Below are 72089 nucleotides of genomic sequence, written 5' to 3' on the forward strand. Positions count from 1 at the left end.
AAATGACCTTCTGCTCTTTGCTCCTTTGGGTGAGGAATCATACAAATAAACAGTAGCGGAGCCAGGATTTATACATAAGGGGGCAGCTTATACGTAAGGCTACGCCCAATTGAGTTTGGCTTATTAAGGAGTTTGGCCCAACTCAATACGGAGTTTGCCCCAACCCAATACGGGGCAGCTGCCCCCCTATGCTACATGTAGCTTCGCGACTGTAAATAAATAAGGGTCACTTATATTTGCGCCCCATGTTTTTATAATTGCACTAAGTCATCTTGTCTTTTATTATTTAACCCGCTGTCAAAGTTATTACAAGTCCCAAAAAGCAGTCACAATCCAATTGATAGAGAAAAGAGAAGCGAGTTAGTGTAATTATGAAAACATGGTAGTGGTAATATCAATTGCCTAAATAAATAATGATATAGTGTAAAATCACGTAATTTAAGGGATTTATAGCTTCAATGATGCAGAAGAAAAGATGTCAAAGTTTATCTGAACTCCCATCAACCCACGGCATAGAAGGAGACAATATTTCAACTCCCATGAACACACGGCATAGAAGCTTAATAAAATCTATGTACTTTGGCCCAATTAATCTCCATGACATGAATGTTCAACCGCTGCCATTTATGTACATTGACTCCATCGGATGGGAGAAGATGTGGAAAAGTCGCGTACTCACAAAAGACTCATAGTCCTCCCCCAAACTTATAGGCTCTTTTGGGAACAAATCGGCAAATCGCATCCATCGATGCTGTTCGTACACTTTTGTTTTAATATGGGCCGCCCGATCAGATGATAGGTAGTTGAGAAGAGTAACAACCCAAGAGATGAGTGGGACTATCGAGAAAACAGTTTCATTTACTTAGTATCACACTTCATGATTAGAGGAATGCTAAATTGAAGGGTGTCCTTGCAAACACCGGCAGCAAGTGCACCCCCAATGGATCCACGTCACTGAAGTGGAATAATTATTCCATCGTGTTTATAATAGCACGGAAAATGTAAGCGTAAAACAATAAATAATCTACTTTGGTGGTGTGGATCCAATGGAATACTAGAATTGATCACAATCATTGATCCCAAAGATAGCTTAATGATTCTGCACTTATAATTATAAGAAGAATGTTAAACTGAAGGGCACCCAAGAAAAAATACCTACAAGAGTGCTCCCATTGGTCCAACTTGCTGAGGTGCATTTTGTTGAGTTTTTATATGATGCCAGACTGTGAGATTTTCAACCCTGCCCACACGATTTTTCATCTAAGTGGGAAGTCAAAAAGGTAGTTTGACCAGATGGAAAATCAAGTGGGCATGGTTTTGACACCCTGCCCTTGAAAATCTCACGGTCGGGCATCATATAAAAACTCCATTTTATTATTCATTTAATTTAACATTTTTGGTTGCCATTATAGATGCACCATGCATGGACTCCGCCCATAATGGTTTCATCATATTCAGTGAGCATTTCTCTTTAATTCTTTATCCATTGCACTGGCATCTATTAAGAATTTAATCGATTCATGTCAATCTCTGTCGAGTCGTTTGTATTTTGTGTGCATTGACGATAAAGCCATCATCACGTAGGCATCTTGCCCCTTCGAATGTCCTTAATTTTGTTAAACAAAGGGTATAAGGTCCCAAGAAAGATATTGGGTTGTCCTCTTCTTCTCAATTGCCTGAAATCCAATTCAGGAGACCGAAGTCAATTGCCCTTAGTATGTTGGTTATTTACTTTACAAATTGAAACGCCCATCTGTTCAACACATCACACACCAACTCACACACATCATTCACTTAATTAGACCTGGTAATCAACACAAAATAGAACTAGTCAGATTAGTTGCATGGTTGTAAACAAGGTTTAAAATTTCGGTTTCGGTAAACGTTTCGGACCTCACCAAAAACCGAAATTTCGGATTTCGCCGACGAAATTTGGTAATTTGGTTCCAAATTCCAGACAGAAATTCCGAAATTTCGGATGAAATTTTGTAACACTTTTTTTTAAAAATAAATAATTTCATTAAACCGAAATTTAAGACCGAAATTTGGTAAAGGGCGAAAAATGGAATTTCGGAAAATTCCGGTTTCGGTCCCCACCGGTAACCGAAATTTCGGATTTCGGTCGAAATTTTAAACAATGGTTGTAAATACACCAGAGGGGCTGTCCCAAGTAAGAAAAGGGGTCGAATATATCACCTACGTTGTTAAATATGTCGATTGTTTCAATAAGATGTGTTGATTATAATTTCTAAGTTAGTACTATTTGATCGGTACATTTATTTATGATTCCAAGCCTCAGCCAAGTAAATACATGGCTCCTGCTCTTGACACGACTGTGCACATCTATCAAGGCCCACCGTGAGATTTAACGTGACTCTGTTCATTGTCACTATATTCATTGTTACAAGGCCCACCGTGAGATTAAACGTTAGGATATGTCACTTTCCCACCATTTGACCGGTCTCTCTCCGCTCATAGGACGATCCAAGCCGTCCATGGTTTGAATAATCCTATGGAGTTGGTAACATTAAGGCCCAATCGTAGGCCCCATTGATTTTTTTTCAAATTGAAGCGTACTGTCCACAACATAGGATGATCCAAGCCGTCCATGGTTTGGATCCTCCTATGGTGTGGTTCGTACAGTAACATTAAGGCCCAATTTAGGCCCCACCCATATTTTTGAAAATGAAGTGTACCGTCCAGACCATAGGATGATCCGAGCCGTCCATTTGATGGGCCATAACGTAAATGGGTTGTGCCCCCAAAAGGGTTGGCCAATCAAATGAATGGTTTGGATCATCCTGTGGTCGTATAGTAACATTAAGGCCCATCCACAACATAGGATGATCCAAGCCGTCCATAGTTTGGATAATCCTATGGAGTTGGTCGTACGCTAACATTAAGGCCCAATCGTAGGCCCCACCGATATTATTTTTTTTGGATGGCATGTATGTTTAATGTATACCGTTGATCTTTGTAGACCATCGTGAGGCAACCCACATGGTTTTGGAGCTTTTGGTCCCATTGCTAAATGGCCTAGCAAGTCCCGATACGGGAATAGATGTCAAAGTTTATCTCAACTCCCATCAACCCACGGCATAGAAGGAGACAATATTTCAACTCCCATGAACACACGGCATAGAAGCTTAATAAAATCTATGTACTTTGGCCCAATTAATCTCCATGACATGAATGTTCAACCGCTGCCATTTATGTACATTGACTCCATCGGATGGGAGAAGATGTGGAAAAGTCGCGTACTCACAAAAGACTCATAGTCCTCCCCCAAACTTATAGGCTCTTTTTGGGACAAATCGCATCCATCGATGCCGTTCGTACACTTTTGTTTTAATATGGGTCGCCCCATCAGATGATAGGCAGTTGAGAAGAGTAACAACCCAAGAGATGAGTGCGACTATCGAGAAAACAATTTCATTTACTTGGTATCTGATGACTCACCCACAATGAGGCCAATCTAAGAGTATAACAATAAATAATCTACTTTGGTGGTGAGGATCCAATGGAATACTTGATTATATATACAGATTCCATCTGGAATACTAGAATTGATCAGAGTCATTGATTCCAAAGATGGCTTAATCGTTCTGTACTTATAATTATAAGAAGAATGTTAAACAGAAGGGCACCCCAGAAAAAATACCTACAAGAGTTCTCCCATTGGACCAACTTGCCGAGGAGCATTTTTTATTCATTTAATGTAACATTTTTGTGTGCCATTATAAATGCACCATGCATGGACTCCTCCCATAATGGTTTCATCATATTCAGTTAGCATTTCTCTTTAATTCTTTATCCATTGCACTGGCATCTATTTGTATTTGTTTTATTAAGAATTTAATCGATTCATGTCAATCTCTGTCGCGTGCATTGACGATAAAGCCATGATCACTACTCTGGCACCTTGCCCCTTCGAATGTCCTTAATTTTGTTAAACAAATGGCATTAGATCCCAAGAAAGAAATTGGGTTGCCCTCTTCTTCTTCTTAATCGCCTGAAATCCAATCCTAGGGGACGGAAGTCAATTGCCCTTAGTATGTTGGTTATTTACTTTACAAATTGGCACGCCCATCCGTTCAACACACATCACACACCAACTCACACATATCATTCACTTAATTACAGACCTGGTAATCAACACAAAACAGAACTAGTCAGATTAGTTGCATGGGACTGATGAGGCATTATCATCCAAGTGGGTCCCATATATGTTCATTCAAGTAGTCAACTTTGGGACCATACCCTTAATCTCCATGGAAAAAAGCAGGCATAGAGGGACGAAAAACACATCAACAACAATAAGAAGATGAGGAAAAACACACTCCAACTTAATACATTGAGGACCCACTCCCACATTAGTCGTCTCTTCTTATCTCCTCACACCGGACATTCCAAAGGTAATAATGTCTATGTACATTGGCGACTCACTATGACACCCGTTGAAAATAACACATTGCAAGTAGCTACTTTTTTTTTTTTTTAGGCCAGTGATAAATCGACCCCCAAATATCTTAAATCGACTCCCTATGCGTCTTTCCCCGTTGCCTTAGAAAAGCCATATGGTTTGGAAATAAATGAAACGAGAGCAATTATTATGCTAGATATGAACCCTCTATCTCTCTACCTTGGGTGAGGGGGCCTTCCAAATAGGCTATAGTTAGAGGAAAATGATATATTCACCCCTTTTTCTTAATCGGGACAGCCTCCTCTAATGTAAAAATGGTAGTTGTAAATACATCTAAGGGCTGTCCCAAGTAAGAAAAGGGTCGAATATATCACCTACCTAGTTAAATATGTCGATTGTTTCAATAAGATGTGTTGATTATAAGTTAGCACTATTTGATTGGTACATTTATGATTCCAATCCTCAGCCAAGTAAATACAAGGCTCCTGCTCTTGACACGTCTGTGCTCATCTATCATGGCCCACCGAGAGATGTAAAGTGACTTTGTTCATTGTCACTATCTTCATTGTTACATTCCCTAACCTTTTCAAACCTTGCTTAGTTGCTTTTATGCAAAGGAAAAAAATAAAGGTTGGATATACCCAAAACCGAACCGAACCGAACCGATCAAGTTCGGTTTGGTACCAAAGTAATTGGTTTGGTTTTGGTTCCAAATTCTGAAAACCGATTGCACATGGTTCGGTTATGAGTATACCCCGGAATCGAACCGAACCATGTCCACCCTTACATCCATTTGTGTGCATCACAAAATGTACATATCTTCTAAACCGTTCATTTGTTGGGCCCAATGTAGATATGCATTGCTCCAAAATCATCTTCATCTTACTATTCTAACCCTCTAATATGTAGATAAACTACACCCATTAGAAAAGAAATAAATCTTTGCCAATAAAAATAAACAAACTACACCGTATAGAATACATAGAAAAATTTTGGGGTAAGTGCTACTTAGGTTGGGCTGTATTTTGATGAGGGCACTCCTCACTTTATTAAAAGTACGGCATGCCCAGACCATAGGATGATCTAGACCATCCATTAGATGGGCCACAGCCTAAATAGGTTGTGCCTGAAAAATCATTTCCATAGGTTGATCCTAACCCTCCGATCTGATTGTTAGATGGTTGATCCTAACCCTCTATAGACCGGAGGGTTAGGATCAGCCTATGGAAAAGACACTCATTAGTCCCAAAATATTTTGGGATTTGTCATTGGTGCACCATGGCACGAAAAGACACTCATTAGTCCCAAAATATCTATACCACAAGATGATCCTAACCCTCCAATTTGAGGAGATGAGACGAGGGAGGATAAAACACAGCGTGAGCTAATTTTCCAAAGTTTATGTGGTGAATGATCAAGAAGAAGAAAAGACTACGGTTCTTACACGCTTACAAAAATACGAGTGGGGCCACATTAATTGTCTGCTACAAGAATAGATGTGCTACACAATTATTCCCCTCAACGCACCGCATAGAAGGGCACACGAATTTTTCACTATAAATCTACATCCAACATGAGCCAAAAAACTCAAACACCACCAACAACCATGGCCTTGAAGAAATCTCTCTCCCTCTTCTCTTTACTTTTCTGCTTTCTGATGCTTTCTTGCCGTTCAACAACGGCAAATTCAGTAGAAGCAGAGGCTCTCCTCGGCTGGAAAGCTAGCCTCCTTAACCAAGCTCCTCTCAATTCATGGTCGCTTCACAATGCCACCAATAAAAGCCCATGCAATTGGAGGGGAATAGCATGTAACCGCAAAGGAAGTGTAACTCAAATAAACCTAACAGGTGTAGGTTTGCAAGGTAAGCTCTATAACTTCAAATTCTCTTCCTTTCCAAAACTCGCCCATCTTGATCTTAGCAACAATGCACTCTTCGGAACAATTCCTTCCACATTAGGAAACTTGACCAACCTTGTCACGTTGTACCTCCACCGTAATAAGCTCTCTGGCCCCATCCCTGAACAAATAGGATATTTGAAAAATATGGTTCTGTGGTACCCGGATCCCGCGAGAGGGGTGGGGCGCGAGCCGCCTCGCACTCTCTCTTGGTCTCTCGTTTCCACGCGATTGCCGTGTGCATTTTAATGTTGATTTGAATTAATCTTTCCTGTGAACTTGGGATCACTAAGGCAATCCGAATTCCACACGAAAGAGACTGACAGAGTCGCCACCTAGATGTGGGATCTAGGACCCGTAATTAACCAGAAATCTAGACTCGCTACCTGGTTACGAGAATGGAAGGTATGGGGAGTTATCCGCCACATGCACCATTCCTGCCCGATAATCGGTCTTCGATTCCAAAAGCTAACTCTTTTAAATTTATTTTAAATGGCTCATTCAACTCTATGTTAATGTGCGAACTAAGTGACATGCATCCTATGATCTAATTTCAATGAGAATCCTAAATGTGTATCTTGATTTATTAATTTGTCTGGATTCAATCTAAGTGAAAGTTCTCCTAGAATTCTAATTTCATGGAAAGTCCTAAGTGATTTGATTAAGTATTTACGAGAAAATTAATATACAAAACACCACAATTTGTTTGTGGTGCCGACTCGCGGGTGGTATGCCATCAGACATCCAAGCTGCCTACGTACCCAAGCCTTACTGGGATCAGAGTCGACGTAGTTCGGTGCACCTAAGCTAAGCTACTTATGCCTAACTCAACTAGGACACCGACCTAGACGGGATTGACTGTTTCAACAGTTTTAGGAGAAGTTATTTAATTCAAGTTGAGGATTTTATTATCTTAGGATTTCATCTAAGATGCTATATGATTCTCATCTAAATGCAAATGGTCCCTTAGACTAATGCAGGTTTGCCTACATCCTAGTTTACTAGGCTTGTCCTAGGGAAAGATTGGGTGACTAGTGTAACTAGACCTATGGCACGGTTGCTATACATAGCAAACGTCCGTGATGAGGCTGGACTCCTAACTCTAGGACTCCCTAAAACCTAAGACTCCCTAAAACTTAGGACACGACACGACACCGGTGTTCCTAAATTGGGCTCTAAGGGTCCTTACGACGGAAACCATAATCCAATGGTTCCGAGAGACACGAGATGAATCGAGATGATGAATAGTGTGAGGGAATGGGAAAGATAGAGAAAGGTGCGACTGAACTTGGGAGTGCCAAATTGCCTACGTACCCCGTGATGGGGATCAAGCCACACGTAGTTCCACTGGGGAGGTTGCTTGGATTTTGGAAAACAGGTTTGGTATTTGGATCAGGAATCGGGTTTGTATTTGAGCATTGGACTTGAGATTCAAAAACATTGATATAACAATGGGATTTTGGAATTGGGAATTTGCATCAAAGAATTGAGCATATTGGAATCATCAAGGGTTTGAATTTTCGGAATTCAAAGTGGGCGGGCTTATGAGATTCGGCCAAATGGATTCAGACATGCGACTCGGATTGTGTTGGGATATGACTTGGTTGGATTGGGTTAATGGTTAGGGTCAAGTGAGTCGGGTCTAAGTTAGGAGCAAACCCGAGACTAGCCATGGTCTAACTAGGAGGAAGCAGGGTACAAACCAGGGTGCGGACCAGGGTGCACCAGGGTGCGAACCAGCAGGGAACCAGGGTGCGAACCAGCAGGGAACCAGGGTGCGAACCAGCAGGGGAACCAGGGTGCAACCAGCAGGGAACCTGGGTGCAACCAGCAGCGAACCTGGGTGCAACCAGGGTCTAACCAGAGTGCGAACCAGCAGGGAACCAGGGTGCGAACCAATATCGAACCAGGGTGCGAACCAGTAGGGAACCAGGGTGCAACCAGCAGGGAAGCAGGGTGCGAACCAGTAGGGAACCAGGGTGCGAACCAGTAGGGAACCAGGGTGCAACCAGCAGGGAACCAGGGTGCGAATCAGTAGAGAACCAGGGTGCAACCAGCATCGAACCTGGGTGCAACCAGCAGCGAACCTGGGTGCAACCAGGGTCTAACCAGAGGCTAACCAGGGGGAAAACAGACCCTACATGCTTCCTAACATGGTTTTTCTTTTAAAGTAAAAGATATGCATGAAAACAGACCCTACATAGAATTGAAATAAATGCCTACCTCTTTGGAAACCCACTTTGTGTTTGATTTTTCTTTGATGGTAATTCCTTGAAGATGATTCCTTGCTTGATAATGACTGCTTTTGATATATATCACCCAACGTATAAAATCACCCGATCCGGCAAGGATGGCCGAACCCTTGAAGAGATGAGGGAGAGGGATGAATTTTCTAAGAGAGGGGTTCTTTTTCTTCTTTTCTTCCTTCTCCTCTCTTTGGATGGTGGGATGAGAGGGTATTTATAGGAGAATGGGATAGGAGGTTAGGTGAGGTTAGGTGAGGTTAGGTGAGGTTAGGTAAGGTTAGGTGAGGTTAGGTGGTTAGGTGAGGTTAGGTGAGGTTAGGTGAGGTTTGGATGGTTAGGATGAGAGGAGAGGTTAGGTGAGGTTAGGTGAGGTTTGGATGGTTAGGATGAGAGGAGAGGTTAGGTGATTTTGGATGGTTAGACCTAGGTCGAGATCTACCATTGATCTAACGATTTACGGAAATCGGGTCTCGGAATGGAATCAGGGTTCGGGCTATGAAGTGACCCTATCTTATTTTGTCCCGATTGATGATCCGTAAAGTCAGATCAAGATATTAATGACCTAAAACATATATTAGGTTATTGTTGGTTAAAGTAAAGCAAAATGTGGGTGTCTACAGATGCCCCTCTTTGGTAGAGACGACGTAGTCATCGAATACCAAAGTTAAAATGACAGAACCATTTTGCGTAACTTTAATCGACAAAGGAACCCCCTAAACACAATGCAACCTAATATAATGCAAGACCTTAGATGAAATCCTAGAATTGGAATGCAATAAAACAAACCCGCTGCGGTGCCGCTGGCAACGAGAGAAATGGGATACCATTTTCAAATGGATTTTCGGAGGGAAAGGAATATCGCTTTTGAACAGCTTCAGAGGAAATGAGACGTCATTTTCAAATGGTCTCAGAGAGAATAATGGATGACTTTTGAAAGATTCTTAATGAAAATGCAGCATCATTTTTGAATGGGCTTGGGCAAGATAAAATACCGTATTTATACGGATTCCAAGGAAATGAGACATCATAGTTGTATGATGTTCAAAGGGTATAAGAGATCATTGTTGTATGGACTTGAAGAGAATGAAATACCGTATTTGTACGGATTCCAAGGAAATGAGACATCATAGTTGTATGATGTTCAAAGGGGATAAGAGATCAAAGTTGTATGGACTCGAAGAGAATGAAATACCGTATTTGTACGGATTCCAAGGAAATGAGACATCATAGTTGTATGATGTTCAAAGAGGATAAGAGACCATAGTTGTATGGACTTGAAGAGAATGAAATACCGTATTTGTACGGATTCCAAGGAAATGAGACATCATAGTTGTATGATGTTCAAAGGGGATAAGAGACCATAGTTGTATGGACTCGAAGAGAATGAAATACCGTATTTGTACGGATTCCAAGGAAATGAGACATCATAGTTGTATGATGTTCAAAGAGGATAAGAGACCATAGTTGTATGGACTTGAAGAGAATGAAATACCGTATTTGTACGGATTCCAAGGAAATGAGACATCATAGTTGTATGATGTTCAAAGGGGATAAGAGACCATAGTTGTATGGACTCGAAGAGAATGAAATACCGTATTTGTACGGATTCCAAGGAAATGAGACATCATAGTTGTATGATGTTCAAAGGGTATAAGAGACCATAGTTGTATGGACTCGAAGAGAATGAAATACCGTATTTGTAAGGATTCCAAGGAAATGAGACATCATAGTTGTATGATGTTCAAAGGGGATAAGAGACCATAGTTGTATGGACTCGAAGAGAATGAAATACCGTATTTGTACGGATTCCAAGGAAATGAGACATCATAGATGTATGATGTTCAAAGAGGATAAGAGACCATAGTTGTATGGACTCGAAGAAAAGAGGCACCGTTCACAAACGGGCTCAAGGAGAAGACAAGACCATTCACAAATGGACTCGAGAAATGAGGCACCATTCACAAACGGGCTCAAGGAGGACGATACCATTCACAAATGGATTCGAGAAAAGAGGCGCCATTCACAAATGGGCTCAAGGATAAGACAAGACCATTCACAAATGGACTCGAGAAATGAGGCACCATTCACAAACGGGCTCAAGGAGAAGACGAGACCATTCACAAATGGATTCGAGAAATGAGGCACCGTTCACAAACGGGCTCAAGGAGAAGACAAGACCATTCACAAATGGACTCGAGAAATGAGGCACCGTTCACAAACGGGCTCAAAGAGGACACGAGACCATTCACAAATGGACTCAGAAAATGAGGCACCGTTCACAAACGGGCTCAAGGAGAAGATGAGACCATTCACAAATGGACTCAGAGAATGAGACACCGTTCACAAACGGGTTCAAGGAGAAGACGAGACCATTCACAAATGGACTTGAGAAATGAGGCCCCGTTCACAAACGGGCTCGAAGAATTTAGAGATTTTTTATGAACTTGAATTTGACGTAGGATTGGATTTTTTTTTATTTTTTTTTTTTAATTAAGGATTTGGATTTGATAAATTTTTTTATTTTTGGAAAATGAGGTACCGTCCGCAAACGGGCTCAAGGAGAAGATGAGACCATTCACAAATGGCCTCGAGAACAGAGGCACCGTTCACAAACGGGCTCAAAGAGGACATTAGAGCATTCACAAATGGACTCAGAGAATGAGAAACCTGTTCACAAACGGATTCAAGGAGAAGACGAGACCATTCACAAATGGACTTGAGAAATGAGGCCCCGTTCACAAACGGGCTCGAAGAATTTAGAGATTTTTTATGAACTTGAATTTGACGTAGGATTGGATTTTTTTTATTTTTTTTTTTTAATTAAGGATTTGGATTTGATAAATTTTTTTATTTTTGGAAAATGAGGTACCGTCCGCAAACGGGCTCAAGGAGAAGATGAGACCATTCACAAATGGCCTCGAGAACAGAGGCACCGTTCACAAACGGGCTCAAAGATGACATTAGAGCATTCACAAATGGACTCAGAGAATGAGAAACCTGTTCACAAACGGGTTCAAGGAGAAGACGAGACCATTCACAAATGGACTCGAGAAATGAGGCACCTTTCACAAAAGGGCTCAAAGAGGACATGAGATTTTTCATGAACTTGAATTTGACGTAAGATTGGATTTGTTTGAATCGGGGATTGGATTTGATGAATTTTGGATTTTTTTTTTTTTTATTTTTTTTTTGAACTCAATGAAATCGGGGACATTATAGATCGTGCCCAGTAAAGATATTGGAAACCAAGACTTTGACGAATGATGAGACGACCAACCTTATGAACGAAGAACCATTAGTAACAAGAATGGATTAGGAACACTTTTATGAAACTTCAACAAGATTTTTCTCAATGAGACTGTTGGTCTTGTCTTCTGGGGATTTTGATAACTGAAACCTTGAACAAGATACTTGAAATTGGTAATTTAGAACAACGGCTCTCTAACATGGAAAAGCGGGATCTGTTTTTTGACAGGTGCTTAGATGAACATTTCTTGACCAGGATAGTATTTAACTAACCGGAAGGAAATTCTGAATTTTAATGGTTCATCTTTCTGAGAAATTGGCTCAACCACCATTGCATCTGGGGCTCTTCCAAGCTTAAGGTGCCTTCCTGGGGTATGATCTTTTTACGGAAGCTGGGCTTTCTGATGTTTCTACTTCTGAACTCTTCTGAGTTGATCTTCTTTGAAATGTAGCTGTTTGACTAGATTCTCGAACCCTTTCAGGTATAATTGCAGGGAGCTGCCTAGGTCGGGCCTCCTTCACCAAGACAGTTACATCATTTGGACATAGGAACGACGATTGACTCTTTCTAAAGAGAAAACTTAGATGAAAGGCACTACTCAAAGGATTGAGCAGCCCTGAAGGAGTGAACTTAGAATAACAAAGATTGACTGACTATACTGACAAACACAGTGATGCTTCTGACTTAGTTAATATTTTGTTTGGTAAGTCTATCCTTTCGAGGAATAGTTTTTCAATTGGTAAACACTGGACTTTTTCCTTAAAACAGTAATGCCTCAAGGATTTAATTACGCCCCCTAAGATTGCTTAGCTTCAATGCCCCCAGTTTTGAGGATATCACTTGAATTTGCTTGAACTTCAGTTGATCTTCAGTCTTGATACCAGCTGTAGCCTTCTTATAATGATTCTCTTACCGTGACCAAGTCACCTCTTCGGGGTTTTTAACTTGGCGGACCGCGCTAGCCTTAACTTTTGCCTGAACCACCATTCTAGGTTTTCGATCCAGCAGGCTATCCCCTTAGCTTTTGCCTAAGCCGCCCTTTCGGGTTTTCAACTTAGCAGGGGAATGATCTTAAATTTTGCCTAGACCGCCCTTTCAGGTTTTCAGTCTAGCAGATCTTCAAACTCCGTTCGTTTTCTTATTCATCATTTTTTTTTATTGTGTCTCGGGACCTAGCTCATTAGTTCTGAACACCAGAAGGACTTTATAGGTAGGATAGGGCTTTTCAAAGAATGGCTTAAGGTTCAACAAAGATTTCGACCGAACCTGTGAACAGGTTGCCTACATATCCCAAGGTAGGAATCAGGTCGTGTGTAGGTCAAGGCGAATGCCCCTAGTTTGAAGATCAATTGTTTGAAGGTTAATTGATTTTTTTCCTTTTTTCTTTTCTTTCTGGAACAATTAACTTCTCTTCTTTTGGAACTTGTCCCTCCTTTTTTTTCTGGAACGATTGATTTTTCTTTTTCTTTTTTTTGAATCGACCGAACTCGGTTTAACCGAGCTGCCTACGTACCCCAGTGTAGGGATCAGGTCTCGCGTAGTTCGGGGCGGATGCCCCTAGTTTGATGGGTTTTCAAGAAAATTTGATTCAGGCTCGAAGGGTTTGCAAACCGGTATTCTTTTGACGTTGGGTTCTGATTTTGGGATTTATTCGGCCAAAGGAGGCCTTCCGATGTTCAAATTGGGAATCGATCTAGGTTACTAGGGTCCCTCTGGTACTGATTATTTATTTATTTTTTCTTTTCTTTTTTTTCACAAAATTTGACGGCATTTCCAGGTAAGAGATAATGGATCTTCTTCTTCCAAGATTCTAATACGTGCTTTTGATTTTCATAGAGTGAAACTTGTTCTTTGACATCCTCCATCTATGGATTCGTACTCTCGATATCTGATGATCACTTTTCATTGTTTGCTCTTGAACTTTTCATCTTGAATTTGTTGGCTTTATGTTATGAATTTGAGAACCAAGGTCATTGATTGGAAATATGGAAGTTGTTTCCACTCTATGCCCCTTGTATAGCATATATCTTCTCACTTTCTTCATTTTCTTTGAGCTTTCCATCTATGTCTTGCCCCTGGTATCGGTTGTAGCTTTTCTAGACAATCTTCTTATTCTTGAAATAATTTTATCAATTCTTCACACTCTTTAGAGGGTAATGTATTTTCAATCGGCATTCACTGAATCAAAGTTTCAGTGCCAGTGTTTATCATTTCAATTTCATCTTTGAAAGGTTGGGATTGGCGCTCCTCCTCTCGTTCAAGTAATTGCTGTGACTCAAGTGGAGTTTCGTCAATTTTGTCCTCATTTGAAGAGGGAGTCTTATTTTAAGATCAGAAGCACACTTAAGAACAGACACAAGTGAACTTTTTGGAACTGACTGAAATTTTATTTAAAGAAAAGCTATTACATCAGACGACCTATCCTGAACATGCTCAGGATTCACAACTCTAAATAAGAAAGGGAAACAGAAGATAACTTGCCTGGACTAGGCATTGACCTTTAACTGTAAGACCGGACTCAACAATTATACTGACCATGATGACTGACTCAATATAAAATAGTAAGTGACTAAAACTTTAACTGCTGCAACTGTTTGGCGTTGAAGGCTCGGCGAAGGCTGGTTCGTTCTGAACATCATCATGGCTGATACTTTCAATTTTGGACAATGATGACTGATTCGCATAGGGAAATGCCCCTAGCTCAAGGATTCTGAGAGTGAACTCTGAAGGACTTAGCAAAATAATCTTGAAAAAGGTAGCCCCTAGAGGAGGAACAGACCAGGGGTACAAGCAAGATTGGATTATCTGGACCAGGCATGATCAGATCATGAGAACGCATAATCGAAAGATTGTGAGATTCTGCATCTGCCAGTTAGGGGATGGCATGAAGATACGATCGAATCGTATGACAGAAGAACGAAAGGCGCACGATCAAAAGATTAGATGAGATAGCATAAGATTGCTTTCAACGGATAGATCATGAATGACTAATCCTATGAGATCTTTGGAAATGATGGGATTTATATCCTAACCCAAAGGGAATTTTTTTTTTTTTTTTCACATTTTATCAGTGTTACCTGAAGGCATCAACCTTAATCCTAATCTATCGGAGTGGAGAGAGAATCTCGACTCATGACTTTGTTCGTGTATATAAGGACCGATCGTGACCATTGGAAGATGGACCACGGCCTAATCTAGACACCAATGGGTAGGATATCCTAAACTAGGCTCACACACGTGATGCACATGTGTTCGTATACTACATGCATGTGTAGGTTAATCTAGGGGTAAGGCCAAGAGTTCCCTTAGCGCGAATCCCTGCTCGATATACTGTACCAGTGTCCGGCGTATCAGTACGTGAACAAGAGATCCGTTTACGTACCATAAAGGTACCAGGCTAAGGGTGGAATGCTTCTCTAGCACAGAGGCACCAGGTGATGAAATCCCAGTCAACCATGCTAGATAACATTCCGGGTTCCTAAAATAGGACGTGTGTGCACGTGAGATGCAAGAGTTTAGATGCAAGTGATGTAAGTGCGTGCAATAAGTTCGCGCGATCTATGATGCCTTCAGGTTTTGTTAGATTAAGTTTGAGTAAAATGTGATGAGAAAATAAAACAAGACAAACTAATCTGACAAGTATACAAGAGATAGAGTTCTTATGAGCCAGTTAAATTAAATTCAAATGAATTATCTTTTGGAATTTTAATGAAGTTAGGTGATCCCCAGCAGAGTCGCCAGACTGTGGTACCCGGATCCCGCGAGAGGGGTGGGGCGCGAGCCGCCTCGCACTCTCTCTTGGTCTCTCGTTTCCACGCGATTGCCGTGTGCATTTTAATGTTGATTTGAATTAATCTTTCCTGTGAACTTGGGATCACTAAGGCAATCCGAATTCCACACGAAAGAGACTGACAGAGTCGCCACCTAGATGTGGGATCTAGGACCCGTAATTAACCAGAAATCTAGACTCGCTACCTGGTTACGAGAATGGAAGGTATGGGGAGTTATCCGCCACATGCACCATTCCTGCCCGATAATCGGTCTTCGATTCCAAAAGCTAACTCTTTTAAATTTATTTTAAATGGCTCATTCAACTCTATGTTAATGTGCGAACTAAGTGACATGCATCCTATGATCTAATTTCAATGAGAATCCTAAATGTGTATCTTGATTTATTAATTTGTCTGGATTCAATCTAAGTGAAAGTTCTCCTAGAATTCTAATTTCATGGAAAGTCCTAAGTGATTTGATTAAGTATTTACGAGAAAATTAATATACAAAACACCACAATTTGTTTGTGGTGCCGACTCGCGGGTGGTATGCCATCAGACATCCAAGCTGCCTACGTACCCAAGCCTTACTGGGATCAGAGTCGACGTAGTTCGGTGCACCTAAGCTAAGCTACTTATGCCTAACTCAACTAGGACACCGACCTAGACGGGATTGACTGTTTCAACAGTTTTAGGAGAAGTTATTTAATTCAAGTTGAGGATTTTATTATCTTAGGATTTCATCTAAGATGCTATATGATTCTCATCTAAATGCAAATGGTCCCTTAGACTAATGCAGGTTTGCCTACATCCTAGTTTACTAGGCTTGTCCTAGGGAAAGATTGGGTGACTAGTGTAACTAGACCTATGGCACGGTTGCTATACATAGCAAACGTCCGTGATGAGGCTGGACTCCTAACTCTAGGACTCCCTAAAACCTAAGACTCCCTAAAACTTAGGACACGACACGACACCGGTGTTCCTAAATTGGGCTCTAAGGGTCCTTACGACGGAAACCATAATCCAATGGTTCCGAGAGACACGAGATGAATCGAGATGATGAATAGTGTGAGGGAATGGGAAAGATAGAGAAAGGTGCGACTGAACTTGGGAGTGCCAAATTGCCTACGTACCCCGTGATGGGGATCAAGCCACACGTAGTTCCACTGGGGAGGTTGCTTGGATTTTGGAAAACAGGTTTGGTATTTGGATCAGGAATCGGGTTTGTATTTGAGCATTGGACTTGAGATTCAAAAACATTGATATAACAATGGGATTTTGGAATTGGGAATTTGCATCAAAGAATTGAGCATATTGGAATCATCAAGGGTTTGAATTTTCGGAATTCAAAGTGGGCGGGCTTATGAGATTCGGCCAAATGGATTCAGACATGCGACTCGGATTGTGTTGGGATATGACTTGGTTGGATTGGGTTAATGGTTAGGGTCAAGTGAGTCGGGTCTAAGTTAGGAGCAAACCCGAGACTAGCCATGGTCTAACTAGGAGGAAGCAGGGTACAAACCAGGGTGCGGACCAGGGTGCACCAGGGTGCGAACCAGCAGGGAACCAGGGTGCGAACCAGCAGGGAACCAGGGTGCGAACCAGCAGGGGAACCAGGGTGCAACCAGCAGGGAACCTGGGTGCAACCAGCAGCGAACCTGGGTGCAACCAGGGTCTAACCAGAGTGCGAACCAGCAGGGAACCAGGGTGCGAACCAATATCGAACCAGGGTGCGAACCAGTAGGGAACCAGGGTGCAACCAGCAGGGAAGCAGGGTGCGAACCAGTAGGGAACCAGGGTGCGAACCAGTAGGGAACCAGGGTGCAACCAGCAGGGAACCAGGGTGCGAATCAGTAGAGAACCAGGGTGCAACCAGCATCGAACCTGGGTGCAACCAGCAGCGAACCTGGGTGCAACCAGGGTCTAACCAGAGGCTAACCAGGGGGAAAACAGACCCTACATGCTTCCTAACATGGTTTTTCTTTTAAAGTAAAAGATATGCATGAAAACAGACCCTACATAGAATTGAAATAAATGCCTACCTCTTTGGAAACCCACTTTGTGTTTGATTTTTCTTTGATGGTAATTCCTTGAAGATGATTCCTTGCTTGATAATGACTGCTTTTGATATATATCACCCAACGTATAAAATCACCCGATCCGGCAAGGATGGCCGAACCCTTGAAGAGATGAGGGAGAGGGATGAATTTTCTAAGAGAGGGGTTCTTTTTCTTCTTTTCTTCCTTCTCCTCTCTTTGGATGGTGGGATGAGAGGGTATTTATAGGAGAATGGGATAGGAGGTTAGGTGAGGTTAGGTGAGGTTAGGTGAGGTTAGGTAAGGTTAGGTGAGGTTAGGTGGTTAGGTGAGGTTAGGTGAGGTTAGGTGAGGTTTGGATGGTTAGGATGAGAGGAGAGGTTAGGTGAGGTTAGGTGAGGTTTGGATGGTTAGGATGAGAGGAGAGGTTAGGTGATTTTGGATGGTTAGACCTAGGTCGAGATCTACCATTGATCTAACGATTTACGGAAATCGGGTCTCGGAATGGAATCAGGGTTCGGGCTATGAAGTGACCCTATCTTATTTTGTCCCGATTGATGATCCGTAAAGTCAGATCAAGATATTAATGACCTAAAACATATATTAGGTTATTGTTGGTTAAAGTAAAGCAAAATGTGGGTGTCTACAGGTTCAACTGGCCATCTCCTATAACATTCTAATGGGTTCCATTCCTTCCACAATAGGAAACTTGACCAACGTTACTCATTTGCTCCTCGGTAACAATAGCCTCTCAGGCCCCATCCCTAAAGAAATAGGATATTTGAAAAATATGGCTCATATGGAAATGTCCAATAATATTCTAACAGGTTCCATTCCTTCCGCAATAGGAAACTTGACCAACCTTGTCACGTTGTACCTTTACAGAAATAATCTCTCTGGCCCCATCCCTGAAGAAATAGGAAATTTGAAAATATGGCTGATATGGAAATGTCCCATAACATTCTAACGGGCTCCATTCCTTCCACAATAGGAAACTTGACCAACCTTGTCACGTTGTACGTCCACCGTAATAAGCTCTCTAGCCCCATCCCTGAACAAATAGGATATTTGAAAAATATGGCTGATCTTGAAATGTCCTCTAACATTCTAACAGGTTCCATTGCTTCCGTAATAGGAAATTTGACCAACCTTGTCACGCTGTATCTCTACAAGAATAATCTCTCTGGCCCCATCCTTGAAGAAATAGGATATTTGAAAAATATGGCCAATATGGCAATGTCCGATAACAATCTAACAGGTTCCATTCCTTCCGCAATAGGAAATTTGACCAACCTTGTCATGTTGTACCTTTACAACAATAAGCTCTCTGGCCCCATCCCTGTAGAAATAGGATATTTGAAAAATATGGCTGATCTAGAAATGTCCTATAACATTCTAACAGGTTCCATTCCTTCCGCAATAGGAAACTTGACCAACCTTGTCACGTTGTACCTTTACAACAATAAGCTCTCTGGCCCCATCCCTGTAGAAGTAGGATATTTGAAAAATATGGCTGATCTAGAAATGTCCGATAACATTCTAACAGGTTCCATTCCTTCCGCAATAGGAAACTTGACCAACCTTGTCACGTTGTACCTTTACAACAATAAGCTCTCTGGCCCCATCCCTGGAGAAATAGGATATTTGAAAAATATGGCTCATGTGGGAATGTCCTCTAACATTCTAACAGATTCCATTCCTTCCACATTAAGAAACTTGACCAACCTTGTCATGTTGTACCTCTACAACAATAATCTCTCCAGCCCCATCGCTGAAGAAATAGGAAATTTGAAAATTTTGGCTCATCTGGAAATGTCCGATAATCTAAAATACATTGACTTGAGCTGCAACCGTTTGTCTGGTGAACTCTCTCAAAGTTGGGGCAAGTGTAAGAATTTGACATCTTTAAAGCTCTCGGGGAACTTGATAACTGGTAAAATACCACTAGAGTTTGGACAGTTGATTCAACTAGAACTACTAGACCTTTCATCAAACCTTTTGGTGGGAGAGATTCCAAAGGATTTGGGGAGCTTGACAGCTTTATATAACATGAGTTTAAATGGTAACCAACTTTCTGGTCGGATACCATCAGAAATGGGAAAACTGTCCAATTTGGAGATCCTGGACCTATCAGCAAACAAACTGAGTGGATCGATACCAGAACAACTAGAAGATTGCTCGAAATTGTATTCTTTGAACTTAAGCAGAAATCATTTGAATGGAAGCATTCCATTTCAAATTGGCAATCTAGCAGAGCTGCAAATTATGCTAGATCTTAGTTTTAACATGCTTACAGGAGAAATATCGCCCCAACTGCAAAAATTACACATGCTGGAAATCTTAAATCTCTCCCACAACAAGCTTTCTGGTTCAATTCCATCTTCTTTAGAAAATATGCTCAGCTTGACATCGATTGATTTATCATTCAATAATTTGGTGGGTAGCCTTCCTAACAACAAAGCCTTCCAACAAGGGACATTTGTCGGCAACAAAGGTTTATGCGGCAAAGCGCAAGGTTTGCAACCATGCAATTCCACGCCAATAAACAATGGTGAACCAAAAAAGAGACACAACGTTATCATATTGATCATTCTTCCTCTTTTGAGCGCACTATTCCTTCTACTTCTAGTTTTTGGCATTTCTTCCTTTTTTTGTCTCAGAACAAGAAATGCAGAGGGACAAAGAAATGAAAGGAATAAAGACCTATTTTTGATATGGAATTGGGATGGGTGTATTTCTTATGAAGATATCATCGATGCAACAGAGGATTTTGATGACAGATACTGCATTGGGGAAGGCGGATATGGGAGAGTGTACAAAGCATATCTGCCAACAGGGCAAACAGTAGCTGTAAAAAAACTTCACAAATTGGAAGATGGCGAGCAAATTGATCAGAGAAGTTTTAGAAATGAGGTACGTGCATTAACAGAAATCCGTCACCGCAATGTTGTCAAGCTTTATGGGTTTTGCTCCCACCGTCGATGTATGTTTCTCATTTATGAGTATATAGAAAGAGGAAATTTGGCTAATATACTAAGCAGTGACGAAGGGGCGATGGAGTTGGATTGGGTGAAGAGGGTTAATATTATTAAAGTTGTGGCACATTCTTTATCATACATGCACCATGATTGCGACCCGCCAATAGTTCATCGAGATATCTCAAGCAAAAATGTTTTAATGGATTCAGAATTTGAGGCTCACGTATCTGATTTTGGTACTGCTAGAATTCTAATGCCGGATTCATCCAACTGGACAGAACTTGCAGGCACTCGTGGATATGTTGCTCCAGGTTAGTTCCTCCTATATTGTGCCTACTTTATTGTTGCGGTATAATTGTTTAGAAAATTGTCTTATTTATTGTTATGTCATTTGGCTCACCTACGGAAGGACAAAATGTTTGCCAAGAAATTTTATGTCATTTGACTTCTTTTTCTTTTCTTTTCTTTTTTTTTTTGGCAGAGCTTGCTTACACAATGAGAGTGACGGAGAAATGCGATGTATATAGCTTTGGGGTTTTAGCACTTGAAGTGATAATGGGAAGGCACCCTGGAGATATCATCTCTTCCTTGTTAACATCATCATCTGAAGTTGGCCAAAATCTACGGCTAAAGGATGTGTTAGACCCACGGCTCCCAAATCCCGAAGACCAAGTTGGAAATGAAGTTTTTCTGTCAGTGTCAATGGCACTCGCTTGCGCAAATGCAAATCCACAAACTCGGCCACCCATGCAACACATCTCTGGAAAGTTCTCTGCTCGAACTCCATCTTTTCCAAAGCCATTCCACACAATCGAAATGTCTCAACTGATGGAATTTCAAGTGTGAATGGGTTGGGTCTCTTCACCTACTCAGTTATATTGTATAGGTCAGTATTTCATATAGTTGATCAAAATAAGGGACGGACTAGGCTGATTGTCACCGTCGAGATCAAGTCTTGGGTCCCACTTGGAGACATGTATGTTTAATTTAGACCATTGATCTTTCTAGACCATCATGAGGCAACCCACATGGTTTTGTACCTTCTGGTCCTATTGCTCATTTGAATGATGTGTAAAATAACATGCTACATAGGCTTAAGATTGTTTTATAGAATTGATTTTTGAGGTAGAACCTACATATGTGAAGGCCCAACAAATGAACGGCTTGGATCATCAAACCATACGAGCTCCGATGTATTTTTTGTTTTTTTTTTTAAATTACACTTACATGTGATCACATATAAAATCTATACAATCTAGAGAAATTTACATTTATGGTATATTTGAAATTTATATTTATAGGATATTTAATTAAAGAATTTACATTTATAAGGTTTTATATGTGCCCTCATGTAGGTGGAAATATATGTGCCCTCATGCGGACACTGGAGCCAGCTCCAGTGTATCTATGATTGGAGAGAGGCTAATCTTCTTCATGTGGGAAGGATTCAATGGGCCTAATTGCAACGTACACTGGAGCTGGCTCTCCCATGTAAAGAAAAGCCTGGAATTTATCATTTCCCTTCATAAAAGCATGTACACTGGAGCTGACATACCAGTTTAACAGATTAGAAAAATTTTAATCTGTTAAACTTTTGGCTAAATCATAATCTTTGATGACTAATTGAAATATATATCTTATAGATTATAGTTTTCACACTTAAAATCACTTTAGCGCAACAGCCCATCCACAACACTTAAAATAAGTTCTTACATTACCACACGGTCACAACACATTTACACGTGCATTATCAAGAAAAAGTCCGGTGGGCAGCCTCCATCATATCGGACATCCGCCAGGCTATATGCTGAAAGAGCGGGCCATGTAACATAGGAGGGACTGAGGTGGACCCTCCCTCCTCTAGCAACGGCTTAATTTTGGAGTTTTAATGGGATCCAGTGCATTTGTGCGGGTGTGATTGCACCTACTTCTTCCTTGGGTTTAAACCATAGGAGATGGAACACTCACAGCCGAACGAATCACCCAAGCAAGAGAACAAACCCCCTCCTGCCTCCATGTTCCTCCGCCCGTGCCGATTCGCCAACTGGAAACTCCCGAACCCCTCATCATTTATCGGCCCATCATTCATCGGCGGAAGGTCAATCTGCCACCTCTCAAGATTCGTTTTCAGATCCTCCGTCGCAATTCTCCGCTCCTCCAAAACCGAACCATCCTCCTCCGTCGCTAAATCCAACTCATCCACACCCTTCTTCCCATATCCCACCATTGGTGGAGGACCCACGCCGACCGAGTCGGACCACACCGACCTAACTTTCGCCATGACTTCCGACCTGTCCCCTGTGGGCCCAACAATGAGGAGAGAGGAAGAGAACGGAGAGAGAGGTGGAGGGAGTAAAGGTGGTTTTAGTGGAGGGGGGTTATGGTTTTAACCGTGGTTAGGTTTTGAATGACAGGTGGGGTTTGTCTAATTTGGTGGCTGTATTACAGCTAGCTTTGTAAGAACATTAAACTAACTAGCCGTTAATAAATTACAAGAAAACATCAAAAAATACGTGCTAAATAGCCTTCCAACTGTGACATGGGCTCAAGCTTAAGACTTTAAGTATCTGTTTCTCATCAAGTTCAATACTTTTTTATTTACATTGAAAGAAAACTAGTCTTTATGGGTAAAAAGTAATGGAGCCCACATGTATACTAATCTCTAATCAAATAGTTAGGATACGATGAATGGTCCAATAACCAAAAACCAATTGAGCCCATCTATAGTAACAAGTCGAGTGCTACTATTGGCTCCACATAAAGTGCATAACGACCACTAAATAATTGCACCACATACATACTAATCAATAATCTACTAGTAGTAATTAGAATGGCATAACAAAATCAACCCTAATATACTGGTTTCATGTGACTTGTGAACTGCGAACCTCTTAGCAAACTGATCAACCAGGTAGCATAGTTCCTTTTTTTTTTATTAAGATACATTTTGTTTCTGAGACAAATCTCACATTTTTTATTCCATACAAGAACAGAAAATCTAAGGACCAAAAGCACTCTTATGGTGATATACTTCTCTTCATTACCAAAAAAACGAAGTCAAAAACTTCCTTGGCACCAAGACTATATGCAAGAACACTAATAAACAACAAAATAGATGAGAAAAAATAAGAATAAAAAACCAAAAACAAGGATTCACATCCCAAAAAACAGGGGTGCTACCTGTCTAAACCAGCTTGTTAGGAATTAACAACAGAGCAAAATAACGATGCAAAGACAAACGAAAGATTCATACACAGAACACACAGATTTACGTGGTTCACCCAACCAGTTTGGTTTGGGCTACGTCCACGGCAGAGCGACAAGCCAACGAATCCACTATTCTGAAGAAGAGATTACAAACCCTCACACCTCTCTAGGGCGTCTCCTGATATCACATCCTTTTTATATGGCATTATGAGACGCGTTACAATAAAGAGAAAAAATCGTAATTCATGAAAGTACGAAACTACCGCCAGTATAAAATATCCTAAAAATTTGAGTCGGGGGCTACCACCCCCGAACCCCCGCCTTCAAGCAGGGGGCTCCCAGCCCCTTGCAACCCCCTGGCCCGCTCAACGCCGAACGAGACCGCCGCAGTCGGGGGTAGAGTGTACAATACTTTCCAGATTAGACTGGGATCAGGCTTCACCAATAACAATCTCCCACTTGAAGACTGATATCTGCACTTCCACTGAATCGCTTCACTCCTCATGACTTATCACTCTGACATTCATCAATTATACATGAAGATCAATCAAAGTTGAGCAAAGGCCCAACTTTTCCCTGTCAATCTCTTTTGTCAACATATCTGCAGGATTTTTGCTGCCATCAATCTTGTCAAGCTTCAGCTGTTCATCCTCCAAAACTGACCAAATGAAGTGGTACCTCAACTGAATATGCTTAGTCCTCTAATGAAATGCTGAGTTCGTCGCTAGTTGAATAGCACTTTGACTGTCACTCCACAGTATGTTGTTCTCTTGCTTTCTACCCTACTCTTTCATAAATCTCTGAAGCCAAATCATCTCTTTGCTAGCCTCAGTAATAGCAACATATTCTGCTTCTGTTGATGAGAAAGCAACCTCTGCAGTCGGGGTAGAGTGTACAGTACTTTCCAGATTAGACTAAGATCAGGCTTCACCAATAAAACAGCTAATCAGCCAAATGAGACTCCGCAAAATTATGAATAAATATTTCCTGAAAACAATAAAAATGTAATAAATGAGAAAGTACTGCACCTCAAAACTAGAGCTCTCCCTCAAGATATCAACTAAGAATCTAAGGCTTCGGATGGGTTCAGACCATTCCATGAAAATTGGTTCCCCAAGACACACCTCTCTTGACGCAGACCCCACTGGTGGAAACCATTTCCCCTTGGCTTGTTACTGTAGTCCCTGTCGTTGCCGTCTTGTCCGCTTCCCCGTTCAAAAGTTCGGGCACCAAAGCGGCCCCTAGGAGCCTCTGTCTGATAACCACCCCTGCCTCGGGCCCTTCCTCCTGTCCAAACATTTTGAGTGCGGCAGATTTATGGAATCAGAGATGGGCAATGTGTCTCAAATAGTACATTTGTGAAAAATAAAGAGCACTTTTAGTAATTTCCCAGTGGCCAGAGGAACAAAAACAGACCATGTTAGAAAAACTAGTGCTACTCCAATCATGTTAAACCATGGAAATTGATTGCTAAGTATTTTGCCATTTTGTCGACATTTCCAGAGCGCATCAGTAATGACAAAAAAACAAACCAAGTGCCCAGCTAGCTAGGAAATTGCTCATTCCATGTGCCCAGCAATGTATATTATAATACATTCCAAAAAGGACTTTTTAAATGCCCAAGCCCAGGAAGGTATATAATAAATTCCAGAAAGGAGTTGGTATTACCTTGAACTAATTATCTAGCACATGTGGAGTGTCGCATAAATTTCATAGGTCATGCACATACTTGAGAATGATTTTCATGTGGGAAAAAAATAACAAATCTATTGCCCGACCCAGGAAGATGCCCTCATTTCAAATATCCGCCCATGTAAGATTTGTTGTATGACTATAAGCTCCTAAAATAGTCCGTAATCAGCTAGATGAGAAAATGACTTCAAAGAGTGCTACGGTTAGCTGATACAGGATTAGTACGAATACAGAAAAACTACTTGCACAGTTGAAATTTGACATGGGTTTGTGTTGTATTTTTGAAATAGAAAGAACAAAAATCCATGGCTAAGCTAAGAAAAGTTACCTGAACCAAGGTAAAATGTATCAAGAAAAGTATCCATTCAGGACGATTAAACCAAAAAAGCTTATTACTAGGTTCTACAGCTGGAACCTCTGTAATTACAGTGCACATACTTGAGAATGATTTTCACAAGACATATGTCGTGTTATTTTCACAAGTTTGTTGTTGGATATACAGTATGCATCACTAGAAAGATCTAATTCAGTATGTGGTCAACGATGGGAATAACATAATTAATTACAGAAGTAAAAAAAGGGAATGAACAGTTTCAAGACCAGGTATGAAAACTTTCTACGTACCTGGTATAGCTTAGGCATATATTGAAGTTTTGGACAAATCTCATATTTTGAAACAAGTGGACCACGAATTATATTTTCTAACAAAAAGGGGATCTAAAACATGTTGGAAATTTGTTTCCATTTAGGTGGCCCATAATTGATGCACCTAAGATTTGGGAAATCTTAGACTTTTGTAAAGTGGGTTTTTGGCTACTAAAGATCTCTCATTAAGAATCCTAAATTAGAAAGCGTGTTAGTGTACTTGGGAAACCAAATCATTCCCTCAAGCATATATACGTGTGTGTAGACACCCCATTTTGACCGAACCCTAAAAAAAAAAAATCCTTTAAATAGGTGAATTTCATGTCCCAAAATCAGTCTTAACATAGGTCAAGGTCCCATTTAGGTTCCTCTAAAATTTCAGAAAAATCCGTCGCGGTTTGCATAGCAAACGAGAGGGGTAGGTAGTGTTGTGTGAATTTAGAGTTGCAGAAGGGGTGTGCATTATCCTGACCAGGAGGTGGCCTTGTGGGAATAAAGCGTGTGTATTTTGCAGTAGATGGGTGTCCCAGGGCAATTAAAAGAGCACGAATTTATTCTCTTAATTTTTATTTAACTCTTTTCCACGGGCCACCCAACCCATTTAAAACCAGGTTAAAATGTATTTAGAGGAGGGTTGTCTAGGACAACTTAAAGGGGCGCGAATTTATCTTTATTTTTACTAAGATTTTTCTTGTGGACCGCCTTTATCCATTCTAAATTAAGTTGAAATACTCATGAGAAGGGTGTACCCAGGATGAAAAGGGGGCAAAAATTATGGAAAAGTCTATAAATAGCAAGCAAGGCCTCTCATTTGGGATTTTTTAAGGGCACCCTAGCAGAGAGGAGAGGAAAGAAAATCGTGTGAAACCCTAACCCTCGATCCGTACTTCTTCTTCTCCGATCCATTCTTTCCGATGAATCTACCGGACTCCGGCTAGTTTTCCGCTGGATTTTTCTTCCTTACTTCGTTGCTTCAGTTCTCCTCTTCCTATTATCAATGTGAAGCTTTAGAATCTCATATCTGTTTCCATCTCAAACCTAAGCTTCTTCCTTTTCTTCTCCGATCATGTTTTTCCGATTAGAATTGGAGCATATGTTCCTTTATTGAAAGAGTTCTGCGTCAACATCTCGAAGCTCAGTCGCTTACAAGAGAACAAGAGAAGCTCAAAGGAGATTAGGCAAGCATCTTTAAAATTTTGATCAAAATCAAGAGCTCAATCCGCTTTTTCATTAGGTATTTTGATATTTCTGCTTCAAGATCTGTTTGCTTACATGAAAATTACATAGAAATATTTTGATCTAATTGTTTTGAAATTGAAAAGAATATTAGCTTATAGTGATATAGAACCCTGCTATGTGAGTTATTATTTAAGTCTATGATTTTATTTTATAATATTTAGGGAATAATAGCTGTATTTCTTTAAATCATTAGATAAAAGATGAGTCAAATGAAGAAAGTTTCAAGAACTCCCTCAGTTTTTAGAGCAAGAAAGTTTGTGATTTTTGTGCTACTCTGATTTGAAAAGAATTCATGATAAAGTTCAGCTCATATATGTACAAGTCAGCCCTAGCTTCATCACAATTCTGTCCATCGTTTGGCCCCTGTTTGAGGCGCAAATCTGTCCCAAAGTTTAGCCCCGGTTTTATGCACATTACCCCATAACAGCCCCTGTTTTACCCCATAACAGCCCCTGTTATTACCCCAATTCAGTCCCATTTTTAAGCCACGAATCGGCCCCCGTTTTGTGCAGATTCTATCCACCAAATCTGTCCCATTTTCTGCATAAGTTTAACCCGCAACTCTGCCCTGTTTTTGGCACAGTTCAGCTCAATGATTCAGCTTTGTTTTGGCATGATTTAGTTCATTAATGCAGCCCTTGTCTTACATAGTTTAGTCCACAGCGTAGCTTTGTTTTGGCATAGTTCAGCTCAATGATTCTGTTTTTTTTTTTTTAGCACATTTTTGTTCATCAGTTCAGTTCTTACCTTGCTTTGTTATGTGCAGCCCCCGCTTCATTTGATAGTAGCAGCCCTTCATCTCATTTGATAGCAACAGCCCTTATACCCTTGATTTTGAAAGTCTAAACCTTGATAATGGCGATGCCCATAGCAGCCCCACCCTGTTTTCTTTCAATTCTTGCTTATGAGTTGGTGATGTTTCTATTAATTATAGATGAATTTTGTGAGAATCTTTTTTTAGGAGTGGTAAGGACCTTTGATTATTAATGTTGGCAGTGTTTCTTATAATGGCACAAGCTTAGCTTATCTAATCGTTTGTCCCTAACAATTTTTAACCAAACTTCGTTTGAACATTGGGTTAAAATGCATGCCTCAACATGTGGCTATGATATTAGCATCATCCATGTTTCTATGTTTGCTTGAGTGTCATTTTGTTCATACAATGAAAGTGAATGTTTCTTTTATTTTACACTTTGTATGCTTAGAAAATATCCTTAAATGCTTGCTGTCCAGCCCGTTGTTTTTTTATTTTTAGATTTCTTAAGCTCAAAATTATCAAAAATAAAAACATCAAGATTGTATATCTAGTCGAGACGGTCAGTTCGACATATGGCGGCCCAAATTTGGCCAACAGACGAGAGAGTTATGCCCGTTTAAAATTTTCAGTCCACAATGCTGTTTTTGTTCAAGTTTTTTTTAGAAATTATCGTGTCGAATAACTTTTGGGCTGCTTTTGATCGGAATTGTTCGAAACTGTCAACTGGAAAAATGTTTGTTATAATATCTCCTAAAACTGTCTTATTGAGCAAATTTTTCCATAAATGCTTTTTAATATGTCAAAATGACTTGCAAGCTTCAGTTTTTCTGAAAAAACTGTCATTTCTGCAACAGCAGCTTGTTGGCCATTTTTAGGCCATTACAGGTCTGTTTCGTCCGAAGGCATACAAAGAAAAATTGTTCTTCACAAGATTTTCTAATACTTTGTCCTTGAGTGAATTTTTCCAGAAGCGATGTTTTAAGTATAAAAACTGAGCCCGAACTTTCAGTTAAAACACTAATATGTCTTTTAATGGCGATGGATCGGAATAGGCTATTTTTCGGCTACTTCTGGCCAGATCCAAACGAACTGGTCAACTGAGAGAATGTCATTCATGCTGAGATCTACAATTTTGATTAGTAGAGTTTTTGATGGTTTTGATGTTTGAGGGGTCTAAAAGTCAGTGCAAAGTTGCATTTTTCACATTATATGACATAACAATGCCATTTCTTGAAAATCATGGACAATATGAGCTCTATTCAATTTTAATGATTGTTTGGGATGTTTTGAGCTTGGTAGCAAGTTTTAAATCATATATTGAATCATTCTCATGATTTGTTTGGCATTTTTTACCATTTTTGGTGAAAATTACATGTTGGGTGGAAATTTCACCTTTTTTGTTATAGATTGTTTCTAGCCTATATTGATTCTAATGCTTGTACTGGGATATGATGAGCATGCTAGCAAGTCACAAATCATATATTGATCAATTTTCAAGATTTACTTTATATTTTAGAGCCTTATTAGCGAAAATTGCATGTTGTGCAGAGTGCTTTCAATGTTTTTTTTTTATCCTAAATGAGTGGAACCCGTGCTATATGTCAACCTAGACATCTAAACTTCTAGGATCGCTTCCAAATCATGTCTAGACCTTCCAAGTTCCATGAATCCCCTGCTACGAGACATGCTTAGTCTCATTAAGGTGTTTCTCCCTTGGAGACAAGCCTTGTCTCATTTAGAGAGTTTCCCCTTTAGGAGGCTTACCTAGCCACATGTTAGAGTGGCCCCATCTTCTAGCGAGTCTTTGAGTCGTTTTTGCCCCTATTTCGGTAGTGTTAATAACGAGTCTTTGGCTTATTTGCCTTCTCTTTTGGTAGTGCTATTAGAGAGTCCCTGACTCATTTGCACCCCTTCCTTTAGTGTTTTAGTTAGAAGTTTATCCTTTAGAGTTGTTATCATTCATCTTGGTTAGAGACTAACTCAGTCTTATTAGAGCTTTGCTTATTTGGGATCTTAGATCATTTTCAGTGTTCTTGAGACGTTTGTTTACTTGTTTGTGGATTGTTACATCTTGTTTTGAGATGCTAGTTTCTTGGTTTGGGGTTTCCCCTTTACCCTAAGGGTTTTACCCTAGGGTGTTGCATTGTGTGTTCCCTTTGGCCTTTGACCAAAAGGGTGAAAACATTTAAAATTTTAAAATCCATAAACCATTGAAATCTTAAAATCACAAGAACATTGAAATTATTTAAAATCACAAAAACATTAGAAATTTGAAACCCAAAAACAATTGAATATTTTAAAATTCAAAAACATTGAAATATCTTAAAATTAAAAAACAGTTGAAAAATATAAAAAATCTTAAGTCATTTTGAAATGCTTTTGAGCTTTAGGAGCGTAGTAGGAGAGTTCGTTTCGAACTACGTTGGCTTGATCCTCTTCCACGAGGTACGTAGCGCAACTCGGGATCCATGTCCCAAGTCCAGCCAAACTTTGTAAATAAATATACTTTAACCCTTTTTCTTTAAAACCGTGTTTTCAAAAAGCTCTTCCTTTAGAGTTAGGAGTTTCTCCTAGATAGAGAGTTTCTTTTAGAGTTAGGGGATTTGTCCTTGATTTGCTGTGATTATTGTGTGCTTGTTTTAGAGTTAGGGGTTTGTCGTAGAGTTATAGGAGCGCCTCCGTCCAGTCAGTTGGCGATTCACATCGCCAATTGATGACTAGAATATGATACGTTAGTCAACCCTTTGTTTTCCTTAGGAAATACAGCCTAGTTACACATAGGTTGTAAGAACCACCTGCATTAGCTTAGGGCTAATCTGCATTTAGTTAGGGCATATAGGGTGTCATCAGTTGGCGATTCACATCGCCAATTGATGACTAGAATATGATACGTTAGTCAACCCTTTGTTTTCCTTAGGAAATACAGCCTAGTTACACATAGGTTGTAAGAACCACCTGCATTAGCTTAGGGCTAATCTGCATTTAGTTAGGGCATATAGGGTGTCCTTAAATCTACAATTCACTGGAATTTAAATAATCGTTCAAGTAGCTTTAATAACTAGTCCAGTCTTTTAGATCGAGTCTAAGATAGAGGTCTAGGTGTCTTATGCATCATAGCTTAGAATAGGCGTGAAGTACTACGTTGCTCTGATTCTCGTGGAGGCGGGGATACGTAGGCTTCTTTGGGTGAACATCAGATCATCTAAAGACTCAGGCTTAAACATTAGAGTCTTAGGGTCTGTTGTTAGTACTTAGGGCATGTGTTTGTATATCGATTTTTACATAGGATCATGATAGCGTGTGTTCATTTCCTTACTTACCTACTTGCTTAGTTGTAGCTCTTACCTGCTTAGCTGTAGTTCTCACATGCTTAGCTGTAATTCTCTATCTTTATTAGGTTACTGATTATTACCCTTTATTATCATCAACTGATGTTTGCTCATTGCGCAGGTTTACCTTCTTAACTATAGCGTTTTACTGCTTTTACTGCAATTGTTATCTGTCATTTACTGCTTTCTAGATGAGATGTGTTAGGATTTTATATTAGGCGCTATGTATTCGCCCCATTGTAGATAGGCGCTATGTGCACGCCGTAGGTTTTTATTACTGCAATTGTTATCTATCATTTACTGCTTTCTAGATGAGATGTGTTAGGATTTTATATTAGGCGCTATGTATTCGCCCCATTGTAGATAGGCGCTATGTGCACGCCATAGGTTTTTATTATTGCAATTGCTATCTATCATTTACTGCTTTCTAGATGAGATGTGTTAGGATTTTATATTAAGCGCTATGTATTCGCCCCAATGTAGATAGGCGCTATGTGTACGCCATAGGTTTTATTTCATTCTTCTATTATTTACCTGGCATTTTTATTTGTTCCTTATTTCATTTACTATTCATGATCAACTGCTAATTTTAGATTTCCCTTCCTTTATAGACTTATACTTTAGCGGTAGCATGCATGTGTTCGTCCACCAGAACTTAGACATTTATTAGGCATGTCACTCATAACCTAGCTGTGCTTAGGCGACATATCTTTCATTTATTTTGTGCGTGATTACTATTTCATCCCCGAGTCATGCATGATTAGGTAGACGTTCACTCGGGAATATTTGTTCCCATTTCATATGATTTTCGCCCGAAACTCTTCGAGGTTACTAATAAATGGCATAAGAGACCAAGTGCTTGCACTCGGACGAATTGGGGGTGCTCTTCGGACCTTCTCCATTTGTAATCAGGCACGGACCTTTTGTATCTCTGGTTATCCGTTGCAGGCAGAGCATTTATTTTAGTTCCATGGCGTATCCATGGATGGCGACTCTGAGTTATTTTTAGGTATATCTTGGTTTCGAGCCCTGGATCCCGATCAGGATGTATCTCATTCGTTTTGTATCGCCACTCATGCTATGCTGTGAGAGTGGCACCTGTTTCGAGAGTTCTTTGGTAGAGCGCTCTTTCATGTGGAGATCCAGAGGATGTAGGGACTCGTTTCCTCATCGTTCTCAGGATCGGGGTCCACAGTGTGTTGCTTAATGGGAGCAACCATTCTATTCATTCAAAAATTTGGGTTTAAGGTTTTCTCTGTCTGGTCCCGGATCTACCAAGGAACGGCCCATGATTCCATTGATCTGAGCATAAGGCTTGGATAGATCTGAAGGCTACGTCAGAACCGAGTCTGTCGTGTTCCTTGTAGAGCGTCTTCAACCGTTAGATCTTGTGCATCATCAATCGCTTCTATCTGATCATCATGGCCGGAGGTAATGATCCTTTTCCACATAAGGTTAATTAAATTTCTAACAAAACCAGCTCATACAATGCATTATTTTTCTTAAAAATTGAAGTCACCTATGCTCCATATGTAGGTTATACAGAAATGTAGAATGATCTACTATAAGAGATTGAGAAGAAACACAATTCCAACCCCACCAAAGTGCAGCTTTCCTGTATTCCGTGACATATAAGAAAGCTAATGAGTTTCAAATTAAAATTATCAAATCATACTTTTTACTCAAAGTATGCCGAAAATCAATAAACATAAAAGTAAGTGATTTGCTAGGGACCATTGCAGAAGGCATTTCACAGATGGTCTGTCGCATGTCAGACCAGCCACCTCGTGAATGATGACAAAATCTGCTGAAAAGTGAGCCTATGTGGCTGGTCTGACATGCGACAAACCTTCTGTGAAATGCCTTTTGCGATGGTCCCTGGCAAATCCCTAAAAGTAAACATAACAACATGGTCGAAATTTTCTGTATCGCTCTGTTTTTGGGACTGTTGGAATTTTTATCACAAGATTCATAGGCAAATCATTGATATGCCAATCAATATTGATATTTTCGACATTGGCTATTTCATGAGATTGTAAAAAACTCAATCGGACAAGAGGTTATTTAATATGACACAACAATGATTTGTGTAGATATCCCAAGAATGGTTGAAATCTACTTAGAAAATGACCGAACAACAAACAAAAAACCAAAATCAAATGGAGACTATCAAAAATTATAACAAGGATGCAACTCAGGAGAGGTTCAATCAGTGTGTAGAGGATGAAGATCAAGGTTTTCATAATCATGAGTACAATATGCATCTCATAGTAGAGAAGGAATCAGAAGATCTAACTAATAGAGTGGAAGCATACGAAAGGGATAATATAGATGAAAATGAAGTCAACTAAGATCTTGTAGACATCTTTTTCTTGATGGTCAATCAAATTAATAAAATCTGGCTGAAGATTTAACAAGCACAATCATAATGATGACCTTAAAAGATCTAAAAATAAAAAGGAAGCTTGCTATGATGATCATGTAATAAAAGATAATGGATATAGGTTTTGAGTTGGATCTTACTGACATTTCTAAAATCTCTAGACATAGGAATCCAGGGTGCTTAAAAGTTAAAATAATAGGTACATCATAGGTTGTGAAAGCAATATTTTATGACAGCATAGGTTGTGACAGAACAAAGTCGAGATCAAGTTTCCTCCAAGCATGAGGGTTTGTTGCGGGAGAATCATCATCCATGTGCAATATTGAAAGTGTGCTTATAATTTTGACGAAGTGTATCTCAATTTTTAGGTAGGAGATTTTATAAATAGTTTTAAGCAAGTGTAATTTGGCTTTGTATTAAACTTCTCTTAAGTGAACGAAAGTGGGGGTCTATCGCTTTAGTTTTGTGAAGGGTTAAAAACTTAAAATAACTGAAAAACGGCAAGGCCTCTTTATTGATAACTGGTACAATATGAGTTAGTGAGTTGGGAGTAATTTATTCATTTTTCTAATAGGGTAAAGAAGATTATAAGAATCTCACGAATTTTACAAGGACTTTGGGTTGGTTATACATGAAAGTTCAAAATATAGTCATTTAAAAAGAAATCAAAAGAGGGTTGCTAGCAAGACGGGATTCCGTGCTGAAAAAAAGCACAAGATCTTCTATCGTGACACCTGTGCATAAAACTAAAAAAGTGGGGCGCGTATCTTGACTCCACACTTGGCCATATTTACCCCGTTTCTGTTTTCGGGAAGGGATCCCGTTTTTAAAGTGTTTTCCAATTCAAAATATAGGCTCTACATTTGTTTCAAGCCTCTTAATACTTGACAATATCAAGGGCTAGGGTTGGTTTCAGGATCAAAATAGTCTCCTCTTGTTCTCTCTCTTTTATTTTTCGTCAAACCCATTTTTGGGTCTGGATTTTCAGAAATCTCTCTTTCTTTTTCTGTAAAACTCTATTTTGGGTTTGTCACAACCCAAAATCCTAAAATCTCTCTCATACTCTCTGTCTCCAATCTCTCTCTTTATTCCTGATTTGCGTTTTGGGCAAATATGCCGTAAATCTCCTCATTTCTAACACCTCTCTTGAAAATCCCTCTCTTGTCCCTCAAATCTCTCTCATTTCTCCCTCCTCACTTGCGCAACTTTTCTTTGTCAAAATCAAACAAAAGAAAAAGAAAAATCTATTCCATGCGCAAACCCTCTGTTTTGGGTTTGCCGTAAACCCATTTTTGCACCATCTATTCCTCCCTTTCTTTCTCTTTTAATCTAAAATCTCAACCCAACACTCTCACTCTTTCCTTTCTTTCCCTTTTGAATTCATTTGTTAAGAAATCTTCTTCCCAAATCCCTTTTTGTCTCTCCACTCAAAAGTCCCAATCTCAACTCACAATCCCAAAACCCATGGACCATAATTTCTCACCACCATCCCGTTTGGGAAGGCCAAATGGATCCCAATACACCCAATCTCAACTCCAAATCTTTGTTTTTTTTCTCTCTTTTCTATATTGTTTGGCTTCTATGCCTTTGTAATTGTGTAGACCAAAAGAAAAAAAAATATTGTCTTATATTGTTCTCTTATTCTTGTCTTGATGTCTTCTCTTTGTTTTTCTCTTTTTCTTTCTTTGCTTTCATGGCCTTTGGGTTGTTCTTCAAGGTACACCCCAAGTCTTTGATGAAATGTCCAATGGAGGTGTGGTACCTTGATTGTCTTTGTTTCTTTGTAAGTTGAAGGTATTCGAACTTCAACTTGAGGGGGAGTGTTCTCATGTAGTTCTTTGTTTCTTTTCTTTCGAGGGAGTATTGTTATTTCTCTTGATGTTGTTCTCTTTGTTGTCTTCTCTTGAGGAGAAGTGTTAGTGTTGTCTTCTCGAGGGAGTGTTGTCTTGTTTACATGTCTAGTTTTCGTGTCTCTTCGGGTTGTCCGGCTTTATGCCATATCTCTTCGTTCTGCTTTGATATTGTCCTCCTTGTCTTTTCATCTCTGGGCGCATGTAGTTTCACCCGAGGAGGAGTGTTGTTGTGCTTCCTAATTAGTCTTTGTCTTCTCAGCTTTATGCTTTGTGCCCTCTTTTCCGAGCGATAGCTTCCATATCCATCGTTGGTCGGCTCTCTTATAGGCGACGATCTTTTCCTGCTGACCTCTTTTTCAGGGCGATGGTTTTCCCATCGTTGTCGGCTCTTTTCAGGCGACAATGTTCATACCGTCGACCAAGTCTACAGACGATGGTGTCCCCATCGTTGTTTGATTTATCTTCTCCCTTTTTTTCTCCTTGTCTTCAAGCAACGATATTCATGCCGTCGACCTAGTCTTCAGACGATGGTTTTCTCATCATTGTTTGGTTTCTCTCTCTCTCTCTCTCTCTCTCTCTCTCTCTCTCTCTCTTTCTCTCTCTCTCTCTCTCTCCAGGTGATGATTTTTCCATTGACCTTGTCTCCGATGGTTTCCCCATTGGTTGTTATCCTCTTCACTTGGCGTTGTGCTGCTTCGTCGATGTTCGTTGTGCGTACCTTTAATGTGCCCCATTTTGCTTTGCTGGATCGTAGTTGTTCCTGCCATGGAGCCTCTATTGCTTATGATATGCTGATCTGTTCGCCGTGCTCTCATTCAAGGGGAGGCCATGTCTGATCACTCTCGTTGGTGTTCTACTTCAAAGGAGCGCTCTTTTTTATGGCCATTGATGTCGATGCTGTTTATTGTGGCCGCTGCTGTCTTTTTTACTATTATGCTCTCATTATGTATTCACCACACCAGCTTGAGGAGTCTTGTACCAAGCTGGATGTGTGTATGGGCTTATTGTACTTTTAGTTGTTGTTGTAGTTCTTTGTAGCAAGCTGTAGCTTTATAGTATACCCTACACTTCAAATCCGAGATTAACAAGACTTAACTAATCTTAGCTTCCCTAAGCTACCACTAACCCATATTAACAAATGTAAAATGACTAGCACAATTCCAAAAACAAAACACTAAGTCCCTAGGCCATTAACTCCCACAAACGAGATTTCCAATGTGGCCAAGTCTGCGTTCTAAGCTATCAATGTAGAAGTAAATTAGTTCTAAAAAAAAAAATCATGTGGATAGGTGGTCAAGTGGTAAGCAGTCAAGCCTAGATTTCCAACAATATTGCTAAGTTATATATATTTTAGTGGCTAAAAAATCTTCAATAATTAATTAATTGAGAAAACTTAGTAAAACAGGCTGATGCAAGAACACAAACAATTAAAAAAAATGTGGGTGGGAGATGGAAGAACTCTCCTTGTTTGGCAGAAAAAATGAAAAACGAATTGAATTGATAGGCCAAGGACAATAATACAGTGTGAAGAGACATGGGCAGGTAGGCCATAAGGATAACGTAGGAGAAGCTTATGAATGGGGCTCACACGTAGACCACCAAGAGTGTGAGGCACACTAATAACTCTGAAATATGTTACATGCTCCCCGTAGGCATCTATAAATAGGCGAATCTTCAATGGGTTTGGGGCCGTCTGAAATGTGTTACATGCTACTCGTCTTTACATTCAATGTATTTTTTTTATAATATTTGCACCTATATGCAGACACATAAAAAACCTATATAATCTAGAGAAACTTACATGTATAGGGAGCGTCCATCTGAGATTGGATCGAATAGGTCTTGACCTCCTCTCTCAGTTTCGAATGACATCATGCAAGCCTATATTGACTCCAGCTGAAATGATTCGGAAGCAGAGTGCAAATGAAGGAGACAAAATAATATAAAGAATTTACATTTATATATAAGGTATTCAATAACTAAAGGTGGCAGTTCTCTCCCGAAATGGATTTTTGTGAAATTGGCTAGACATTCATACAAAAAGAAAAAAATAAAGTATGTATCTATCAATTCCTTTTTCATGCAAAAAATAGGGCTGGCTATCCCTTATCCAAAGATAAGCAAAAGTTTTAAAATTTATATTTTGAGGCCATATTTCCCACACTCTGCCCTTTAACATTCAACTATCTAAGGAAGAATTTCAATGTAGGATGAGAATGCAAACTTATAAATAGCACCCTCAACTTCATTAAAACTAATTAAAATAGCTTACATCTTTCCAAAATTGATTTCTTCTTCTGTTTTCATAGGAAAGGAAAAAAAAAAGCAAACAAACAAACAAATTAAAAGAACTAAAATGCATGCCAATCAATAACACCCTCAATTTCATTAAACTATAAAAATGCCTTGCATCTTTTCATTATGGATTTCCTTTATTTTAATAGGAGAAAAGAAATTCCAAGAAAGAAACAAACACATTAAAATATTAATTTCTCTATCTAATTTTGTAACAAACATTACTACTATGTTATAACCATAGTTAGCAAAACGTGATAGGTCAAAAATACGGTACGGGAAAAATACTTACAACCAATTTGGAATAAACAGTATACTCTCTCTCTCTCTCTTCATCAAGAGTCATCTCCTTCCTTTTCGCTCTTATTAGAAATTAAGGTTTCTTGTTCATACTTTGCTTGATTTTCTCCCTCGGATTTCCAAAAAAAAAAAAAAAACGAAGAAAAAAAGAAGGAGGAGGTTCTTTTGCCCCTGAACCTCTTCTTTGTATTTTAGTCTTGTGTAGTCATCACACAAGTGGCTCCTTTGATATCCTGTTCTCCCTTTCTCTGCAGATGGCATTTGGGGTGGAGGAGAAAACAAGAACAGCAGAAAAATAGTTCGAGAAGCAGACAGAGTTGACTAGAGAGATATTATTACTTAACAGAAATCCGTCACCGAAATGTTGTCAAGCTTTACGGGTTTTGTTCCGGACCATGCATGTTTCTCATCTATGAGTATATGGAAAGAGGAAATTTGGCTAATATACTAAGCAGTGAGGAAGGGGCAATAGAGTTCGATTGGGTGAAGAGGGTTAATATTATTAAAGCTGTGGCAAATTCTGTATCATACATGCACCATGATTGCGACCCGCCAATGGTTCATCTTGATATCTCTTGCAAAAATGTTTTATTGGATTCAGAATTTGAGGCTCATGTATCTGATTTTGGTACTGCTAGACTTCCGATGCCCAATTCATCCAATGGGAAAGAACTTGCAGGCACTTGTGGATATGTTGCTCCAGGTTAGTTCCTCATATATCGTGCCTACTTTATTGTTGCAGTATAATTGCTTTGAAAATTGCTCCTTATTTGGTTTTTATGTTACTACTAAAAAAGGCACGTGCATTTGCAGGTGCGACTAAGAGTTTAAGCAAACAAGATAATACTGCATATGAATTTTAATTCATACTATGCTAACATAACAATTGCTATGGAGCCCACTTGGAAACTTCTGAAAAGCAAGACAAAAAGAAGCCTAAGATGAAGATGCTCCGAGCATGAGGTACCACAAATGCGTAGTTGCATATCAATTGATTGATGAAGTGGTAGAAGAGCAATGACTAATAGCAAGGCTCCCTAAAATGGGTGTAAAAATAAAATGAGCATAAAAGTTGTTTTACAAACCTTAAAAATGGGCATAAAATTTGTTTTACGTACAATTTTGCGTGGAAAGAAAAGGTAAAAAGATAAAAGTCTCTTTATGATCAGTTTGGTTAAAAAAAGCACACGCATAAAAAAGGCAGTACCCACCAAAATGAATATAATGGAAATTCTAGAGATATACAACTCAAAATAGGAGCAAATTGAGAGTACTTTTTGTGCAAAAAGAATATCTTAGAAATATTTTGTTGATTATTTTTTTAATGGCAAATAAATTTTTGTTGATTATTTTCCACATGTTTTGATGCATAAAATGAATTATTTCATTTCCATCTACTTAAGATTTTCTGAAAAAAGGTACAAGCAACACTTATATGTGCGCACATTCACATGGAAAAGGAACTATTAAAAAAACGTAGACTTTAGGGATGATATCCAATAACTATTCATTTCAAAACACCAGGCACGAGAAAAAGAAAATTCTGAGAAATAGGACATGATAAAAAAGAATATTCCCAGAAACATGATAAGAGAATTGCAGAAAAACATAAGGAGGTAATCTCAGCAGCATTTAGCAAATCAGTGTCATGTTGCCAAAAACAAAGGTACGCCAACTTGAAATTGTTAATTGTTAAGATGACCGCATCCATCACCTAGCAGTATCTTTTGACGGCGTGTGAACCTGATTGTTTTAGATGACTGTAAGAAAAATCTGACTTAGCAATCAATCAATCGCAAATTTTCACTGTTTTGGGGTCATGATTTGATTAGGACTATGTCGAAGTATTCTGAGAAATCAGCCACATTGTGCGTGAGAGAGAGAGAGAGAGAGAGAGAGAGAGAGAGAGAGAGAGAGAGAGAGGAAACGATGGAGATGGAGTAAGAAAGAGTTTGAGAGAGTGCCTGAGAAAATAAAAGACCATACACCTTAGCTTGACATCACTATGGATATGCCCATGTCAATGGAAGTATATGCTATCTTCATAAGATGGCAAGCAAGAACCCTCAGCCATGAATGGCATGAGCACCCATAGACAACAAATGAGCAATGTGCCCTGATCACACCATCCAACAGAAATTGTCAAATGCTGACTCAATTTTCTCCTATGTTGTCAGTTGGACTCTGATGTATTGTAGGCATAATTGATTCCCTTGAATATATTCTTGCACATCAATGAAACCCAACATTAAACTAAACTATGAAAAATCACTCAAATAACACGGCAAGCAAATGTAATATTCATTTAGACAATAACAAGGGAAGTCGAAATCCATTAGAATATTATATGAATGCCTATCGCATATCTCCTAAGCCTAGAACATGGCCTACCATGTTTATACACAGTCAGAAAACTTGCAAGAGGAACACCATGTAGATAAAATATTTTAACAATCTTCAGTTGCTTCATTAGTACCTCTCAAGTGAGAAACATAAGGCATTAACCATTGCTTGTTGCTTAACTAACGTAAAATCTGCATTAGTAGATTGCAACATGTGAATCTACTAACTTATTCAATCAGGAATATGCTTGACAACATGTTTGACAACAGAATACCAATAGCTTATCAAAAAAGCAACATGAAAGACTTGTCAAAAACTATTTGGTCATCCATTTCGTCAAAATCCAAGTCAATTCTGCCCCACAGTTCGACACTATCATTAATTGCATACAATAAAATCCACTTTCTTCGTCTAAACCACCCAATGAATAATCATCACATTCCAAGAAATCATCACAACCTTTGCTTAAAATCCATTTCCTCTCTCTAAACCACCGCATTCCACATTTTCATCAATTGCATACAATAAAATCAATTTACTCTCTCCAAACCACAGTTCCACACTTTCATCAAATGCATACAATAAAATCCATTTTCTTTGTCTAAACCACACCAAAAATAATCTATCACATTCCAAGAAATCATCGCAATCACTGCATTCCAAGAGACAGCGTCTCTCGGGAATTGCATCAAACTGTTTCCGAGCACTCTAGCCCCAGCGCTCTGTATCTCGCCCCACTTTGCATAAACACTAATCATAACATTCCAAGAAATAAATTCTTTTTGCGGCATTCTGTCAAACAGCCAATGTGCAGTTCCCAATCCAAATCTAATATGCTTTACCTAAAATGATTTAGAAGAAATTTAAATAGATGAGTACTTTCTCCCTGACCATGCCCCTGATATGGGCTCAAATTCCACATTAATCACGATTATCAGCAATGTGAACGACAGGAATGTAAATTCATCAGAAAAAGACAACAATGCATGAAGGTGAATTCTCTGCATGCTATCTCCAACGGAGATAAAACAGAACGAAAAAGGCAATACCTCTCTAACAAACTGGAATCCTAAGTTCCCAACAAAACCATCAATACAAGATATCAAACCAAGAGATCCATCAATCTAAAACAAAGGAAGATAAACAAAAAGGAAAAACGGAAAAGCTTACCGGAGAGGAAGCTTAAATCAGAGGTGGGCATCGTCCGATAAATGCAGATGAGCCCCAAAACGAACCCAAGAAGGACAGTGGAGGAAAAGAACAAACTTCAACCGACACGAAGCATCGTTTCGATGGCAGGTGTTGCTTGACGACAAGAGAGCAACAGGTGCAAAGAGGCTACGGTGATTTTTGGACGGATCTTCAGGGGTAAGGAATGAGATGAAAAGACAAAAATACCACAGGTAGCTGGGATGGTCTTTATGGAATAAACGATCTTTACGAAATAATAGAGAATCTAAGGGCCAGTGGAAGTAACACCTGGCGGATACAGTAGGCATTTTTAAGGAAGACGCAGACGAAATTTCACTGGTTTTTGCTTTTAGAATAGTAAAGGATTTGGTTCACCCACCTAAGGTCAAAATGTTTTAGACCATTGTTGTGCTTGGCCCTACCTTAGCCAAGCACACCAATGGTGAGTCCTAAGACCTTGTTTGTTTTGGATTTTGAGAGCCGATTCTTGGACTCACAATTAAACGTATATCTGAGTCCAATATTCCGTTTTGGGCTCACAATCTGTTCCAAAAATCCAAAACAAACCGGGTCTAATTCTTGCACAACCAAAACAAAACAAAACAAAAAAAAACCATTTGGTTGCCGGAATTTTTTCGGTTCTTGGGATTTTGTGGAACAAAACACTTCTTGGGATATCGGGGAAAAAAACTCCCTGGAAGTATGCCAGTAAAATAAAAATCCCATGTTTGGTTGACCGGACTATGGTGGGAAAAAATTGTTTGGTTGCTTAAACTGTTGGGAAGAAAAAAAATTCTTCCCAAAACTTATTTTTGGTTTCTAAGATTTTTTTTTTTTTTTTTTCAGGGTAGCGTTTCGTGCGGGGTTATTTTGGTTCCTGGGATTATTTTGGGCCCAGCAACCAAACGTGGGTTTCCAGCAGAAATTCCACAAAAGTCCCAAGAATAAAAAACATTCCGGCAACCAAACAGAGTTGGTGGAAATTTTTCTCTATGTCATTTTAAGCAAGAGAATGAGTTGCTAGCCTCTCTTGTCATGGTCTGCTCATGTACTACTTTCATTGCACCTTAAGCAGGGATGCATTTGTTAATGTGAGAAAAGTTAAGGGGCTGTTCGGATCTAGGATAAACACTGTGGAAAAAACTTCCCTAAAATTTGACCTTTCCAATGCTCGGATACCTCATTTACCATACAATATTTTTCCATAGGCTGCATTTCTTTTGACGTAACATGGGTGTGAAACGAATTTTAAGCCCATTTTTCCACATTAAAATGGGCATAAATTATGTTTTACACTCATTTACATAGAAATAAACAGAGCCATATTAAAAAAATCACCATTTTCTTGGAAAAAATCATTCTTGCTACAACATAGAAGTCTTTTTTCGATGGAATACTATTTTCATTAAATAATTTTTCCATTTAAACTTTTTCGATGGAATACTATTCAACATAAATGGCTTGAGACTCTTCGCTTACTCCGTTGTATTATATATATAGGTCAGTGTTTCATGTAGTTGATAGAAATAAGTGACGGACTGGGATGATGGTCACCGTCAAGATCAAGTCTTGGGTCCCACACTGGGACATATATGTTTAATTTAGACCGTTGATCTTAATTTGTAGACCATCATGAGGCAACCCACATAGTTATGTTTTAGTTACGAAAACCCTTCTATAATTAGGGACTTGCTAGGGAATTTCTCGGGAAGCCATTTTGTGGCTCACTTTTTGGAGGGAATAGCCACCCAGTAGCACATTTTGTCTTATTCATTTAATTCGTCTGAGGTGGATTTTCTTTCTTGAAAAAGTGAACCGCCAAATGGCTTCCTAAGAATTGCCTAGCAAGTCCCTTTATAATTTATGGAAAACGCTACACAGGGTGCATCATGCAAAACCAGACATGAATTGGGCTGAAACGTAAGTTCAAATTCTACCTATGTCGTCTTGATCCGGTGATCCTAAATTGGGCTCAAACCAACAGTCACCTCTAAGATCAATCAGAACCGTTCAATATCAAATGGGTGCGATCTAATAGTCAGATTTCAAACTTTTAGAAAGGTTTTTCACACAGAAAAGACACCATGTGGTCCATAAAATGTGCAGAATTCGATCATTTCATAACATAAACGAATTAGCAATTCTGACAGACTTTAAACTCTCTTCTACACTCCTATCTGATCCCCAAGTATTTCTACATACTATTTTTCCTTTTATTTACTGTTCTAGATATTGTTCTTCTGCAGAAACAATATCTAGAAATTTTTCTAAGGCTTGAAATTTCGGAAGGGCATTTCGGGTTTGATTCCGCTAGTGCGAGGCGTCATCAAACATTAGTAGGGCTTCATTGTATCTTGGAGGCAATTCGCGGATCCTCTTTGCACACTACTGGTGGGGGCGAATCTTGTCTTAAGGAAAGTGATATCACGCCTTTAAGCAACAGTTTCTGTTTTCTATCACCAACAGTACCCTCAAATTCTTCAACATAAAGAAACTTCAAAAATTGGAAGATGGTGACCAACTTGATCAGAAAAGTTTCATAAATGAGGTACGCGCGTTAGCAGAAATCCGTCATCGTAACATTGTCAAGCTTCACGGGTTCTGTTCCCATCGTCGATGTATGTTTCTAGTTTATGAGTATATGGAAAGAGGAAATTTGGCTAATATCCTAAGCAGTGAGGAAGGGGCAATGAAGTTGGATTGGGTGAAGAGGGCAAACATTATTAAAGCTGTAGCACATTCTTTATCATACATGCACCATGATTGTGACCCGCCAATAGTTCATCCAGATATCTCTAGCAAAAATGTTTTATTGGATTCAGAATTTGAGGCTCATGTATCTCTGATTTTGGTACTGCAAGACTTCTTATTTGTTAGAAGATCAAAACCATTCATTTGTTGGGCCCCAATGTAAATATGCATTGCTCCAAAATCATCTCCATCTTACTATTCTGATGAGGAATTATCAAGTAGGTCCCATCTATGATCATTTAAGTCGTCAACCTTGGGGCCATGCCCTTTATCTCCGCAGAAACAAAACAGCATAGAGGGAAGAAAAAAAATATCTTCTTATCTCCTCACCCCCACGACAAAGGCAATAATATGCCCAGTCACTCTGTGGCCCATCGGATCACTAAACAACAGTTTGACCTCAAATCTTTAAGTAATCACACTTCTTTCCTCTTTCAATTGTCACTTTTCTGCAAAGAAAAAACACCTGTCAACTAGCTAGTTTTTTGTCCATTTCCTCCATTGGGCCTTAGAAAAGTCATGTGGTTTGTAAATAAATGAAACAAGAGCCATTCGTTTGTAAGATATGAGTCCTCGATCACTCTTCCTTGTAGACCACGGCAGAAAGAAAGTAATCATGTATGAGTGAGGTGGCCCCACAAATTAGACTAATAGTATGATTCCAAATCCTCACCCAAGAAAATACAAACAGGGGTCCTACTCTTCACTCCTTGGGTCTCTGCTCATCTATCAAGGCCCCACTGATAGAGCTCACGTCATTCTCTTCATTGTTACATTACATTATAGAAATCTACAGAGACATAGCCTAGGCCAAAATATTAAACGGCTAGGATCATACAACAGGGCTTGTGCCTGAAAAATCATTTCCATAGGTTGATCCTACCCTCCGATCTTATTGTTAGATGGTTGATCCTAACCCTCTATAGATCGGAGGGTTAGGATCAACCTATGGAAATAAAACACTGCGAACCAAACCTATTCAATTTTTACTAAAGGGGCCTTCAATTTATGATAACATCCCTCAAGCGCAGAAAGCATTTCACGGATGGTCTCTAGCATCTGAGGGCTGCGACCTCGTGAATGAAGACCAAATCTGCTGCAAAGTGAGCCTATGTGCTGCTCTCACATGCAACAGACCATCCGCCAAATGCCTTTTGCGATGGACGCTAGAAAAATTCTAACCTTTTCAAATCTTGCTAAGTTGCTTTTATGCAAAGGAAAAAAAACACTTTGCAAGTTACTCACTTTTGCTTATTAGGTCAGTGTATTTGATAGAAATAAGAGATAAACTAGGCTGATAGCCACCTCGAGATCAAGTCATGTGTCCCACTCGGGGACATGTATGTTTACTGTTTTTTTTGGATGGCATGTATGTTTAATGTATACCGTTGATCTTTGTAGACCATCGCGAGGCAACCCACATGGTTTTGGAGCTTTTGGTCCCATTGCTCATTTGACAGATGTGTAAAATAACATGCTACAATATTATATAAACATCATGTGCATAGGTTAAAGTATTTTGATATATTGTTATATGGTGCCGAACCCTCAAGTACCTTGCTAGCAGTACCACCCTTGATATTTGATCCAACAGCAGTCAACTGTTGGATCAGTCAGCTGTTGGATGTTCATTGAAAAATATAAGTTCGGATTATGTTATACGGGAGGGACTTGATAGGCAATTTCGCGGAAGTTTTTGCATTTGCATACGGGAAGCCGGGAACAGCCGGCCGCATGTTCACTTCTCGGAAGATTTTGTCTCATGCATTTAATGTATCTGATGATGTGGCTGTTCTCACATGCAAAAGCCAGCCGCGAAATGGCTTTCCGCTAAATGGCCTAGCAAGTCCCTATACGGGAATAGATGTCAAAGTTTATCTCAACTCCCATTAACCCACGGCATAGAAGGAGACTATTTCAACTCCCATGAACACACGGCGTAGAAGCTTAATAAAATCTATGTACTCATAGTCCTCCCCCAAACTTAAAGGCTCTTTTTGGGACAAATCGCATCCATCGATGCCGTTCGTACACTTTTGTTTTAATATGGGTCGCCCGATCAGATGATAGGTAGTTGAGAAGAGTCACAACCCAAGAGATGAGTGCGACTATCGAGAAAACAATTTCATTTACTTGGTATCTGATGACTCACCCACACATTGCAAGTAGCTAGTTTTTTTTTCAGGCCAGTGATAAATCGACCCCCAAATATCTTAAATCGACTCCCTATGTGTCTTTCTCCGTTGCCTTAGAAAAGCCATATGGTTTGGAAATAAATGAAACGAGAGCAATTCTTATACAAGATATGCGCCCTCGATCTCTCTACCTTGGAGGCGTCACCCATGTAGAAGAAAAGTAATGAGTGACGGGGCCTTCCAAATAGACTATAGTATATTCACCCCTTTTTCTTAATCGGGACAGCCTCCTCTCATGTAAAAAGGTAGTTGTAAATACACATGAGGGCTGTCCCAAGTAAGAAAAGGGGTCGAATATATCACCTACCTAGTTAAATATGTCTATTGTTTCAATAAGATGTGTTGATTATAAGTCAGCACTATTTGATTGGTACATTTATGATTCCAATCCTCAGCCAAGTAAATACAAGGCTCCTGCTCGACACGTCTGTGCTCATCTATCATGGCCCACCGAGAGATGTAAAGTGACTCTGTTCATTGTCACTATATTCATTGTTACATTACATAACCTTTTCAAACCTTGCTTAGTTGCTTTTATGCAAAGGAAAAAAAATAAAGGTTGGGTATACCCAAAACCGAACCAAACCGATCAAGTTCGGTTCTGGTTCGGTTTGGTACCAAAGTATATGGTTTGGTTATGGTTCCAAATTCTGAGAACCGATTGCACATGGCTCGGTTCTGAGTATACCCCGGAACCGAACCGAACCATGTCCACCCCTACATCCATTTGTGTGCATCACAAAATGTACATATCTTCTAAACCGTTCATTTGTTGAGCCCCAATGTAAATATGCATTGCTCCAAAATCATCTCCATCTTACTATTCTAACCCTCTAATATGTAGATAAACTACACCCATTAGAAAAGTAAATTAAATCTTTGCCAATAAAAATAAACAAACTACACCGTATAGAAAACTCTACCGAATGATAGGAAGGTTAGGATCATCCTACATAGAAAAATTTTGGGGTACGTACTACTTAGGTTGGGCTGTTGGAGCTCAAAAACTGAATGGTTTACATTGGGCCCACCTTGTTGGAAGATCCAAACTGATCGTTTGTTGCAGAAACGCCTTTGAACTACGAAGTTTTTAACGTTTTTGTACACACGATTGGATTCTTACATTTGGAAATCCAATTAGCAAGTTTAGCTGAGTGTGAGTGATGAGGAATTATCAAGTAAGTAGGTCCCATTTATAATCATTTAAGTCGTCAACTTTGGGGCCATGCCCTTTATCTCCGTGGAAACAAAGCAGCATTGAGGGAAGAAAAAAAATATCAATAACCAAGAAGTTATTAACAAGTATGATAACTTCTATGCTCTCAAGCAAGCATGAAACGTATGCTTGCATATTTGTCCATAGGTCAAATCGGATATGTAATTATTGGAATAATTGTTGGAGACTCAAATGATGGATATGCAAGCATGATAACTTATATGTTGTTCTATATCTCCATGAATCTAGGAACTTTTGTTCATATTGTCTTATTTGGTCTACGTACCGCAACTGATAACATTCGAGATTATGCAGGATTATACACGAAAGATCCTTTTTTGGTTCTCTCTTCAGCCCTATGTCTCTTATCCCTAGAAGGTCTTCCTCCACTAGCAGATTTTTTCGGAAAACTCCATCTATTAGTGTGGATGGCAGGCAGGCCTATATTTCTTTGTTTTAATAGGACTCCTTACGAGGGTTGTTTCTATCACTCATGATCGACCCCCCAGAAAAACCATCGGGACCCGAGGCACCCCCTCCGGAAAACAGCATCTTTCACTTCAAAGGAGGGATTTCCCAAAGGCGGGATTGCCAGCTTCTGACTTGCAACTGCAACTTCCCACGTTGCCGTAAGAGAGAAGTGGAAGTAGAAGCAGCTTTCTGAACTCGACTCTCCTTGCTTGGAAAAGGCCCGGAAGACTACAGCTGCCTCCTAAGCGATTGAGTTTACCTTCTCATTGGAAGGTTCTGTTCACCACTGCACCCCTACCGAATCCCGATTCAAAGTTTATGAAAAGACCGACATACACCGGGTAGAGGGACTGAAAGCAGATATGGATGGTTTTGCTTCTATTTATCTGGATTGTACCGGTCTTTACCCCTCTAAAGCGCATACGACTCACTCCTTCAAGGTCGTCCTAGAAGAAAAACGAAAGTCTGCCTTTAGCTTACTTGTTCACTTATGCAATTTCGTTCTAAAGCATTGTTGTCTATGTACTCAAGCCTAACCTGCCCTTAGGTTGTTTCTTCCTAGCTTGCGTACTATCTATGCTCTCGAGGCTGGCATTTTTTTTCTAACTCATTGATATTTTTTTCTAACTCATTCAAGCAATTCAGTCATTTCTAACTCATTCAAGCATATAAGTTATCATACTTGTTAATAACTTCTTAATTGGTTTTGTGATAATTTGTAAAATACATATGCTTGGGACAAGAAAGATAAGTTACAATAAATCTGTGAATTATTATTTCGAATATTCGAAATAGAAAGTGACTTTTGGATTGTCAAAATAAACTGAGTTGTATTTTGATCCTTTAAGGTTGGGAAGGACTGGCTATCGGTTATTTGCAGGGATGTGAGGCGAGGCATAAGTAGAAATAGAGGTGGAGAATAAGTGAAGAGCATTCCATAGCTATCGGATATGGGCCGTGGAGCCCGGGAGGGAGTCTAAACTCTTTACATTCTAATTTGATTCCCTACTATATTAATATGGGCTTCTAGGTGCCACACCTCTTTCTCCCCAGTAAATACGTCGATTTATGAAGGTTTTCACAGGTTCTAGTACAACAAGGTGAGGAGACACACTCCACACCTTAATACATTTAGGACCCATACCCAAATTAGTCATTTCTTTTTGGGAAATGTTATAGCACTACTGTATTTTGATGAGGGCACTCCTCACATTATTAAAAGTGCGGCATGCCCGCACCATAGGATGATCCAGACCGTCCATTAGATGGACCACAACCTAAATAATAGGTTGTGCCTAAAAAATCATTTCCGTAGGTTGATCCTAACCCTCCGATCTGATTGTTAGATGGTTGATCCTAACCCTCTACTGATCGGAGGGTTAGGATCAACCTATGGAAATAAAACACTGCGAACCAAACCTATTCAATTTTTACTAAAGGGGCCTTCAATTTATGATAACATCCCTCTAGGCAGAAGGCATTTCGCGGATGGTCTCTTGCATATGAGGGCTGCCACCTCATGAATAAAGACAAAATCTGCTGAAAAGTGAGCCTATGTGGCTGCTCTCACATGCAACAGACCATCCGCCAAATGCCTTTTGTGATGGACGCTAGAAAATTTTCCAAGAAATTTTTTTCCATTAGAATTTTTTTTTTTGAAAACAGGGCCTTTAGGGTATGCTATTGTGCTTCGCCCCCACTCCACTGTTTCAAGAGGGAATGGCACCTGTTCAAGATCCTAACCCTCCATCTAATCTATCTCACAAGATTGAACATGGCCAAGAATCTTCCCTGTTAGATGTTCCGAAATTTCCGTTTATTGATAGTTTATCATCGAAATTTGGAAGATTGACATTCATTTTCTTCAAAAAAAAGCCAAGGATATTTTGGGATTTGTCATAGGTGCACCATGGCACGAAAGACACTCATTAGTCCCAAAATATCTATACCACAAGATGATCCTAACCCTCCAATTTGAGGAGATTTCTAAATTTTGTGATGTGTCCCCACGCCCAAAATCATCCAATCCACTTTTTGGTGAATGGCTGAGATTGAATAACCTATTTTTCAGTTAGATTAATCTTAGCCATTCACCAATAAGTGATGGGCTGATTATGATCATTTTTAGGGCCCAACAAATGCTAGATTAGGTCATCCAACTATATAGAACCCTAGATTGTTTCCATAGGATGATCCTAACCCTCTGATCTATAGAGGGATTGATCGGATGGTTAGAATCATCTTATGGAGACGATCTATGGGATATAGCCTATTTACATTGTGCCCCAACAAATGAATGGTTTGGATTAGTCCTATGAAGTGGGTTTCACCGTACTTTTTGACAAATATGGGAAGTTGAGGGGCACTCTGAGTATAAATAATAGAAAATTTCTATTATTTGTCATCACACAGTAATAGAAAGGGATTTGCTAGGGTCCATTGCATGAAGGCATTTTGTGGCTGGTTGTTGCATGTGAGAGCAGCCACGTAGGCTCACTGACTCATAAATAATCTACTTTGGTGGTGTGGATCCAATGGAATACTTGATTTTATATACAGATTCCCATCTGGAATACTAGAATTGATCACAGTCATTGATTCCAAAGATAGCTTAATCGTTCTGTACTTATAATTATAAGAAGAATGTTAAACAGAAGGGCACCCCAGAAAAAATACCTACAAGAGTTCTCCCATTGGACCAACTTGCCGAGGAGCATTTTTTATTCATTTAATTTAACATTTTTGTGTGCCATAATAAATGTACTTCCATCTACATGTGTCATCAACCTCTTCACGGTAAAACACAGCGTGAGCTAATAAGATGAGTTTATGTGGTGATCGAATGATCAAGAAGAAGAAAAGACTACGCTTAGAAAAATACGAGTGGAGCAAGAATAGACGTGGTACACAATTATTCCCCTCAACGCACGGCATAGAAGGACACACGACTTTTTCACTATAAATCTACATCCAACATGAGCCAAAAAACTCAAACACCACCAACAACCATGGCCTTTGAGAAATCTCTCTCCCTCTTCTCTTTACTTTTCTGCTTTCTCATGCTTTCTTGCCGTTCAATAACGGCAAATTCAGTAGAAGCAGAGGCTCTCCTCGGCTGGAAAGCTAGCCTCCTTAACCAAGCTCCTCTCAATTCATGGTCGCTTCACAATGCCACCAATAAAAGCCCATGCAATTGGAGGGGAATAGCATGTAACCACGAAGGAAGTGTCACTCAAATAAACCTAACAAGTGTAGGTTTGCAAGGTAAGCTCTATAACTTCAAATTCTCTTCCTTTCCCAAACTTGCCAATCTTGATCTTAGCAACAATGCACTCTTCAGAACAATTCCTTCCGCAATAGGAAACTTGACCAACCTTGTCACGTTGTACCTCTACAACAATAATCTCTCTGGTCCCATCCCAAAAGAAATAGGAAATTTGAAAAATATAGTTGAACTAGACATGTCCTCTAACATTCTAATAGGTTCCATTCCTTCGACCTTAGGAAACTTGACCAATCTTTCCCTCTTGGACCTCTATAACAATAATCTCTCTGGCCCCATCCCTGAAGAAATAGGATATTTGAAAAATATGGCTCATGTGGGAATGTCCAATAACATTCTAACAGGTTCCATTCCTTCCGCAATAGGAAACTTGACCAGCCTTGTCACGTTGTCCCTCCACATCAATAAGCTCTCTGGCCCCATCCCAAAAGAAATAGGATATTTGAAAAATATGGCTAATATGGCAATGTCCGATAACATTCTAACAGGTTCCATTCCTTCCGCAATAGGAAACTTGACCAACCTTGTCTGGTTGTACCTCTACACCAATAATCTCTCTGGCCCCATCCCTAAAGAAATAGGATATTTGAGAAATATGGGTAGTCTGGCAATGTCCTTTAACATTCTAACAGGTTCCATTCCTTCCGCAATAGGAAATTTGACCAACCTTGTCACGATGCACCTCTGCAGTAATAAGCTCTCTGGCCCCATCCCTGAAGAAATAGGAAATTTGAAAAATATGGTTAATCTGGACATGACCTATAACCTTCTTAATGGTGCAATTCCGCCCTCTTTGGGCGATCTTAAAAAGCTAGCCTTTCTAAGCCTATCTTACAATCAACTTTCGGGTCCCATCCCAAAAAGCTGGAGAAACTGGACGTCCTTAACCAGACTTACTATCAACGGAAACCAGCTCACTAGAAATATGTCTGAAGACTTTGGAGTTTGTCCAAATCTAACATACATTGACTTGAGCTGTAACCATTTGTCTGGTGAACTCTCTCCAAGTTGGGTCAAGTATAAAAATTTGACTGGTTTAAAGCTCTCGGGGAACTTGATAACTGGTAAAATACCACTAGAGTTTGGACAATTGATTCAACTAGCAGTATTCGACCTTTCTTCAAACCTTTTGGTCGGAGAGATTCCAAAGGAATTGGGGAGCTTGACAGCCTTATATAACATGAGTTTAAATGGTAACCAACTTTCTGGTCGGATACCATCAGAAATGGGAAAACTGTCCAATTTGGAGATCCTGGACCTATCAGCAAACAAACTAACTGGATCGATACCAGAACAACTAGAAGATTGCTCGAAATTATATTCTTTGAACTTAAGCAGAAATCATTTGAACGGAAGCATTCCATTTCAAATTGGCAATCTAGCAGAGCTGCAAATTATGCTAGATCTTAGTTTTAACATGCTTACAGGAGAAATAACGCCCCAACTGCAAAAATTACACATGCTGGAAATCTTAAATCTCTCCCACAACAAGCTTTTTGGGTCAATTCCATCTTCTCTAGAAAATATGCTCAGCTTGACATCGATTGATTTATCATACAATAATTTGGTGGGTAGCCTTCCTAACAACAAAGCCTTCCAACAAGGGACATTTGTCGGCAACAAAGGTTTATGCGGCAAAGCGCAAGGTGTGCAACCATGCAATTCCACACCAATAAACAATGGTGAACCAAAAAAGAGACACAACGTTATCATATTGATCATTCTTCCTCTTTTGAGCGCACTAATCCTTCTACTTCTAGTTTTTGGCATTTCTTCCTTTTTTTGCCTGAGAACAAGAAATGCAGAGGGACAAAGAAATGAAAGGAATAAAGACCTATTTTCGATATGGAATTGGGATGGGTGTATTTCTTATGAAGATATCATCGATGCAACTGAGGAGTTTGATGACAGATACTGCATTGGGGAAGGCGGATATGGGAGAGTTTACAAAGCATATCTGCCAACAGGGCAAACAGTAGCTGTAAAAAAACTTCACAAATTGGAAGATGGCGAGCAAATTGATCAGAGAAGTTTTAGAAATGAGGTACGTGCATTAACAGAAATCCGTCACCGCAATGTTGTCAAGCTTTACGGGTTTTGCTCCCATCGTCGATGTATGTTTCTCATTTATGAGTACATAGAAAGAGGAAATTTGGCTAATATACTAAGCAGTGACGAATGGGCGATGGAGTTGGATTGGGTGAAGAGGGTTAATATTATTAAAGCTGTGGCACATTCTTTATCATACATGCACCATGATTGCGACCCGCCAATAGTTCATCGAGATATCTCAAGCAAAAATGTCTTATTGGATTCAGAATTTGAGGCTCACGTATCTGATTTTGGTACTGCTAGAATTCTAATGCCGGATTCATCCAACTGGACAGAGCTTGCAGGCACTCGTGGATATGTTGCTCCAGGTTAGTTCCTCCTATATTGTGCCTACTTTATTGTTGCGGTATAATTGTTTAGAAAATTGTCTTATTTATTGTTATGTCATTTGGCTCACCTACGGAAGGACAAAATGTTTGCCAAGAAATTTTATGTCATTTAACTTCTTTTTCTTTTTTTTTTCTTTTTTTTTTGGCAGAGCTTGCTTACACAATGAGAGTGACGGAGAAATGCGATGTATATAGCTTTGGGGTTTTAGCACTTGAAGTGATAATGGGAAGGCACCCTGGAGATATCATCTCTTCCTTGTTAACATCATCATCTGAAGTTGGCCAAAATCTACGGCTAAAGGATGTGTTAGACCCACGGCTCCCAAATCCCGAAGACCAAGTTGGAAATGAAGTTTTTCTGGCAGTGTCATTGGCACTCGCGTGCTTAAATGCAAATCCACAAACTCGGCCACCTATGCCACACATCTCTGGAAAGTTCTCTGCTCGAACTCCATCTTTTCCAAAGCCATTCCACACAATCGAAATGTCTCAACTGATGGAATTTCAAGTGTAAATGGGTTGGGTCTGTTCACCTACTCAGTTATATTGTATATGTCAGTATTTCATATAGTTGATCAAAATAAGGGACGGACTAGGCTGATTGTCACCGTCGAGATCAAGTCTTGGGTCCCACTTGGAGACATGTATGTTCATTTAGACCATTGATCTTTGTAGACCATAATGAGGCAACCCACATGGTTTTGTACCTTCTGGTCCTATTGCTCATTTGAAAGATGTGTAAAATAACATGCTACATAGGATGATTCTAAAATAAAAACCTCTACAGATCGGAGGGTTAAGATCATTTTATAGAATTGATTTTTGAGGTAGAACCTATATATGTGAAGGCCCAACAAATGAACGGCTTGGATCATCAAACCATACGAGCTCCGATGTATTTTAAAAAAAAAAAAAATTACACTTACATGCGATCACATATAAAATCTATACAATCTAGAGAAATTTACATTTATGGTATATTTGAAATTTACATTTATAGGATATTTAATTAAAGAATTTACATTTATAAGGTTTTATATGTGCCCTCATGTAGGTGGAAATATATGTGCCCTCATATAAAATATTTCCGCATACATGCGGACACATGTTCTTCTCCCTATAAAATATTTCCTCCTACTTGGGACAGCCAACTCCAGTTGAAGAGGGGCTGATGTAGTTCACGTGGGAAGGATTCAACGGGCCTGATTGCAACATACACTGGAGCTGGCTTTCCCATGTAAAGAAAATGCTCCAATTTATCATTTCCCTTCGTAAAAGCATGTATTTTTTGCATGATCGATTAAACTTTGAGCCTAGACTTACCAGTTTCTTACGTAGGAGAAGCTTCTTTTTGAATTTCCTAAGATTTATTGGAATTTTCTAGATTTTCAGATTATAATTGAAAAACTGAAATTTTCATATTTACATCCTTTCAAAAATTCCATCGAATTCCCCCAATAAGCTTTTAACCACTTGGAATTTCACAGATACCCTTGATCTTGATGGAAACAATGCAGGCATAGGGATGAAAAAATAAATCAATATGTAAAAAAGGGTTTTGCCACTCGTCAAAGAGCATTGGGAACATGAATTTACACATGGTTGGATACTTTTTACACACGTTTGTAAATTTATGTAAATTCATGGTTCCAATGCTCCTTAAGGAGTATCCCTGGCACTCGTTAGCAAAACTCGTACAAAAATGAGGAGACACACCACAGCTTCATATAGAGGAACCACTCCCCAATTAGGGAAATGATAAATGCGCCCCTATTCATCACATGGGACACCCAACTGCAGTCCGCATGACAATCAAATCCGTTGAGTCCTTCTCAAGTTGAGTCCTCCCTCTAAGCCATGTGGCGTGGAGGGATATGTTGGGTTCCACTCTTGGTTCTTTGAAATTAAGCAGAAATCATTTGAATGGAAGCATTGCATTTCAAATTGGCAATCTAGCTGAGCTACAAAATATTTTAGATCTTAGCTGTAACTTGGTTACAGGAGAAATATCGCCCCAACTAGGAAAATTACACATGTTGGAAATCTTAAATATTTCGTACGATAAGCTTACCGGTTCAATTCCATCTTCTTTGGAAGATATGCTCAGCTTGACATTGATGGATTTATCATACAATAATTTGGTGCGTAGTCTTCCTAACAGCAAAGCCTTCCAACAAGGGACATTGTCGGCAACGAAGGACTATGTGGCAAAGCGCAAGGTTTGCAATCATACAATTCCCCACTGATAAAGAGAAATGCAGAGAGACAGAGAAACGAAATGAATAAAGATCTATTTTCGATATGGAATTGGGATGGGTGTATTTCTTATGAAGATATCATCAATACGATGGAGAACTTTGATGACAAATACTGCATTCGGGAGGGCGGATATGGGAGAGTTTACAAAGCATCCTTGCCAACAGGGCAAGTAGTAGCTGTAAAAAAGCTTCACAAATTAATTGGAAGATGGCAAGCAAATTATCAGAGAAGTTTCATAAATGAGGTACGAGCATTAACAGAAATTCGTCACCGCAGCATTGTGAAGCTTTACGGGTTTTGTACCCATTGTCGATGTATGTTTCTGGTTTATGAGTATATGGAAAGTGGAATTTTGGCTAATATCCTAAACAGTGAAGAAGGGGCAATGGAGTTGGATTGGGTGAAGAGGGTGAATATTATTAAAGCTGTGGCACATTCTTCATCATACATGCAGCATGACTGCGACCCGCCAATAGTTCATCGAGATATCTCTAGCAAAAATGTTTTATTGGATTCAGAATTTGAGGCTCATGTCTCTGATTTTGGTACTGCTAGACTTCTAATGCCTTATTCATCAAATTGGACAGAACTTGCAGGCACTTACGGATATGTTGCTCCAGGTTAGTTCGTCACATATTGTGCCTAATTTATTGTCTTAATATAATTGTTTAGAAAATTACATCTTATTTGGTTTTTATGTTATTGGCTCACACCCACCTAAGGTCAAAATATTTTTATGTTATCCTAAGGCCCTGTTTGTCTTGGATTTTGAAAACCAATTGTGAATCCGAAACTGATTATTGGACTCACAATTAAACGTATATTTGTGTTCAATTGCAGTTTTGGGCTCACAATCGGTTCTCAAAATCCTTGACAAACAGGGCCTAAAACAAAAAACCACCTTAAAATTGGTGGAAAATTTACTTGACTAGTAAGTATCTAAAATTTTGAGTATTCTTACTAAGATTTTAGTCAAGGGGATTTTTGTAAATTTTCCAACTTTAAAATGTTTGATTAGGAAATTGATTTGCTTAATTTCTATTGTTTCGATGTGGAATTTTTCAAGAAAATATTAGCCTATTTCTTTTTAATTTTTACGGAATGATGAGTTGCCAGCCAGCACTGACCTGATCCAACGGTCACACGAGCACCGAAGTAAAACCCATATCCAAACCTCTCTTGTCATGGTCTGCTCATGTCACATACTAGTTTCATTGCACCTTAAGCAAAAGGTTAAAGGCATGTATTTGTAATGTGCAAAAGGTTAGAGGGATGTTCGGAGCCTGGAGATATCATTTTTTATGTGGATTTTTTTTGGCAGAGCTTGCTTACACAATGAGAGTGACAGAGAAATGCGATGTATATAGCTTTGGGGTTTTAGCACTTGAAGTCATAATGGGAAGACACCCTGGAGATATCATCTCCTCCTTGTCATCATCATCATCTGAAGGTGGCCAGAATCTACGGCTAAAGGATGTGTTGGACCCACGGCTCCCGAATCCCGAAGACCAAGTTGGAAATGAAGTAGTTTTGGCAGTGTCAATGGCACTTGCGTGCATAAATGTAAATCCACAAACTCGGCCAACCATGCAACACGTCTCTCAAAAGTTCTCTGCTCGAATGCCACCTTTTCCAAAGCCATTCCACACAATTGAATTGTCTCAACTGATGGAATTTCAAGTATAAATGGGTTGAGTCTCTCCACCTTCTCAGTTACTGTCGAGATCAAGTCTTGGGTCCCACATGGGGGCATGTATGTTTAATGTTTTTTTTTTTTAATGTCATGTATGTTTAATGTATACGGTTGTAGATCCACAAACTCGGCCAACCATGAGGCAATCCACATGGATGTAAATCCACAAACTCGGCCAACCATGCAACAGACCATCCGCCAAATGCCTTTTGCGATGGATGCTAGAAAAATTTCCAAGAAATTTTTTTCCATTAGAATTTTTTTTTTTTTTTTTTTTGAAAACAGGGCCTTCAGGGTATGCTTCGCCCCCGCTCCACTGTTTCAAGAGGGAATGGCACATGTTTAAGATCCTAACCCTCCATCTAATCTATCTCACAAGATCGAACAAGGCACCATAAATTCCACCATTGGAACATAAATTATGGTGTGTGTATCGAGAAGGTAGAAAAACCCGACCTGAGAAACTATCTTGGGTAGAGTCGGGTTTAGGAATCTTAGGTTTTCTTTTAAAACAACCTACCCAACCCTACCCGAGATAGTTTCTAGGTTGGGTAGGGTTCGGGAAAACCAGACCCACCCGACCCGAGTTGCAACCGTACTCCAAATAGACTAATAGTTAGAGGGAATGATATATATTTGCCCCTTTTTCTTACTTGTAACAATCCCCTCTAGTGTAAAAGGGTACTCATAAATACACCAGAGATAAGCTACATCCATTAGAAAAGTAATATAATTCTTTGCCATTAAAAATAAACAAACTACACCGTATAGATGAGCTACACCCATTAGAAAAGTAATGTAATTCTTTGCCATTAAAAATAAACAAACTACACCGTACAGAAAACTCTATCGAGTGATACGAAGGTTAGGATAATCCTCTATTGAAAAATTTTGGGGTACGTGCTACTTGGGTTGGGCTGTTTGAGCTCAAAAACTGAATGGTTTAGATATTTGAACAAGATAGGCTCCACTATTTTAAAACAAAATGTGTGCATCTTCATATGGACACCATATAACACCCATATATTAGAAAATACATTGGGCCCACCTTGTTGGAAGATCCAAAGTACTGATTGTTTGTTGCAGAAACGCCTCTGAACTAGCAAGTTTTTAGCATTTTTGTACACACGATTGGATTCTTACATTTGGAAATCCAATTAGGCCACGTTTGGATACCAGCAAGATTTAGATTTCGATTTAGTTGATATTTTGAACTAGATCAGATCCTTAGAATTTCCAAATCAGTTATGTAACTGCAAAAAATTCTGATTTTCAAATCTTTTCTGGGAGACATTATTTGGAAATCAACGTTTGTGGCAACTTCCGTCACCATCGTTGCTCCTTGACGTTGCTCCTGCAGCAGCGAGGCATCCCTCCCTCCCTCACCCTCTCTTTCTCTCTCTCTTAAAACATGATCATGAAGATGATTGATGTGTTTTGAATCGAAAACTCAAATCCAAATCAAAATACAAATGCATGAGGTATCCAAACGGGCCCTTAGCAAATTTAGCAGGAACAATAGTTTGGCTCCACACCGGCCGGGAGGAACCGGCCGGGAGGAAGTTCTTCTAGACCCTCTAATAGCAGGGGTGGTGGAAATATCAAATCCAAGTCTACTTTTTATTTTTAGAAGGAATTGATATTTCCACACCCCCACTATTAAGGGGTCGGGAGGGAAGTTCCTCCCGACCGGTCTGGAGCCAAATTTTATTAGCGTGTGACTGATAAGGAATTATCAAGTAGGTCCCATCTATGATCATTTAAGTCGCCCACTTTGGGGCCATGCCATGATCTCCGCGGAAACAAAGCAGGCATAGAGGGAAGAAAAAACAACAACAACAACAAGGTGAGGAGACACACTCCACAGCTTAATATATTTAGGACCCACACCCACATTAGTTAACGGGCTCATTGTACATAGTTGCCCCGGTTTGGGCTTATATATTCATCGTTTACATGAGGAGCTCCCTAGTGGAGAGACTCTCCATCCTTCACTCCTCTTCTTCTTCCTCTCTTCTAAACCCTAATCTCATTTCTAACAGGTCCAATGCTGAAGATGTGTGGCACGGCATGCTAAAATATTTGGCTCTTCCAATTCCTTTGTGATTTTACTGATCAATATTATCCAAAAGGCAAAACCCATGAAATCTCTTTGCCATATATTTGTTGGAATAAAACCAAATAGGTTGGAGGGAGAAGATGTGATTCAAGAGAAGAAAATTGTTCTCTTGATACCAAACACACAAAGAAAGTAGCCCAAGTTGTTATGGACTTTAAATTTCACTAAAATGGCTTGCAAATGAAGAAGATACATGATCCAAAAATATACCCTACACTTTAAATCCAAGACTAACAAGACTTAACTAATCTTAGCTTCCTTAAGCTAGCACTAAGCCATTAACAAATGTAAAATGACCAACACAATTCCAAAACAAAACACCAAGTCCCTAGGCCATTAACTCCCACAAAAGAGAATTCCAATGTGGTCAAGCCCATATTCCAAGCTCCCAATTTAGAAGTAAATGAGTTCCAAAAAAATTCGGGGAGTGATAAATCGACCCCCATATATTTTAAACGGCCCGTTATGTGTCTTTCTCTCTCCGCTCTCTCTCTAACCCAGAGGAGAGAGAAAGAGACACAGGGGTCGATTTAAGATATTAGGAGGTTGATTTAAGATATTTGGGGGTCGATTTATCACTGCCCAAAAAATCATGTGGAAAGGTGGTCAAGCGGTCAACCTTAGATTTCCAGCAATATTGCTAAGTTATATATATTTTAGTGACTAAATTAAAAATCTTCAATAATTAATTAATTGAGAAAAGTTAGTAAATAGGGATATGGAAGAACACAAACAACGAAATTAAAAAAAAAATGGGGGTAGCAGATGGAAGAAGTCTCCTAGTTTGGGAGAAATAATCGAAAACGAATTGAATGATAGATCAAGGCCAATATACAGTGGTGAAGAGACAAGGGCAGGTAGGGGCCTTTGGATAGTGTAGGAGAAGCTTCTGAATGGGGGCTCACACGTATGCTACGAAGAGTGTGAGACACGCGAATAACTCCGAAATATGTTACATGCTCCCCGTAGACATCTATAAATAGGCGAATCTTCAATGGGTTTGGGGCCCTTTGAAATGTGTTACAAGGTCCTCGTCTATACATTTGGGGCCCTTTGAAATGTGTTACAAGGCCCTTGTATCAAAACATGGTTGTGCTGAAATCCCTCTGAAATGTGTTACATGGTCCTCGTCTTTATACTTATTGTCGCATTCATCACAGAAAGCAGAAAGCAGAAAGCAGAAAGCAGAAAGCAGATCGTTTATATGTCACATGCAATCTACAATTATTGAAGGGAAATGATTTCAACACTGCAAAGTTGCACGAAAGCAGCTTGTTGCGTGAAATGTGTTACATGCTTGTTGAAATCATTTCCCGGAAAATACATCTACAATATCATGCTCATCACAACACCCATTTGTCGGGAAGACAACAAAAGGTTTCCCCAAAATTACCCCAACACCCATTTCTGCTTTGTGATGCTTTCTTGACATCCTAACAATGGCAAATTTGGTTAGGATCAACCTATGGAAATAAAACACTGCGAACGGTTTGGATTAGTCCTATGAAGTGGGTTTCACTGTACTTTTTGACAAATATGGGACGTTGAGGGGCACTCTGAGTATAAATAAGAGAAAATTTCTATTATTTGTCTTCACAAAATAATAGAAAGGGATTTGCTAGGGTCCATTGCATGAAGGCATTTTGTGGCTGGTTGTTGCATGTGAGAGCAGCCACGTAGGCTCACTGGCTCACTTTTCACTAGATTTTATCTTATTAAATTCATATGAGGTGGAAAATTTTCTATTATAACTAGTCTTTTTAGCATTTGTCTTCATTAAAAAAAGGAGAAATAGAAAATTTCTATAGTTGGCTATTTTGGTCATTTAAATTATTTTTCACATGGGAAAAATAATAGAAAAGAGGAGAAAAAGATTGAAAGGAGAGCCAAAAAAAAAGGAGGTTACTAATAAAACTCCACCTCTTTGGTCATTTAAATTATTTTCCAAAGTTTATGTGGTGAATGATCAAGAAGAAGAAAAGACTACGGTTCTTACACGCTTAGAAAAATACGAGTGGGGCCACATTAATTGTCTGCTACAAGAATAGATGTGCTACACAATTATTCCCCTCAACGCACCGCATAGAAGGACACATGACTTTTTCACTATAAATCTACATCCAACATGACCGAAAAAACTCAAAGACCACCAACAACCATGGCCTTGAAGAAATCTCTCTCCCTCTTCTCTTTACTTTTCTGCTTTCTCATGCTTTCTTGCCGTTCAACAACGGCAAATTCAGTAGAAGCAGAGGCTCTCGTCGGCTGGAAAGCTAGCCTCCTTAACCAAGCTCCTCTCAATTCATGGTCGCTTCACAATGCCACCAATAAAAGCCCATGCAATTGGAGGGGAATAGCATGCAACCACGAAGGAAGTGTCACTCAAATAAATCTAACAGATGTAGGTTTGCAAGGTAAGCTCTATAACTTCAAATTCTCTTCCTTTCCAAAACTCGCCAATCTTGATCTTAGCAACAACGCACTCTTCAGAACAATTCCTTCCGCAATAAGAAACTTGACCAACGTTGTCACGTTGTACCTCTACAGAAATAATCTCTCTGGCCCCATCCCTAAAGAAATAGGATTTTTGAAAAATATGGCTGATATGGAAATGTCCCATAACATTCTAACAGGTTCCATTCCTTCCGCAATAGGAAACTTGAGCAACCTTGTCATGCTGTACCTCTACAACAATAATCTCTCTGGCCCCATCCCTGAAGAAATAGGATATTTGAAAAATATGGCTAATATGGCAATGTCCGATAACATTCTAACAGGTTCCATTCCTTCCGCAATAGGAAACTTGACCAACCTTGTCATGCTGTACCTCTACAACAATAATCTCTCTGGCCCCAGCCCTGAAGAAATAGGATATTTGAAAAATATGGTTCAACTGGCCATCTCCTATAACATTCTAGTAGGCTCCATTCCTTCAACAATAGGAAACTTGACCAACGTTACTCATTTGTACCTCGGTAAAAATAGCCTCTCAAGCCCCATCCCTAAAGAAATAGGATATTTGAAAAATATGGTTGATATGGAAATGTCCTATAACATTCTAACAGGTTCCATTCCTTCCGCAATAGGAAACTTGACCAACCTTGTCACGCTGTACCTCAACAACAATAATCTCTCTGGCCCCATCCCTGAAGAAATAGGATATTTGAAAAATATGGTTGATATGGAAATGTCCTATAACATTCTAACAGGTTCCATTCCTTCCGCAATAGGAAACTTGACCAACCTTGTCACGCTGTACCTCAACAACAATAATCTCTCTGGCCCCATCCTTGAAGAAATAGGATATTTGAAAAATATGGCTAATATGGGAATGTCCGATAACATTCTAACAGGTTCCATTCCTTCCACAATAGGAAACTTAACCAACCTTGTCATGTTGTACCTCTACAACAATAATCTCTCTGGCCCCATCCCTGAAGAAATTGGATATTTGAAAAATATGGCTGATCTGGGAATGTCCAATAACATTCCAACGGGCTCCATTCCTTCCACGATAGGAAACTTGACCAACCTTGTGAGGTTTTACCTCGACCATAATAAGCTCTCTGGCACCATCCCTAAAGAAATAGGATATTTGAAAAATATGGCTGATCTAGAAATGTCCTATAACATTCTAACGGGTTCCATTCCTTCAACAATAGGAAACTTGACCAACGTTACTCATTTGTACCTCGGTAAAAATAGCCTCTCAGGCCCCATCCCTAAAGAAATATGATATTTGAAAAATATGGTTGATATGGAAATGTTTGATAACATTCTAACAGGTTCCATTCCTTTTGCAATAGGAAACTTGACCAACCTTGTCACGTTGTACCTTTACAACAATAAGCTCTCTGGCCCCATCCCTGTAGAAATAGGGTATTTGAAAAATATGGCTCATGTAGGAATGTCCTCTAACATTCTAACAGGTTCCATTCCTTCCACATTAGGAAACTTGACCAACCTTGTCAAGTTGTACCTCTACAACAATAATCTCTCCGGCCCCATCCCTGAAGAAATAGGAAATTTGAAAAATATGGCTAATCTGGAAATGTCCTATAACCTTCTTAATGGTGCAATTCCGGCCTCTTTGGGCGATCTTAAAAAGCTAGCCTTTCTAACTCTATCTCACAATCAACTTTCGGGTCCCATCCCAAAAAGCTGGTCAAACTGCACGTACTTAACCAGTGTTTATATCCAAGGAAACCAGCTCTCCGGAAACATGTCCGAAGACTTTGGAGTTTGTCCAAATCTAACATATATTAACTTGAGCCACAACCATTTGTCTGGTGAACTCTCTCCAAGTTGGGGCAAGTGTAAAAGTTTGACAAGTTTAAAGTTCTCAGGGAATTTGATAGCTAGTAAAATACCACCGGAGTTTGGACAGTTGATTCAACTAGCACTATTCGACCTTTCTTCAAACCTTTTGGTCGGAGAGATTCCAAAGGAATTGGGGAGCTTGACAGCTTTATATAACATGAGTTTAAATGGTAACCAACTTTCTGGTCGGATACCATCAGAAATGGGGAAACTGTCCAATTTGGAGATCCTGGACCTATCAGCAAACAAACTAACTGGATCGATACCAAAACAACTAGAAGATTGCTCGAAATTGCATTCTTTGAACTTAAGCAGAAATCATTTGAATGGAAGCATTCCATTTCAAATTGGCAATCTAGCAGAGCTGCAAATTATGCTAGATCTTAGTTTTAACATGCTTACAGGAGAAATATCGTCCCAACTGCAAAAATTACACATGCTGGAAATCTTAAATCTCTCCCACAACAGGCTTTCTGGGTCAATTCCATCTTCTCTAGAAAATATGCTCAGCTTGACATCGATTGATTTATCATACAATAATTTGGTGGGTAGCCTTCCTAACAGCAAAGCCTTCCAACAAGGGACATTTCTCGGCAACAAAGGTTTATGCGGCAAAGCGCAAGGTTTGCAACCATGCAATTCGAAGCCAATAAACATTGGTGAACCAAAAAAAAGAGACAATGTTATCATATTGATCATTCTTCCTCTTTTGAGCGCACTATTCCTTCTACTTCTAGCTTTTGGCATTTCTTCCTTTTTTTGCCTCAGATCAAGAAATGCAGAGGGACAAAGAAATGAAAGGAATAAAGACCTATTTTCGATATGGAATTGGGATGGGTGTATTTCTTATGAAGATATCATCGATGCAACAGAGGAGTTTGATGACAGATACTGCATTGGGGAAGGCGGATATGGGAGAGTTTACAAAGCATATCTGCCAACAGGGCAAACAGTAGCTGTAAAAAAGCTTCACAAATTGGAAGATGGCGAGCAAATTGATCAGAGAAGTTTCAGAAATGAGGTACGTGCATTAACAGAAATCCGTCGCCGCAATGTTGTCAAGCTTTACGGGTTTTGCTCCCATCGTCGATGTATGTTTCTCATTTATGAGTATATAGAAAGAGGAAATTTGGCTAATATACTAAGCAGTGACAAAGGGGCGATGGAGTTGGATTGGGTGAAGAGGGTTAATATTAATAAAGCTGTGGCACATTCTTTATCATACATGCACCATGATTGCGACCCGCCAATAGTTCATCGAGATATCTCAAGCAAAAATGTTTTATTGGATTCAGAATTTGAGGCTCATGTATCTGATTTTGGTACTGCTAGAATTCTAATGCCGGATTCATCCAACTGGACCGAACTTGCAGGCACTCGTGGATATGTTGCTCCAGGTTAGTTCCTCCTATGTTGTGCCTACTTTATTGTTGCGGTATAATTGTTTAGAAAATTGTGTCTTATTTTATTGTTGTGTCATTTGGCTCACCTACGGAAGGACAAAATGTTTTAGACCATTGATGTGATTGGCCCGACCCTAGAGATACAATATCCTAAGTCTCTGTTTGTTTTGGATTTTGAAAACTGTGTGGTAGTCAAAAATTGATTATTGGACTCAAAATTAAACGTACATTAAGTTTTTGGTCTCACAATCGGTCTCAAAGTCCAAAATAAACAAGGTCTGATTCTTGCTCAACCAAAACAAAAAACTACCTTAAAATTTGAGGAAATTTTTCTTCAAGTCACTCTGAGCAAGTGACTGGTTTAAGTTGTGCCTAATGGGTCACATTTCATCTGCCATCTCTGAGCATATTTTGGCCAGATCATAAGTTGCTAGCCAACACTGACCTGATCCAACGGTTAGGCGAGAATCAAAGTAAAACCCATGTACAAACATCTCTCGTCAGGGTCTGCCAATGTACGGTTTCAATGTGCCTTAGCAAATGTTAAGGGGCATGAAAACAATTTTACCTCCTTTTCCCCACTTACAAATGGGCATAAAATTCGTTTTACGCTCATTTTACATGGAAGTCTCTTTTTGATGAAATACTTGTTTCATGTTATACAATTAAGAGAATTTTCTCTCTTTTTTGAATGCGTAAGAGCATTGTTTAACCTAGAAATTTTATGTCATTTGACTTCTTTTTCTTTTTTTTTGTCTGGCAGAGCTTGCTTACACAATGAGAGTGACGGAGAAATGCGATGTATATAGCTTTGGGGTTTTAGCACTTGAAGTGATAATGGGAAGGCACCCTGGAGATATCATCTCCTCCTTGTTAACATCATCATCTGAAGTTGGCCAAAATCTACGGCTAAAGGATGTGTTAGACCCACGGTTCCCAAATCCTGAAGACCAAGTTGAAAATGAAGTTTTTCTGGCAGTGTCAATGGCACTCGCGTGCGTAAATGCAAATCCACAAACTCGGCCACCCATGCAACACATCTCTGGAAAGTTCTCTGCTCGAACTCCATCTTTTCCAAAGCCATTCCACACAATCGAAATGTCTCAACTGATGGAATTTCAAGTGTAAATGGGTTGGGTCTCTTCACCTACTCAGTTATATTGTATAGGTCAGTATTTCATATAGTTGATCAAAATAAGGGACGGACTAGGCTGATTGTCACCGTCGAGATCAAGTCTTGGGCCCCACTTGGAGACATGTATGTTTCATTTAGACCATTGATCTTTGTAGACCATCATGAGGCAACCCACATGGTTTTGTACCTTCTGGTCGTATTGCTCATTTGAAAGATGTGTAAAATAACATGCTACATAGGATGATTCTAAAATAAAAACCTCTACAGATTGGAGGGTTAAGATCATTTTATAGAATTGATTTTTGAGGTAGAACCTATATATGTGAAGGCCCAACAAATGAACGGCTTGGATCATCAAACAATACGAGCTCCGATGTATTTCTTTTTTAAAAAAAAATTACACTTACATGCGATCACATATAAAATCTATACAATCTAGAGAAATTTACATTTATGGTATATTTGAAATTTACATTTATAGGATATTTAATTAAAGAATTTACATTTATAAGGTTTTATATGTGCCCTCATGTAGGTGGAAATATATGTGCCCACATATAAAATATTTCCGCCTACATGGGGACACATGTTCTTCTCCCTATAAAATATTTCCTCCTACTTGGGACAGCCAACTTCAGTGTATCTATGATTGGAGAGAGGCTAATCTTCTTCACGTGGGAAGGATTCAACGGGCCTGATTGCAACGTTAAGATAAGTAGAATTAACAGATTTATTAGAAAAAATTTAAACTTTTGGCTAAATCAAAATCTTTGATGACTAATTGGAATATAACTTATAGATTATAGTTTTTACTCTTAAAATCACTTTAGAGTCGCAGGGCATTTTGTGGATGCAACAGCCAATCCACAAGATGCCTTATATGATGGACGCGAGCAAATCCTTTAAAATAAAGAATAATAAATTACTTTAAAAAGAACCACATTGATCGCTTACATTCCCACACGGTCACAACACATTTACACATGCATTATCAAGCAAAAGTTCGGTGGACAGCCTCCATCGGACATCCGCCAGGCTATATGCTGAAAGAGCGGGCCATGTAACACAGGAGGAACTGAGATGGACCCTCCCTCCTCTAGCGAGGGCTTAATTTTGGAGTTTTAATGGGATCCAGTGCATTTATGCAGGTGTGATTGCACCTACATCTTCCTTGGGTTTAAACCACTGGAGATGGAACACTCGCATCCGAACGAATCACCCAAGCAAGAGAACAAACCCCCTCCTCCCTCCATGTTCCTCCGCCACGCCCCGTTGTCGTTGTCGCCGACCGGAATCTCCGGAACCCCTCAACATTTATCGGCCCATCATTTATCGGCAGAATGTCAATCTGCCACCACTCAAGATTCATTTTTAGATCCTCCGTCGCAATTCTCCACTCCTTCAAAACCGAACCATCCTCGTCCGTCACTAAATCCACTCATCCACACCCTTCTTCCCAGGTCCCACCACTGATGGAGGGCCCACACTGACCGAGTCAGACCACACCGACCCGACTTTCGCCAAGACTTCCGACCTGTCCAGGGTCGACCTGGGCAGATCATCCTCGGCTCCAATTTTGAGGCAAACATCGCTCTTTGTTCGACGGAGTTGAAGGTGGGTGTTGTGGTGGTGAAGGTCATGATTTTACTCGCCCATCAAATCACGGTACCCCAGTGCGGGGTACCACAATAAGCTTACAGGCTCAATTCCATCTTCTCTAGAAGATATGAGCAGCTTGACATTTGTTAATTTATCATACAATAATTTGGTGGGTGACTTCCTAACGGCAAAGCCTTCCAACAAGAGACTTTTGTTGGCAACAAAGGTTTATGCGGCAATGCGCAGGGTTTGGAATCGTGCAAGTCCTGTCACTAAATATTGAAAGTTCTTTCTCTCTCTTTTTTTTATAGGTAAGCTGGGGTTAGGCAGGACCCCTACCAGATATATTGATAATGAAGAAGAATACAAACCAATAAAAGGCCACATGGGCTACAAAAACATAAGCAGAAAGAACAACCCACAACTTCATAGAGAAGGGAAACAAAGAAGCCAACATAAAACAAAAGAGAGATACTATGGTGTCTGGTAATTCGGTGAGTTATTCTGATGAATCATCAAAGAGAAAATTCAGGGAGTTCGCTAGATTCAAATCCGAGGTGAATTATGGTGGGATTTCAGTTGAGGAAGAGTCAAGCATTTGTCTTTCTGGAAGGAAAAAGAGTGCGAGAAAGGGGAGAAAATCAGTTAAATTAGTTTCCTTATGAAGATACTATCTTGGAATGTTAATGGATTGGGATCTCTGGCAAAGAGGGCTCAAGTTAAAGGGTTAGTTAAAAAGTCAAAACCGGATCTTATCTGTACACAAGAAACCAAATTGGAGGTTATTGATAGGAGTATGGTAAAAAGTCTTGGTGTTGGTTCGCATTGGGGTTTCTCTTTTGTTGAAGCTATTGGTGCTTCGGGGGGCATTTTCATAGCTTGGGACGAATCTAATTGGGTTAGGTCCGAGGAATGGAAGGGTAGGTTTTCAATAGCTATTGTCCTTCGTAGGGTGGAAGATGCGGCTGTGTGCTTGTTTTCTAGGGTGTATGGTCCTTCTCTTTGGGCGGGTAAGAGGTTGTTTTGGGAAGAGCTAAACGGAGTTAGGATAGGTGGTCCTATCCTTGGTGTATAGGGGGTGATTTTAATGAAATTAGGTTTGTTTGTGAAAGGTTAGGATGTCGGAGAGCAAATCAAAACATGGCTGCTTTTGCAACTTTCATTTCAAAGCATAATATTATTGACCTTCCATTATCTGGAGCTACGTTTACTTGGAGCAGAGGTGAAAGTCTTAGTAGGATTGATTGATTTCTTATTTGTCCTGGTTGGCTGAATTTGGCTCCTGAGGTTCTCCAAAAGACTCTCGTTCACTCGGTATCTGATCATTGTCCTCTTCTCTTGGATCCTAGAATGGAGTCTTGGGGTCCTCCTCCTTTTAGGTTTGAGATTTCGTGGCTTCAAATTCCCCTCATGGAGGAAAGATTGGGTGTTTGGTGGATAGCACATAAGTGTGAGGGTCCAGCGGATGTGGTTATTGGGCAGAAGCTTAAGTATGTAAAGAAAAAGTTAAAGGAATGGGTAGCTGAAAGAGGTCAAGCTGATTCGAGTAGAAAAGTTTGGCTAGAAAATAGAATTGGTGATTTAAATGTGTTGGAAGAATCTGGATTAGGGTCCGTAATTTCGAGGGAGGAATTGGTTAGGGTTAAAGAAGAGCATAACGGACTGCTGCTTCATGAGGAGATATCGTGGAGGCAGAAGTCGAGAGAGAGATGGTTAAAGGAGGGGACAAAAATACGGCTTATTTTCATGCTATGGCCAGTGCCAGAAGACGGAGAAATAGGATCGAGTCTTTGGTTGACAATGGAATCAGAGTGTCAGGGAAGGATGAGGTTACTAGAGTGATCTTGGATTTTTATACATCCCTGTACTCGTCTGAAGGTATCATGAGACCACTTCCAGAATATCTGGAGTTTAGTGGGCTGAGTATGGCTCAGAGGGTTGCATTAGAGAGACCCTTTGAAGAAGAGGAAGTTGAAAAAGGGGTTTTCTCTATTAGTAAGGATAAGGCCCCTGGTCCTGATAGTTTTTGTTTAGCTTTCTTCCAATCCTGTTGGTCGTATGTAAAAGGGGATATCCTGAAATTTTTTGAGGAGTTCTATCATGGGTTGGCATTGGATAAAGGCACTGGGGCTACTTTCATTGCCCTTATCCCTAAGGTTCCTGGTGCCTCTAAAATTTCGGAGTACCGTCCAATAAGCTTAGTGGGATGTTTATACAAAGTTTTGGCAAAGGTTCTAGCGGATCGGTTAAAGATGGTGCTTCCATCCATTATCTCAGATTGCCAAAGTGCTTTTGTGGCTAATAGGCAGATTCTTGATTGCTCATTAGTTGCGAATGAGGCCATTGACTTTTATCTTAGAAATGGCATGGGAGGTTTTATGTGCAAATTGGATATGGAGAAGGCTTATGATAGGGTGTAATGGGATTGCTTAGATTACTTGCTTGGAAGAATGGGGTTTGGAAGTAAATGGAGAGAATGGATGAGGGGTTGTGTCTCTTCGGCTTGGTTTTCCATTCTGATTAATGGGTCCCCTAAAGGATTTTTTAAGTCATCTCGAGGACTTAGGCCGGGTGACCCCTTATCCCCTTTTCTTTTTGTCATCGTGGCAGAGACTCTTAGCAGATTGATGAATAAATGGAGTGGGTTGGGCTTATTCAATGGTTTTAAGATTGGAAGCCAGCAGGTAGAAGTGTCTCATCTTCAATTTGCTGATGATACGCTCCTGTTTTGTGAACCAAACATGATCCAAGCGATGAATTTAAAATCTTCCCTTAGATGTTATGAGTTGATTACGGGGCAGAGATCCAATTTTCATAAATCTAGATTATATTCCCTAAACATCCCGTAGGATGAGGCGCTTGAATTGGCTAAGACTCTGGGTTGTCAGCTTAATCAATTGCCCTCCTCATACCTGGGACTCCCATTGGGGGTGGGGAGACCAAAAAAGCTTTGTGGGATCCTGTTGTAGAGAGAATTGAAAGGAGGTTGGAATCATGGAAAAGAAATCTTGTTTCTAGAGGGGGAAGGCTTGTGTTGGTTAAGGCGGTGTTGGCCAATATTCCCATATATTTTTTGTCTTTATTTAAATGCCCGGTCAGTGTTGTATCGCGTATTGAACAAATCCAACGTAGATTTTTATGGGGAGGCAATGAAAGGAAAAAGGGTATTTCTTTGGTCAGTTGGAAGAGTGTGTGCTTACCTGTTAAGCATGGTGGTTTGGGTATTAGGAGAGTGAAAGAATTTAATCATGCCTTGTTAGGAAAATGGTTATGGAGGTTCGGGGAGGAAAATTCTTAGTTGTGGGTTAGGGTAATTGGGAGTAAATATGGGTGCAAGCCGGGAAAGTGGGAATCTAAAAGCCATTTCAAAAAA

General features: G+C 39.6%; 1 protein-coding gene, 2 long non-coding RNA genes and 1 pseudogene across 3 annotated transcripts; 2 read left to right on the plus strand and 2 right to left on the minus strand.

Annotated features, from left to right (window-relative positions):
- Positions 1-24453: 24453 nt before the first annotated feature.
- On the minus strand, positions 24454-42019 carry LOC143889191 (uncharacterized). The gene is made up of 4 exons (XR_013254781.1): positions 41811-42019; positions 37504-37598; positions 24833-25091; positions 24454-24729 (listed from the first exon to the last, which is right to left on the minus strand). It is a non-coding gene; the product is annotated as an uncharacterized LOC143889191 (long non-coding RNA).
- Positions 40575-41558, minus strand: LOC143889193 (uncharacterized). Its single transcript, XR_013254782.1, has 2 exons — positions 40915-41558; positions 40575-40773 (listed from the first exon to the last, which is right to left on the minus strand). It is a non-coding gene; the product is annotated as an uncharacterized LOC143889193 (long non-coding RNA).
- A 9453-nt stretch (positions 42020-51472) lies between the features above and the next one.
- Positions 51473-58133, plus strand: LOC143891268 (uncharacterized). Its single transcript, XM_077395886.1, has 3 exons — positions 51473-52091; positions 52236-54167; positions 57769-58133. Exons 1-3 carry the CDS (start codon positions 51473-51475, stop codon positions 58131-58133), a joined length of 2916 nt encoding a protein of 971 aa, XP_077252001.1.
- Positions 58134-62417: 4284 nt separating this feature from the next.
- Positions 62418-67110, plus strand: LOC143889351 (uncharacterized; annotated as a pseudogene).
- Positions 67111-72089: the final 4979 nt, after the last annotated feature.

Source organism: Tasmannia lanceolata, unplaced genomic scaffold (assembly GCF_043159265.1).
Source record: "Tasmannia lanceolata isolate RefF3 unplaced genomic scaffold, GAP_Taslan_0.1 ptg000013l, whole genome shotgun sequence".
NCBI classification, from domain to species: domain Eukaryota; kingdom Viridiplantae; phylum Streptophyta; class Magnoliopsida; order Canellales; family Winteraceae; genus Tasmannia; species Tasmannia lanceolata.

Coding starts and splice junctions, on each gene's coding strand:
- LOC143891268 (XM_077395886.1), top strand. CDS start 51,473: ATGGCCTTTGAGAAATCTCTCTCCCTCTTCTCTTTACTTTTCTGCTTT. Junction 52,092..52,235: donor GTCCAATAACATTCTAACAG/GTTCCATTCCTT, acceptor ACATTCTAACAG/GTTCCATTCCTTCCGCAATA. Junction 54,168..57,768: donor TCGTGGATATGTTGCTCCAG/GTTAGTTCCTCC, acceptor TTTTTTTGGCAG/AGCTTGCTTACACAATGAGA.